At 44.0% G+C, this 71,548-nt stretch overlaps 4 protein-coding genes across 8 annotated transcripts in view; 1 reads left to right on the forward strand and 3 right to left on the reverse strand.

The window, feature by feature from the left end:
• Positions 1–12,601: 12,601 nt before the first annotated feature.
• LOC105909828 (potassium channel subfamily K member 15-like) lies at positions 12,602–15,532 on the reverse strand. The gene is made up of 2 exons (XM_012838491.3): positions 14,236–15,532; positions 12,602–14,009 (listed from the first exon to the last, which is right to left on the reverse strand). Exons 1-2 carry the CDS (start codon positions 14,513–14,515, stop codon positions 12,970–12,972), a joined length of 1,320 nt encoding a protein of 439 aa, XP_012693945.2. The 5' UTR covers positions 14,516–15,532; the 3' UTR covers positions 12,602–12,969.
• Positions 15,533–29,440: 13,908 nt separating this feature from the next.
• Positions 29,441–33,142, forward strand: LOC105909868 (opioid growth factor receptor-like protein 1). The gene is made up of 8 exons (XM_012838535.2): positions 29,441–29,798; positions 30,382–30,480; positions 30,598–30,636; positions 30,833–30,881; positions 30,966–31,044; positions 31,144–31,210; positions 31,347–31,495; positions 31,697–33,142. Exons 1-8 carry the CDS (start codon positions 29,484–29,486, stop codon positions 32,982–32,984), a joined length of 2,085 nt encoding a protein of 694 aa, XP_012693989.2. The 5' UTR covers positions 29,441–29,483; the 3' UTR covers positions 32,985–33,142.
• Positions 33,143–34,925: 1,783 nt separating this feature from the next.
• Positions 34,926–59,177, reverse strand: dido1 (death inducer-obliterator 1). Of its 5 annotated transcripts, none has more exons than XM_042707803.1 (18): positions 58,863–59,177; positions 55,436–55,521; positions 54,175–54,290; positions 52,505–53,489; positions 51,690–52,035; positions 51,137–51,220; positions 49,753–49,965; positions 48,510–48,729; positions 44,725–45,415; positions 44,411–44,570; positions 44,093–44,209; positions 43,480–43,632; positions 42,808–42,967; positions 42,026–42,473; positions 41,274–41,427; positions 41,001–41,090; positions 40,693–40,888; positions 34,926–39,192 (listed from the first exon to the last, which is right to left on the reverse strand). In XM_042707803.1, exons 3-18 carry the CDS (start codon positions 54,254–54,256, stop codon positions 35,465–35,467), a joined length of 7,827 nt encoding a protein of 2,608 aa, XP_042563737.1. In that variant the 5' UTR covers positions 54,257–54,290; positions 55,436–55,521; positions 58,863–59,177; the 3' UTR covers positions 34,926–35,464. The 5 variants fall into 5 exon arrangements, with proteins under 5 accessions (XP_042563737.1, XP_042563738.1, XP_042563736.1 ...); XM_042707804.1 differs by having other exon boundaries at positions 43,528–43,632; positions 48,510–48,732; XM_042707802.1 differs by having other exon boundaries at positions 48,510–48,732.
• Positions 59,178–61,924: 2,747 nt separating this feature from the next.
• efcc1 (EF-hand and coiled-coil domain containing 1) overlaps positions 61,925–71,548 on the reverse strand; it is a 19,004-nt gene continuing 9,380 nt past the window's right edge. Inside the window, exons 3-8 of the mRNA XM_031567609.2 lie at positions 68,155–68,318; positions 67,470–67,605; positions 66,980–67,145; positions 65,641–65,799; positions 64,028–64,097; positions 61,925–63,829 (exon numbers count right to left, since the gene is read on the reverse strand). Of these exons, the coding sequence (XP_031423469.1) occupies positions 63,693–63,829; positions 64,028–64,097; positions 65,641–65,799; positions 66,980–67,145; positions 67,470–67,605; positions 68,155–68,318 (832 nt within the window). The 3' untranslated portion in view covers positions 61,925–63,692. The remainder of the gene's footprint in view (positions 63,830–64,027; positions 64,098–65,640; positions 65,800–66,979; positions 67,146–67,469; positions 67,606–68,154; positions 68,319–71,548) is intronic.

The raw sequence follows: 71,548 nt of genomic DNA on the forward strand, positions 1-71,548 counted from the left end.
ATCCTTATTTCCGTTATTTGTTCTGTCTGTGCAGTTTCTGAACACATCCTGTTATTTGTTCTACTTAAGCTGAGAGGTTTGATGATTTAATGTTCAATCTTATACATATTTTCTTTCTTTTTTTTGACCTGCTGGGTACATGAAGCTTCACTGTATTTTAGGAACACTGTAAAGGTTAATTGTTGAGCAGTGTTTATAAAACTCAAGGCAATGTTCCCTCTCAAGTTTCCATTAAAAAATAAAAGCTTTAATAACATTCATCAAAAACTTGAAAAAGCCCTTTGTGGTTATATACTTGGGTGGTAAAAGATAATTGGAGCAGGGGGTGGGGGGTGATTACAGAGGGGGGGCAACTACCCCCGGGCATGGCACCACTGCTGCCCACTGTTCCCTGCTCCCAGTGTAGGATGGCACAAATGCAGAGGTTGAATTTCGCAGTTTGAGTGTCACAAATAAAGAAACTAAGGAGAGTGAGTCTCTGTTTTGTTCTTGTAGCTCATCTGTGTCTGGTAGGGAACAACTGAGTGTGAACTGAACTGAAAAAAGGAAGAAAATAGATCTTTAGAACTATTTAACACTTCATTTTTAAAGTAATTTATCTTTGTGTGTGTGTGTGTGTGTGTGTGTGTGTGTATGTGCTCGCCTATAGAAGTGTTCCTGCTAATCACTCGCTGCTTGTGTGGTGGAATCAATGCACAGCTTCAGAGAACACAGCCAACTACAAACAGCAGAAATTGGGCGCTTGGCAGTTGTCAAGTGAGAGTTAGATACAGTAAATGGAATGAAACATTCCACCGTGCTGAATTATTTAGAGTGCAGTCCTCTCCAAAGATCCGACTGCTCCCCTCGTTTAAGAAGATTAACCGCGCAGACAAATCATTGCAGTGTCACTCTTTTACAAGTTTTCTTCGGACTGAAACTATGAATAATTCTCTTTTCATATCTGCAGAGAGAGAGCGCAGCTTCTTTCTATGCTGCGCCTCTTTTTTGCCCTTTATGCCTTTTTTTTAGTTCATAAAAATAAAAAGGCAATGCTTTTGTTATCTCACAGACTGAATGCCAGTAGAATAATGAAATTTATCTTTTTTTCTTCAGGACATTATCTATCTTTCATTCAAGTTCCGCCAGAAAGGCACGTTTTTGAAATAAAATAGCACATCACTTACAAAAGATTACTCTCAATTTAGAGCTCCAACATGCATGTAATTATGAAATCATGAGGGTCATTCGGAAGTCATTTCAGGAGAAGGCGTGACTCATTCTCAGTGAGTGGGCAGGAAAACAACCCTGTGTAGACCACACGCATATTCTAATTCTACACTAATTCTACACTTAATATGTATACAGTCGTTGACTGATAGTAACTGATACAGAAAGTGTCCTTTTTTATTGTCATTTCTAACTGAACTTATGTTTATTCCTCTGCATAAGGCAAGTCTCATGTGTTTAGGGATGAGTCCACAGTATCCTGATTGTACTTGTTCAGATGACAAGTATGGCTTTCAGTGTCCTCAGAGTTTCAACCTAAAGTCAATGGACAAAGAACACCATCAAGAGGACCTGTTTGTATACTCATGGGGAATGTACAAATAGTTTTTGTAGACTCATGGGAATTCAGCATTGTACCACTAGAGGGCGTAGCACACTCAGTGTTGTGGCAGGGATGAGATGCTCACGTCGGGGCCAGAGGTCTCAGGTGATGGGGGGTAGCTACTGTAAGTATGGGTGACAGAAGTAACCACTGAGAATCCAAAGTAATCACATCTTTACCTAAAATACTAATAAAAAAATAACAAATTTTAAACCGGTCAACAACATCCCATGATATTGTTTAAAGGATCAGTCATTGTACTGTCCAAAGGGTGACTGAATGAAGTGTGGAGATTTTAGTTTTATACATTTTCAATGATGATGATAGTTGTTCCATATGGGTCAACCTTAGGCATACTTACATTTAATTATAGGTGTGATATCAAGTAGAGACAGATTGTGTAAAAAAGGATGTAACCTTAATCTCATGTAATCACTATCGGTTGTAATCTCATGTTAAATTCAGCATGTGTTGTTTGTTTCAAGGAAAGTTAGAGAGCATCTTGAGCCAAAGGCTCAGCAAATTAATCAAATTTGCCAGGGCATACAAATTGAGTTATAGGTTAGGTCGACATGATCCTCTGGGTTTCCTGGCACCAGGACCCTATTGATCAGCAGTGCTGGCATGTTCTTAGTCTGGCCACCCAATTTACAGTGCAGACACCTTGACGCTGGTTAGATGTTAGATAGACCAGTCCAGAGGATATTGATTTTTGAGCGTATCCTAAGAACCTGGTCTGATGGGATGTCAAGGTAGGTATAACAGACAATGTTTTCCTGATTTAGATCCCAGACAGACATCGTGGGACAGCGACTCATGTGACAGTGACTCCTGTGACAGTGACTCGTGTGTGTATTCTGTGACTCCTGTGACAGTAACTCGTGTGTGTATTCTGTGACTCCTGTGACAGTGACTCCTGTGACAGTGACTCGTGTGACAGTGACTCCTGTGACAGTGACTCCTGTGACGGTGACTCCTGTGTGTATTCTGTGACTCCTGTGACAGTGACTCGTGTGACAGTGACTCGTGTGACAGTGACTCCTGTGTGTATTCTGTGACTCGTGTGACAGTGACTCGTGTGACAGTGACTCGTGTGACAGTAACTCGTGTGACAGTGACTCCTGTGACAGTGACTCGTGTGACAGTGACTCGTGTGACAGTAACTCGTGTGACAGTGACTCGTGTGACAGTGACTCCTGTGACAGTGACTCGTGTGACTGTGACTCGTGTGACAGTGACTCGTGTGACAGTGACTCCTGTGACAGTGACTCGTGTGACAGCGACTCCTGTGACAGTGACTCGTGTGACAGTGACTCGTGTGACAGCGACTCCTGTGACAGTGACTCCTGTGACAGTGACTCGTGTGACAGTGACTCGTGTGACAGCGACTCGTGTGTGTATTCTGTGACAGTGACTCCTGTGACAGCGACTCCTGTGTGTATTCTGTGACTCCTGTGTGTATTCTGTGACTCCCTCTGACTGGTTGGACGATTCATCGACTGTTCAAGATCTGCATCACCTGGGTAAAAAATGTCTACATCAAAAATCAGCCTTCACCAACTAATATCCAGTGTCAACACTTGCTTACTTGCAATGATTTAATGTAATATGACTGTATAAGAGGACTGTTTGATCGTGTGCTGCAAATCTGCCTGAGAGCAACATTTTATTTAGCTTTCTTTGATGTTAGAAGGAGAGCAGCAGTGAGCTACAGGGTTGCATCTGTTTTCAGTACAAATCATGCAGTTAATTCAGTGCAAACCTTACTATTCACTGTGTGTGTGTGTGTGTGTGTGTGTGTGTGTGTGTGTGTGTGTGTGTGTGTGTGTGTGTGTGTGTGTGTGTGTTCGTGTATGTAACCTAACCTAACTATTCACTGTTACAGAGATCTGTCCAATGAAAACACCAACATCTCCTGTTTATCCCAGATAGGGACCTCGATGCCACCAAAGCAGCCCTCTGTGAAATGATACCCAATAACAGCACAATCATGCCCCACCTTTGACCGAAACACTGGCTCTCTGCGCCCTGCTGCTCACTGCCATGTGCTGTGATTACTCACACCACCCACCTGGCCTCTTGGGCCTTTGACTTGACAAAAGGCATTAATGCTAAATATGACTCCGTACTCTAAACACTAACGGTGTTCTTGGGAGCACATGACCCCTGCAGGCCTCCATAGCAACAGTCATGACTCCTCTTCACAAGAGAAGCGCCCGCACTCCCATCATTGTTAATTACAGTTGGCCTTGCTCCGCCTCACTCCCTCTCAAACGCTCGCACACGCACGCACACAGACACACAGACACACAGACACACACACTCACTCTCTCTCTCTCCCTCTCTCTCACCCCCCCCACACACACTCTCTCTCTTTCTCTCTCTCTCATACACCCCCCTCACGCACACAGTCTCTCTTCCTCTCTCCTCCCTCTCTCTATGTCTGCCTGCCTCTTTCTTTCTCATTATCTCAGTTTCCTTCCTTGCTCTCACTGCCTATATCCCTCTCTCCATCTTCCATTCTCTCCCTCCTTCTATATCCCTCTCTCCATCTTCCATTGTCTGCCTCCTTCTGTATCCCTCTCTCCCGTCAGGGAGGGCAGGAGTCTCCAAGCGCCGCTCCTCAATGCCTGCGGTCCTTAGCGGCCTCAAAAACACACTCTCAAGGCCGAGAGCATGGCTTGGTTCAGCGCAGCTCCTTTTCACTCGGCACTACCCTCGTCACTTCTCCCTCTCTCTCCCATACACACACACATACACACACACAAACACACAAAAACAAACACAAACACACACACACACACACACACACACACACACACACGTGTACACTTACATGCACATACACAGACTGTGTCTCTTTCTCTCTTTCAATAGAGCATTGATACACTGCTGTCGTTTGGATATGGTGTTTCCAGAGGTAGTGTTAAGAGCAATAGAGTGATATGTGAAGATCATTACAAATTCAGCAAAGTGAATATCCACAAAGGGGTTCCCACAGTCATGAAAATCCTGCAAAAATCACAGAATTTTAAAACAATACTTTCCAGGTCTGGAAAAGTCATGAAATGCAGTTAATTCATTGAAAGTTTTGGAAAGGTCATGAAATTAGGTGTAGTCGTATGTCCAGTAGGTCTAGAAAATTAAATTAAAGTTACACTCTTCCATGGATAATGTTTCATGGTACAAATGTCTTTCTGCTGCCTACCTAGCCTATTAGAAAAGGATTGGATATGGGTGGGAGCCCTGTAAACAGTAGTATGAATATCAAATGAATTGGTAACAATAACAGTGTGCGCGTGTGTGTGTGTGTGTGTGTGTGTGTGTGTGTGTGTGTGTGTGTGTGTGTGTGTGTGTGTGTGCGCCTATACACACAAGTTTACTTTAGACTAGTATCCATCAGATCGTCAAATTTTCAAACATGCAGAAGCAGCTAAAAGGCCTTTGCTTATTGTCGTCGAGATGTTCAAAACGTGGGATCACTGAGTCTGGTCTCTCTCGCTCTCTATGCCAATTCTGCTTCTTGCTTTACTTCCTCCACACACACGCACGCACACACGCACACACGCACACACGCACACACCACACACACACACCACACACACACATACACACGCACACACACACAAACACACACACACATACACACACACACACACACACACACACACACACACACACACCACACACACACACGATCACACCTCTGCCCTCTTAGGAGCCATCTTGAGAGCAGGCAGGGTTATTCCCTTCTCTCCGGTGCAGTGAGAGCAGTGCTGAATAAAGGCTAATTGCAGAACCCTGTATCTCCAGGCCAGCAGAGATCAAACAAGATGCTCTTGTCTTCTCTTCTCCCGCTCCTCCTGGACTCCCTCAGTCCCACGCAGGACTTACAGCCAGGCCTGCAAGCACCGAAAATTGCCTCATCATCCGTTCCAGGGTCAAAGGTCACACTGCAGTGTGTTCTGCTCCTGTGAAGCTAGTGGTGAGATAAAACACATTTCTGACAGTTGTTTTCTTGTGTTTGTTTGCCGTTTCAAACTCCCAGCCTTGTAAATGATGTAAAGCTGACAACAGATGAGGGGGGGGGGGGGGGGGGGGGGAATCGCCAAACCCACTGGGAAAATGCATGTTGTGTGAACATGCCCAGGCTGAAACTACTAATTAGTCACATACAGTGGAAAATAAGACAGACAGAGTGCTACAAATGGCAACAAACACAACACATGATATTCTACTAGAAGGTTTGAAGGATGTCTTTTGGAACACTGGAGTGCATGTGATGTATTACTGTACCAGGTTCTGAAAGTTAATAAATCTGACTGCATTACTATCTGCTTTCAATTCAGCGTATGGCCCAGGAGAGGTAGCATCTTGGGCTAATTCAATAAAATTGAGGAGAAATTCATCAAAGATCCAACTGAACCATTTATAAAGTCCAACGGCAATTTGAGCCAATCAATGAAGAGGAACAAGTTACAAACAGTGAGCTGTCTGTAATATATCATCAGACAGAAATTATTACTGTTGAATGCGATGACTGAATATGAGGCAAAGCAAGAAGAGAGAGAGAGACAGAAAAAGACGAAGAGGAAACTGAAAGGACAAGAAGAGAAGAGATAGCATAACCCTTAGCATTAACTGACAGACTCTTACTCTTGTCCAGGACTACTGGGGCATACAGTGGTTCTCCACTGTCATGGCAAACATTAAGGAGAAACATTTCAATTTCCTCTATCTAATCTGGTCCGGTAAATATCCTGCACACCGCCCTTCCTGGTCTTCTACATGCATTGCCACAAAACAGTGGCCTGAGCTTCCAATAACGTTACATGGTACAGTCTAATCATAGTCTTGGGCAGGTTAAGTTCTGGTCCATCTCCATTTAGTAAGTATTTAGAGTTGAAAAATGTCTATGAAGAATATGCATATACATTTGAATCAGTGAAAAACATCAGGAACAAATAACTGAAAGGTATTTGATGATCAAATATGTTAGAGCAAGGTTTTTAGAAATACTTGCAATTTGTGAGCTGTACAAAAAACTATCTGAACGCTGATGTCAAGAGGATGAATCCAAGAGAGGCCTGCATTTTAGAGGACCTTGGAGTTTCACATGCACTTGAGATCCTGAGAACACTGCAGGGACATGGCGGCAGTGGCCACTAGGCAATGTGATGATCACAGGAGGGCTCAGGGGAAACTCCCTCATGTGCCCCGGCAGCAGCAGCAGCAGAGTGGATGGGACATATGGGAATAACACCCCTGTGTTTTGGCTACGTCATAAATCTGGGCAGTTAATCTCCCGTGTTATTGTTTTTATTACATGTGCATGTTTACTGTATGCATTAATTATAGCAGTTATAAGTGTGAACACATTTGCATACGTGCATCCATGGTGTGGATTGGTACATATGTCATTTCACCACTGTACTCCACTCAATGAGTTTACTTTTAACACTCAAGATACATGTACTACCAGTGACCAGGGACTGAGCTACAGTAACCAACAACTTCATCTGTACTTGAGCTTCTATTACCTTTATGTGGTGCAGATCGTTGTGCCATATGTTTGTCTAAATCAGAGCTAAATTAGGAGATGACACTGGAAATAAACCTCATCAATCTTAACTCCAGATGAAATGTTGTTTGATTCAGGCAATTTTTCTCCCTTCATTAAGATATTATGTGTTTTCTATTTCTGGCTGATAGAGGTGGCACAAAGCAACACAGAGAGGAATACATTTCTTACGGAATGACACTAAGCAATTAAGACAGCCATTAAGCTGTGTGGTGCTTGCTTTTGTAAATATCTCGCCACCTCTGTAATTCCCATGTCAGACTCACTTACCTTCACTCACCAAACACCCGACAGCAGAAACAGCTTTAAGAGTTAGCATTTTCTTGTTTTTCAATAAACCCTTTTTGTGTTCACACAATGAACACTACAGCTGCGGCTATTTACTAATGTAACTAGATATGGTATTTACTAATGTAACTAGATATGGTATTTACCAATGTAACTAGATATAGTATTGCTGAATCAAGCAGGGGAATATATGGCACAGAACGCTTACTTTGTTGAATGTGTATCATCATGTGTGGTGTGTGTGCTTTGTCAATAGAGAGATTACTGTTAAAAACGAATGGTAGTGCTCACAGATCAGTAGTCCTCACAGTACATCCTCCCAAAATATGAGCGAGACCAAACCCGGTAACTTCTAGAAAAGAAAACCTCAGGTTATCCTCAACAATCCCTGTCTTGTGAAATTTATAACAAAACTTTTAAAAAATTCATTGTGTGAGAGAGCAAGTTATTTCCAGTTTATTGAATTCCGAACACTCTGGCTCGACGTCTTTGGAGTAGAAAGAGATGGAGAAGCACAGAGCCCCTTTTGCTGAGCAGGACATGGCACGCAAAAGAGAGAGAAGAAGAAGGAGAGAAACAAAGATCTTTCTGTGTTTATTTCACACGCTGACTGTAACGCAGAGCCAGGCCTTATTCATTATTAACACCTTCCAAAGTTTCACCCTCAGAAAAATGTCGCCTTGCAATTTACTTGAACCAACATTTCCTCTCCTTTCAGTGTCATTTATTCTGAGTGTAAGCCACGGGCACAATGAAAATACCCTTTTAAAAACAGGGCCGGCTTTGACGAGTTTACCATGAGCATATGTGTGTGTGTGTGTGTGTGCGTGTGTGTGTGTGTGTGTGTGTGTGTGTGTGTGTGTGTGAGAGTGTTGGGGGGCTGAAGCACTGGGGTTCTGTACTGCACAAATGGAGAAATCAGGCAATGTCATCAATTATTCACACCTCCCTGTCTCTGTTGGCATGGCACATACCCCACAGGGTAACATAAAACTGTAAACGCGGTGGACAAGGGCAGTGCGGCACAAGCAGAAATAGCTCAATGAAATGGAGTTTCAGAAGTAATGAGGAGCTGGAATAGAGTGCAAAGAGGGGTCTATGGCAGAGCCATTTGTTAGGAGATAAAACCCTCTGAATTGTCATCACTGCAAAGATGCGGAGAGGCAAAACAATTGTACTACTCGTTTTATGCGTGAGTGTGAGTGTGTGTTTTTTTTTTGGGGGGGGGGGTCTTTCTAAGGAGTGCCACTGCCCCCTGCAGCCATATCGCCGTGCAAGCAGGAGTCAACACTCAGGGTAATTCTCTAGGGTTAGGATTAGGCCAGGCGCAGTGTTGCAGTCGGCATGTGAAACAGACATGGAAAGATGAACTTCTCTCCTCTCTCTTTGTGTGTCATGGCCACCTCAGAAAAAAGGCCTTTTTTCCATCCCTCTCTACTCCTAAGTTGTCAAACTATGCCTGTCTCTCTCTCACACACGCTCTCTCTCACACACACATACACACATATATGCTTAATCTTACCCTCTCTCACACACACTCTCTCTCACAAACACACACATACACACAGATATGCTTTACTCTTCCCCTCTGTCACACACACTCTCTCTCACAAACACAAACATACACACAGATATGCTTTACTCTTCCCCTCTGTCACACACACTCTCTCTCACAAACACACCCATACACACAGATATGCTTTACTCTTCCCCTCTCTTCCCCTGTTCAGCTAGGCTGACTCTTAAAGCTCAAGAACCGATCTAGGCCAAGGTCGAAGAAAAAGCACACTCTTCCCAAACTCCAGCAGCCTACCAGGTGCCTTCTTAGACCCTCCGGGTCTTACTTTGTACTCACAACTTTAAAGCTGTAGACAAATAAAGGTGCACCCAAAACAGAAAACAATCATATTCCAGCAGAGCACCTCTGCCAATGAGTGATGAGGACCCTTCAGGTGAGAAGTCTCTGTGCCCGTTCAGGGCTGTCAGAGCACACAAGGGCTCCACATCACTAGTTAATTCACTTTGGATAACACTGCCCGTTAAGCGACTACACGGGCAAGAAAATGAAGTCTTTACTGAAGAGAGATGAGGTTTCGCAGCCCCCGACGTTTGCACTGGGCGGCCAACCGTGAAAGACAGACAGCCTGTGCGGAGGCCACACAGACACAGACGTAGAGATCGGCCGGCCGGCCAGGGCCAGCGCAAAGGCAAAGGCGAAGACTCACAGCTGCAATGCTAATACCCTGGATGTGTAGATGATTTAACAAGGTTCATTAGTTACAAAAGGGCCCAGTGTGCTACTGTACATGCCGCAAGTGAAGATTAATTGGTCCTGTTTATCCTCCAGCAGAGTGCATCCTGCGAGCTTGTATAAGTGTTTCATCATCATATTAGTCCTTGATGTGCGGAACAACAGTTTGTAATGGCCACGCTTTCAGGAGTCGCGTGCTCCACTTCTCGTCCCCTTGTGGCAGCGAGCTGTGTGTTTTCCTGTGGCGTGCTTCTTGCCAAGAAGTCATAAACATTTACAGCAGTTCCTTCCATGTGCTACATCCTTCACATTTCTGGTGGCCCCCATGCTTCATTCACAGTAGGCACTTTAAATGTGTGTCGACCATTTAAAACAAACAGTAAATGGGATGTTAGTGGGCAGTTCATAGTGGGTAATAACGGGTAAACAGTGGAAAGGTTTGCACTGGAAACGAAAAGCTGATATCAGTTCAATCCATTGCTTAATGAGTTCCTCTGATATACGCTATTTACGGAAGCTTTATGCTGCAACTGGATCAATAGTACAAACAAATTAATGAGGGACCTGTGTGCGTGTGTGTGTGTGTGAGTGTATTGTATTTCCCAGCTGTAACAATTGTGTGTGTGTGTGTGTGTGTGAGTGTGTGTGTGTGTTTGTGTGTGTGTGTGTGTGAGTGTGAGTGTGAGTGTGTGTGTGTGTGTGAGTGTGTGTGTGTGTGAGTGTGTGTGTCTGTGTGTGTGTGTGTGGGGGGGGGGGTGAGTGTGTGTGTGTGTGTGTGTGTGTGTGTGTGTGTGTGTGTGTGTGTGTAAGTGTGAGTGTGTGTGTGTGTGTGTGTGTGTGTGTGTGTGTGTGCGTGCCTGGGTGTATATGTGTATGTGTATATGTGTGTGTGTCTGTGTGTGTGTGTGTGGAGTGGAGAGAAATAGTTGGTAACTGAAATGTTAAACCTGAAAAACCAAGGCAAGTAGAACAGCCAAAACCCGAACGTCAGCATTAGTCTACATGACACAAATGTTCTGCCACTGGAGTAAAAAACGAGAGTGAGGCTTCCTTGCTTTTTGAAAGCATCATTATTTAAACAGATCCATTTCAGGGCTCAGGGCAATATGGGGTAATCAGCACTGCTATAAATCATTGCTGGTCCAATGGTGCCCCCAGATGGCAAAAGGTATAATGACATCTTTCATAATGGGAGATGTCACTACGTTAGTGATTGTGTGTTGTGCACAGATTCAAATGCCATCCATTCTCAGAATTACAGAGTACAGCATTGCCTTGAGGTAATGACTGAATCAATTGTTACAATTCAATTAACAATTTACTGCTCTGATTCTTCTGTGAAGATGGTAGTAAAAGGCAGTTTTAGTGATCTTAACTTCCTGTATCCTAGTGGTTCCTGGTACCGGGGTCTCTTATCTGTGAGACAGCATCCGTCTCCATCTTATCTGGAACTGGCTGTGCAGCTGGTATTTGTATTGCTTAGCATTGTGCCACTGTCACCATATGACATACTGCCTGATGACTAAATGATAATGTATAATACAGTGTAGCATTTCACTTACGCACACTATTACAACACTGTTATAATATTATCATGTAGAACTATCATCAGTTCATATTTAGAAAAATGACTGAAGTTAACTGCAAAAGTCTCGATCATATCACTAACTGCCTTCTGATTTGAGCAACTAGTACATTCAACCAAGAGGCAATGCTGTAAGTACATAGTCAAGAGTTTACCCCTTTAACCATTATGCTATCAAACCTCCAAGGAATACCAAAGTATGAAATAGCCGATTTTGTATCACTGTCAATCTAATTGTCAATCAGTTGTAAAACTGTCAATGTAGTTGTTTTTCCTGCATATGGTTAGATTGTTGTTTCATTATTATATATTTTTCCCAGGTGTGAACCAATCGTCACTCGTCCACAAGAACTGCTCCCATCACTTGTCCAGCCCTGACTTTAGTTGAGGCATATGCAGCACACCTAACTTTAACACCAGCTGGGAAATACAATGTTACCAAGGGAACAAGCCTAAGCCAATGAGCTTAAAGCGGCGAGAGGACTTCAGCTAATTCTGTCTAGCTGTGAGACAGCTTCAGGTGACAGGGAAACAGACAGACACTCAATATAATTACTCATACCAGTCTGGGAGGGCACAGCTGCAGCAGTACTGTTCAGGCCCTGGACTAGACTGACTCTCTGGCAGTTTAAACAGGGATTTAATGCAGAAGCTCCCCACAGATTTGTGGGTAACACTGGAAGTCTGCTTAAAGTCATACAGGCCAACCCTTGTCTGCTGTATCTCTAACCTATTCACTTTGGCTTGGAAGGAAATAACATTTGGATGAAAATCTTTTCAGATTAAACTTGTATGCATGAATTTAACATAACTACCAATACATTAGCTGAATAATAAAAGATTCATTTTAAGATATCAAATGAAACTCCACTGCACGGGACATCTCTACTGCTCTTTAGAGAAGCCCTTTCATCGTTAAGTCTAGGTGTGAGAACTCCAGAAAGGCGATGGTGACAGACAAGGGCTCAGAGGAAGACCTGAAAGACAAATGAAACAACAGATGAATATTTCCTTCTTAGCTGAGTGGGGTGGGGTTTCCTTGTGTCCTTCATCTCGTTTTAAAACAAACAACTCAATCAATCAATTTAATATCTTCTAAATGACTTCCTGTAAGGATAAGATAAGGATATGATTGTGTTCCTCGTTAACAGGCTATGTTTGGGTGCTGACTCGTGATAGTGACATCAGATCAAAAACGAATTACTGAACAGTAATAGATAACTTAGAAAACAATAACTTGATGACAAGTTCAGACCTAAACAGTGCATCATTTCAGTCAGCGGATATTTATTGTCATTGTAGGTGGTCTAGGAATACATTTTTGAAATGTACAAAAAATCAGTGCAAATCTGTACAATTTTGTGTGTAAAACACAGAAAAAAATAAATAAATTCTTCCCAAATTGAAAAGACAGAAGTACAGTAACACATTATCAACAGCAGTGTCTCGGTCATGTCAGGTTATGCAACTCAAACATGGTGAACCACATGTCAAATACAGGACCAGACGAAAGTGTCCCTGTAGCTCAGCTGTAAGGGCAAGTGGTAGGGCAAAGGGCTAAACACAAGGGTCATGGATACCCAGAGCGCAGTCATACTGATGGAACTTTGGTTGAAAGTGCCCTCTAAATTAATCAAATGGAGATGAAAATGAAATACAGGTGTTTGGTCCAGCTAGATAGATCTCCTGCGTGAGTATATGTGGATGGGGGTGTAATGTTGCCTCAGACACGGGGAGCCACTCGGGGACGAGTGGGTGGAAGTGGCCCAGGAGCTGTGGGAGGGGAACCCGTCCACCCTGTAGGAGATGGAGTTGTAGAAGACGGGATTGGCATGGCCTCCCCCGCGCAGCTCATGCTGGGAGGACAGTGGACTTCTCTCCCCAGTCTGAGGGCAGCAGAGGGAGAGAAGACGGAACGGTGATGATGGCCTCACTGGGGTCTTTCTCTTCCTCTTCCTCTTCCTCCACGAGGCTGACTCCCGAGGATTGTTAGGGGAAGGGATCAGGTTGGTGCGGCTGCTGCCCCCATCGACAGGCAGAGAGAGGAGACTGTTTCCGCGCGTCCCGTTCTCCGCCAAACCAGGCAACTCAAGCGCCTCCTCTACCGTCTCCTCTTTCTTCCCACGGCCCGCCGTCAGAACCACCACACCCTGACCCTCCTCCAGGTTATCTCCCTCCGTCCTCTTGTTCTCCTCTTCCCCTCTCTGCTGTCCTCCTCCAGCCCCCTCCACCGCCGCCTCCGGGGAGCTGACGGTGAGGAAGCGCAGCACCACCAGGTTCAGGAAGGCCCCGATCACCGTCAGCCCCACCAGGATATAGAGAAAGCTGAACGCCACGTAGAGCATGTTTTTCTGCAGGTCCTCGCGCTTGAGCAGCGCCACAAAGTCGCCGAAGCCGATGGTGGTGAGCGTGATGAAGCAGTAGTAGAAGGCGTGGAAGAAGCTCCAGCCCTCGAAGTAGGAGAAGGCGGCGGCACCCACGCACAGCGCGCCCAGGCAGGACAGGAAGCCCACCAGCACCATGTTGCCCATGGAGACCTCGGTGCGCCGCAGCCCCAGGCAAAGCTTGGTCCGCCTCAGCAGGTAGCATGTGCAGGCGTTCATGCGCTCCCCCAGGCTCTGGAACATTACCAGGGTCAAAGGGATGCCCAGGACAGCGTAAAACATGCAGAAGGCTTTACCCGCATCGGTGCCTGGGGCGGCGTGCCCATACCCTGCAGGCAATTCACACACCAGTCATATTTAGAGAAATGAAAGAATTGTTATGGAATTGTAACTGGAACAGGAAAATGAACTGGGAAAACACTGACTACATTTCAGGAAACAAGTAACAAGGCTTGTTGGACTGTAAATTGACTTAAATGTATGCATTATACACAATGTAGGCTACTACATAATTATACTTTGTAATAAGCAGTCGTCCAAAATATGGAGTCTTACCTATCGTGGTGATAACTGTGATTGCAAAATAAAAAGACCCAGCGAATTTCCACTGTCTTCCCCCTCGATGAGGTTCCAACTGCAAAACCACCTTTTCAATTTCGCGGTAGTCGTCATCAGAGAACCCGTATTTCTTCTTCAGCTCGTTAAGTTTAAGCTCCAACATCTTCTTTCGGGAATTCTCAGTCTCAGACTCCAAAGCATCGAACACAGCGGCTCCAACAAGTAGGTAAGAGAGCATGCAAACAATCAGGCAAACAGTCCGAATGTTCTGCTTCATCTTCGGAGTTGAAAGAAAATTCGAGTGTGGTACGTGAGAGTGGTTGTTCCTTAAAACTAGGTGGGGCACCGCTTACCTCTCGGAAGAACATAGTTTGAAAGCTGTAGGGATTTAGGATGCTGTCCTGTTTGGGAAGGGAGGTGATGTTCGTTTGGGCGCCTCTCCAAAAATACACGTGGTAGAGTTGGTAAGGAGGGGCGTAACCGAAGAAATTCAAATTAATACAAGTGAGTGGCTTAAAGTGTAAATTCAGTGAACTCCATTATAAATATCCTGGTTTGCATTAGTATTCTTAGCCCAAATTGGAACAGAACTATCAACATCTTTGACTTGATTATTGAGTTTCATGTCAATGTGTCTTTGGTAGCACCTTTATAAAGTAGTATAATGTGTAGCGCGCTTTCACAGGTAGTCCTTAGTTGACGCTGGCCAGGGTGCTGAAGCATCGATGAACAAACACTTATGCAAGGTCCCGTTCGATCATTATTAAAATGACAGCATTAGACTGCCAAGTGCCAAACATAGTTTATTAGCGTTTGTTCAACATCATTTCTAAAAAAAAAAAAAAAAAAAAAAGGTATGGAGGAGTTGCTAGGCTATCGCTATATCACGCTATAAGTGGAGAGACATCTTGCTGGAGACAGCTGGCCTTTACATACCCCGCTGTCTTGATGGCTATGTTTTATCTTGCTTGCATGGGCGAAGTATTCACTGCACACGCGGGTAATGCATTTCTGTGAGCAATGGTGAGGTGGACTGGCTGGTTTGACCTTTAAGAAAGCACATTTAGTCCCAGGGTGATAAATACACCCTTTATTGTTGTTAACGAACGAGTAAGACACTCCAGACATAACGTGAGTAAGTGCGATTGAGAAAGTGACCATAACGGGAAGATCGCTTTTTAAGACCTTTCATTTCATTTCAGATTTAAACTTCTGTCAGCTGAGGATAGGGTCTAATCCAGTCAGAGACAGCGAGTGCAAAATGCAACCTTTACACACTTGGGTTATAGGCCCACTAAAGAGAACGTTTCAACGTTAAAACTATTTGGCAAAAAAGTATCTTCCTTATAAATGTTTGGGTTCTACCTAAGGCAAGAGAACACGGGTGGTGAAACTGCAAGCCAAACGTCCTTTTAGGTTGTAGCCTAAGATTGTAACATCTTCAGAACAGCAGTTGAAATGACATTGGAGCCTTTTTTTTATTTGTATTACTATGGTTGTATGGTTGTTTATAGGCTTTTCTATTCTATTCTATGATTTCAAGCATTAAACATATATTTCACCGTAATATAATTTAATTCTCAGTGAAGGCCTACAGATATGCTATGTAATCACTTGTAGTAGACGATCAGAAATAGCTAACACAGCAGCTTCCGCACCTGAAAGACTCACTAGCCATGTGGTTTTTATGACCTTTCCATCACGAGTATTATTATCTCTATTAAAATCTGCATTTATGGCCTCACTCCTGTGAAACATATGGCTTTTCATGCCCCTCCTTATGTGCTGTCATTAGCACGGTGAGTGCCTCCTTCTATCGCAGGCAGTGTAAACTCCCCGTGGCCTATCATTCTGCTGATACCAGTAACACAAGAAAGAACATGTCTTTTTGTTCTGTTTACCTTCTGTCCGCACAGCATTGAGCAGAGCCCTGTGATTAATTAATGTGGTTGCAACTCTATGAATGGTCAGTCAGCTTTGGAAAAAAAAGAAAAAGCCAAACAGGTTTACTTTCAGAGACATTGGGTACTTTCAATAGAGACATGTGTACATACTATATTCCTGATTAGATATGTGTGACTGGGTCTTTTTGTAGCCAATGAAGCATACATTGAGTCACCCCATCCTGTTATGTAATTTAATGAGAACTTCTTTGAACTCTGCTATCTGTTTAATGCCTTGTTATGCCATGTTTTTTTTAATGCACGCACTGAACGGGCAGCTAGAAGGCCGTGAGGAGCAATTTGCTGAATATGACAAAAAGCGTATTGAACTACAATCACAGCTGTGTGCTGATCTTATGTATTCAAAGTTAAAACTCAGGGCAATGACGATTTCTACATTACGCACATAAACAGATGTTACATATTACAGATGTTTTTGCATCATATGACACTCTTTTGGCATCGACAGTGAAACAGATTTCCTGTTGTGATGAAGACTATTTGCATGAGTCCCACAGGCACACACATACACTTTATGTCAAAACAACCCAGACCCTGAACTTTACCACAGAGGTGAGCAATACAGTCAAGCTTGTTAGCCAAAGGGCAAAGCCACTGAACTTTAATTTCCCTGGACCCTCACCTTTTGCAGGGAGGATGGATTCCCACAGTGCACTGCCAACTGTGACATGCGCATGAATGTGTAATTCCAGACCAACGCACTGCTGCTGCTGAGCGGCAAGGCCCCTGTTTCTACTACAGACATGTAAAAATGCTCCAGATAAAACATTTAAAAAAAGAAATGTGACAGTGGAAGAGTTCTCAGAGGACAAAGCACCAAACTAAATGGGGAAATGAACAGCATCAAATGTAGCGCATTACATAACAGTGTAGAAGTCGTTTAAGATGCACCTTTAAGGCCTAAGTGTTCCGATCAATCAAGATAGATAGATTTTGCCCTCTGGAGGGGGTCCGGGAACATGCTCCTCAAGGGATGTTTTTTAAAAAAAAAAAAAAACATTTTTTACAGTTTTAACAATTAAATGCATCGGTCTGAAATTGGAAGGGCTTCTTTGATTTAAAATGCATTTTTTTTGGTTTTCTTGATTCAGAATCTGGACTTTTAGCCAGCAATGTCTTATAAATATGAGAAGTAATAAGGCAGTTCAAACATGCCGATGACTTGCACTAAAGCAACTTTAAGTGTGTGTATCACTATCATTAGAAAAACTTCATGGAGATAATTTTCAAACACTGTTAATGACTTAAGAATATATGAATCAAGTGCCTTGTATTTAATATATTCCTTGTATGAATCATGTGCTTATGAAAGCAGGAATATGGCTTTGCTGTGTGTGTTTGTGTGTGTGTGTGTGTGTGTGTGTGTAACTTAGATTAGGTGCCACTTAGTCTGCATATGTACAAGAGCATGTTTAGACCAGAGGTGATAAGAAGGGTCGAACTGTGCTTCTTCCGACCTTGTGCAAAAGGTCCATCCTTGCCTCGGACGTCAGAAATCCAAATTTTCATCAAAACTCATAGAAAAACTTAAAATTCATTGAAGGTAGAATGAAAGATGGTGTCAACTAGACATGACATAATAGATCAGTTTCAGTGAATACCGTATTACAGGGGTCGGCAAGTAACTTGAACTTGGCCCGTATTTTTCCTCTGGCGGGCCAGAGTCTGGGTTGCTGCCTATTTAGACGCTGCGTGTTGCAAAGGACTGATGGTTTGCCCCTTAGACTGTGCACGTGAACAGCCCTTTCGCTGCTGCTGGGTCATTCCGTTAGTGCATGCACCCCTTATGGCTCCACTTGTACAGCCAATCAGAGTGCAGTCTGGGGATGCTTGCACTGACGGTACCCAGTGGCGGGAATAGCAGATCAGTGGACTGGCGTTACAGATACAGTATGGTGTTGAGATTTAATTATAAAGATTAGAGTGAGAGAGTGTTGGAATTGTGTGCGTTCAGATACCTGTAAGTATCTATAATGTTCCTTGGTTATGTTTAGTTTATACTGTTATCAGTCTGTGTTTGTTAGACAGGTCATTGATGTTTTAAATGCGTTGTATGATCGCGGGTGCATATTTAATTAATGCCGGTGTCGCGGTTACATTATAAATGTGGACGTAATCTTTGTTAGCGAACTAATGACATGTTTAACAATTACCTGTGCTGTTTAGCAGCTAGAATGTGATAGACTACGTGAGTTATGTAGGAAGTAGTGTCACTTTTGTAATGTGAGAATATTGCTAGTATTAATGTGAGGTTGTGACTAGCCTTATATTGTGAGATGCCTACTAGTATGATTGCTAAGTATCTCTGTTGTATTCTGTTTCTTTGCAGAACCACACACAAGTATATAACCTTACCACACACACATACACAAATACATTTACTTTGAATTCCATTCCATTCATCTCAACTTTGTAATAAACCTCAAGTTTGGATTGTACATCATCTCAGGCATTTTAATCAGATGCACCACAGTGGCTTCTAAGCATTTCTTACCAGACAACATAGTCTCCACAACAAATTGGTGCCGAAACCCGGGAAGAGAAGTTGCTGTTGGGATAACCCAATGATGTACGCCGACCAGTCAAGCCACGCCGCCGATGCCCGGCCCAGCCGTGAGAGAAGGCCACCTGCCTGGTTCGCAGATTATACTGTCTCACACCCCAATTACAATCAGCACCCTCCACCTGCTCAATCAGTGCCTTACCTAGTGGGAACCCAGGAAAGGGATTACGGTGCGGAGAGGTCAGCCGGGATGGTCCCTCTAGCCCTACAATCGCCTATACAGCAGTGGGCTGAAGATGCCAGTGCCGCATTAAGGAATCCAAGTCAGCCTGTGCCATTCAGACCACAGTATCAAAGTTCTCCTGCCACCACTAGTGCACCAGCACCAGAGGCCACATCAGTCATATTGGAGGCTATCAAGCAGCTCCAGGAGGACAACCAGTGCATTATCACGTGCTAAAGGAGGAGGAGGATGATTGGCCACCGCCACCACCTACACCACCACTGCTGCAGCGTTCCAGTCCTCAGTATGGCCAGCCAAAGGAAGAGCAGGATTATTTCCCACCACCACCACCTCCACCAGAGTATGTGGTCCCGAGGCCAGCACCTGCTGCAGTGGCACACAGTAACATGGTGGAAGAGCTCACAGAGCACATGAAGAGGATGGGAAAAACACCACAGGGCCATGGAGTGCCCACAGCCGAGTACTGCGAGCCATATGAAGGTTCTGAAAGTAATTCTGTCTTCAGCATCCCTGCCACACGCAGAGAGTCAGTGGCCCTCCAACAGAACTTCAGAGGTGATCAGCAAGAGCGGGTGTATCGTGGACCTAAACCCAAGATTCCCCACTTCACGAAAGCTGACCCAAGAGAGTTCGCCCGGCTAAAGATAGCGCTGGAAAACCTATTGCCTGCTGATGTAACAGAGCGCTTTAAATATCAAATATTAGTAGACCATTTGAAGTTTGAAGAGGCTCTCTTGATTGCCGACTCCTACACTAACTCAAGGCAGCCATATTCGGATACAATGGCGACCCTCACTGAACACTATGGGCAACCACACCAGCTGGCTCTGAGACGCATCGCAGAACTGATGGAAGCCTCAAAAATCCGCACTAATGACGCTGGTGCCTTCAAGAAGTTTGCGCTGCGAGTGCGGGCGCTGGTAGGGATGCTCGACCAGCTTGGTGATAGTGGCAACATCGAGCTGCAGTGTGGGTCACATGTGACCAGATTGCTGCAGAAGCTCCCACAGGACATGAGAGCAGAATTTAAGAGGTACCTGTACCCTCAACGTATCCGCATCCCAACTCTGCTGCACTTTGCTGAGTGGCTAGAGTACGAGCTGAAGATGCAGGAGACTGTGTTTGTTGAGACTCTCAGTGGGAGTGACAAAGCAGATGGAGACACGAAGAAGGAGAAACGTAGGGATTTTAAGTCCAACCGTCCTACCAGCATTCTCCATGGAACAGATCAGCCTGAAAGTACGACTGTCAGCGAGACACCCCCGTCATCCAGCAGTAAGCCAGGTGAGAGACAAGCATATTGCCCATACTGCTCAAATGATCAGCACTACTTCAATCAGTGCTCCAAATTCAGTCAGCTGAGCACTGAGCAGAAGACTGCGTGGGTGAAAACAAACAGGAAGTGTTGGCGCTGTGGACGTACCCACCAGGCCGCACAGTGTCGACTAAAGACCACCTGCAAGAAATGTAAAGGGAAGCATCTGGAAGCCCTCCATGATGTTAATGCCAAGCCAGCCCCCGAGAACAGTTCAAGCCCTGTCAGTAAGTCAAATGATGTGTATTACCTGGACCGACGGTCGGGTTGCAGTCCAGCGAGGTTGAAGGTGAGCAAGGTGATCCTGCACAATGGTAAGCGTAGCCTTGAGACCTACGCCATATTGGATGATGGCTCTGAGCGCACAATCCTACTTGCTACTGCTGCACAGACCCTGAAACTTCAGGGAGAACCAGAAGATCTCGCTCTGAGGACCGTGCACCAGGATATGAGAGTTATTCATGAGTCATGTGTGTCATTCTCCATATCTCCTGCCTGCCAGCCACACAGGATCTTCAAGATCAGTGGAGCATTCACTGCAGATGAACTAGGTCTGGCAGAACACTCTTACCCACTGAAGATGCTGCAGAGGAAATACAACCACTTAAAGGGCCTGCCACTACAAGCATTAAGTCAGGTCCACCCTGTCCTTCTGATCGGTTCAGATTACCCACATCTGATTACCCCGATCGAGCCAGTGCGACTGGGGCCCCCTGGTGGACCCGCCACAGTGAGGACCCAGCTGGGCTGGTTTGTGCAACAGCAGCTCCAGCCACAACAGTGTCTGCATGTATCCACATTCTCACCATCCACAGAGTTGCTCCAGCATGTTGAGAAGCTATGGCAGCTGGATGTTCTGCCTTACAGAAGCGAGAAGTTGGTGTCCCGCTCCCGGCAGGACAAAGAGGCCATCGGCCTGCTAGAGGAGAGAACGGTGCGTATGGAGGTAGATGGGATTCAGCGCTATGCCACCCCGTTGCTGAGAGTCAAGAACATGCCGACGCTGCAAGCACCAAAGGAGGCTGTCCTTACACTGCTCAGCAACACTCCAGAGACCATCAGCCACCTACCAAAGGATGACATCACGAGCGGTAAAACCCTGCTGGAGATCGCTGTGGATGGCCCATGGAAAGATGGACCAGCATTCCTATTACAACCACCGGAGTTCTGGCCCACAAAGCCAGCTGTGGGTGAAGTGGAGGAAGAGGCTGAAGTGCGTAAGCCCACTTTCTGCAGCTATGCCACAACAGTGTCACACGCCTCACTTCCAGATCCAGGACAGTTCTCCTCATTAAGGGACATGCTGCATGCCATTGCACTTTCCAGCCATGGGGCGGCCGCCAGCCAAAGTGGTTCAACTGCTGAGGACTACAGGGAAATAGAATTGGATGTCATGCGACAAGCTCAGCAGGATAGCTTTGCAGAAGACTACGCCCACCTAGCTGCTGGCAAGCCAGTTACAACCACTAGTAGGCTGATTACTCTTGCCCCTGAGTACGATCAGGCCACCAGGTTAATCAGAGTTGGAGGACGCCTTCGCTGCAGCGAACACATGGAAGCAGAGTCTATCCATCCTGTTGTCTTAGATCCAGCTCACAAAGTCACAAAACTTCTCATCCATGATGTGGATAAAGACCTGAGGCACCCAGGCTCTGAGCGCCTCTTTGCAGAGATCCGGAGGAGGTTTTGGATCTTACATGGACGTGAGGCCGTTAAACGGCATCAACACTCCTGCCCGGACTGCAAGCGGTGGAGAGCCAAGCCATTGGTGCCCAAAATGGCAGACCTTCCCCAAGCGTGGCTCCGCTTGTTCAAGCCCCCCTTCTTCTCCACAGGAGTGGACTGTTTTGGGCTGTTCACAGTCAAGATTGGACATCGCAATGAAAAAAGATGGGGGATACTGTTCAAGTGTCTGACGACACGCGCAGTGCACATAGATATCCTGGCAAGCCTGGACACTGATTCCTTTTTGATGGCCCTGCGCAGATTCATTGCGAGAAGAGGGAAACCAGCAGAATTGTTGTCTGACCAGGGCACGAATTTCAAGGGTGGAGAGAGAGAACTCCGTGAAGCTTTCCAGGCGTTGCATCCTGGCCTAAAGGAAGAGCTATCTGTGCACCAGATTAGCTTCAAGTTCAACCCTCCTAATGCACCTCATTTTGGGGGCATTTGGGAGAGAGAAATCAGGTCTGTGAAGGCGGCCCTGTATGCCACTGTGCAACCCCATGCAATACAAGAAGAGGTGTTGCGAACGGTTTTGATTGAGGTGGAAGGCATACTAAATTCCAAGCCACTTGGATATGTGTCTAGTGATGTGGCTGATCCAGATCCAGTAACCCCAAATCTGTTGTTGATGGGGCGGCTGGACCCATCACTGCCACAAACAGTTTATGAAGAGTCAGAGCTTCTGAGCCAAAGACGGTGGAAGCACTCACAGATCCTTGCAGACCAGTTCTGGCTGCATTTTATCAGGCATTACCTCCCAGCTCTCCAAACCCGCTCTAAGTGGCATAAGGACACGCCAGCCCTGCAACCTGATGACATCGTCATGGTGATGGATCATCTCCTACCCAGAGCACTCTGGCCTGTGGGCCGAGTCACCAAGGTGAACCCTGGAGTCGACGGTCGTATCAGGTCAGCGGTGGTCAAGGTGAAGGACAGACACTACCTCAGACCAGTTGCCCGCCTCATCACCCTTCCTGCCATCCCGGACATGGACTTAGAACCATCCAGCCCTTCTGATGAGGGCAAACTTGGCGGACCAACTTTGGGGGCGGCTGTTGCAAAGGACTGATGGTTTGCCCCTTAGACTGTGCACGTGAACAGCCCTTTCGCTGCTGCTGGGTCATTCCGTTAGTGCATGCACCCCTTATGGCTCCACTTGTACAGCCAATCAGAGTGCAGTCTGGGGATGCTTGCACTGACGGTACCCAGTGGCCGGAATAGCAGATCAGTGGACTGGCGTTACAGATACAGTATGGTGTTGAGATTTAATTATAAAGATTAGAGTGAGAGAGTGTTGGAATTGTGTGCGTTCAGATACCTGTAAGTATCTATAATGTTCCTTGGTTATGTTTAGTTTACACTGTTATCAGTCTGTGTTTGTTAGACAGGTCATTGATGTTTTAAATGCGTTGTATGATCGCGGGTGCATATTTAATTAATGCCGGTGTCGCGGTTACATTATAAATGTGGACGTAATCTTTGTTAGCGAACTAATGACATGTTTAACAATTACCTGTGCTGTTTAGCAGCTAGAATGTGATAGACTACGTGAGTTATGTAGGAAGTAGTGTCACTTTTGTAATGTGAGAATATTGCTAGTATTAATGTGAGGTTGTGACTAGCCTTATATTGTGAGATGCCTACTAGTATGATTGCTAAGTATCTCTGTTGTATTCTGTTTCTTTGCAGAACCACACACAAGTATATAACCTTACCACACACACACATACACAAATACATTTACTTTGAATTCCATTCCATTCATCTCAACTTTGTAATAAACCTCAAGTTTGGATTGTACATCATCTCAGGCATTTTAATCAAATGCACCACAGTGGCTTCTAAGCATTTCTTACCAGACAACATAGTCTCCACAACACTGCGATAGGTGCCCCTTACGTGACCTCACAACAACTAGGCAGGGTTTTTCCTGGGTCAAAATGGGTCTTCGGTCCTCCAAAAAAAAATGTGCGCGCTGTGCGCGCAGTCTGTGTTACCATGTCACCTGGTAGCTTACATTTTACCATTTCATAAATAATGAGGATATGCTTCAGGAAATAATTTTGCTTCAACTTTAGATTCAAATAGATTGACAATAGTCCAAGCCCCATGGTGCTATCATGTATGGTTCAAAGATTATTAAGGTTTACCTCTTTACATATATATGCAAACTACTGAAATGTATATCAATAGAATCTAGAACTAACCAGTGGTCAGAAATGGAACACACAAATTATGAAAATCAAGTTTATCTATTATTACTATTCATTTTTATTATACAAACCTACATACCATTATTTTTGTTTTTATTATTAAAACTGTCCACAAATATGTTTAATAGTGTGTTTAACTTCTATTGGCCCACCGATGGAGGCTGCGTTGGAAATCAAACTTTTGTCAGCATTTTGAGTGGACATTTCATTTGCATTTGTACAGGTGTATTCGTGCACGTCGGGCTGGCCCTCGCAGCGGAACGACAGTTTACAACCGCACCGGTTTATCAATGATAATATTAATTCGAGATGCAACACAAATATATCCGCTCTCCTCCGAACGAGCTGAGCTTTCATTGATAAACCAATGCGGTTGTCTGCCTCTCCCGAGGACCCGCGGTCTACTGGTACTCGTTCAAACGGGTAAACAAATCAAATAATAGCCTACACCTGTGTAGGTCCTCAACATAGCAGATATTGTAATACATTAAAAGCCATGAATACTGAAAATGGAATGTTATGCTCAAAATCACCGCCGACTGATGAAGTCAGGATCCATACGAAAGTTGAGTGATTGGCAGTTGGCCGCTCTGTCCATTCGCGCACCTCACAGTTGCGTATTGTTCAGACAAGAAGACACGCTTATCAACTCGATTACTATTGATCAAAACAGAACGAGGTTTCGGCTGTAGCCTATACTTGAAACATACTATTGAGACCATATTCGAACATGCATTGCACGCGTGATGAAGGCGCATCCCACCACCTGAGCGAAATAATTCATATCTATAAATAACAGGTCACCTTTATTTTTTTAACCAGATTTGTAAACAGGTCGCGATCAATATTTTGCAGTACAATAGGCTACCTTGGTTAAAAATCAAATTACGGTAGATGCATGCTAGCATTGCGCTAAATAATTAGACAGCTAACATTAATTAGTGGTGTTAACATAAAGTCAGTTATTGTATATGGCATTAATATTATTCTAAAACACCTTCACTAGTGGTTTTAACCAGATTTGTAAGCAGGTTGTAAACAACATTTTTGAAGTGCCTTGGTTTAAAACAGCTAAAAGCTAGCTACATTAAGTTGCTTGCTCAAATCTCAAATTCAAACCAAGTATTCTCTAAACTGGCAAGCTTGGAGCAGCCTCTTTTCAATGATTGGCTCAGGGGGTGGGAGATGGGACAAGCTGCTGCCTTGAAGTCGACGGTGAGGGCTCAAAACACCATTAAGCTGAATTGCGCCATGAATGACAGCTTTTTTTTTATTTATTTTTTATCGCGGACTTTTTTTGGTGCCTTAGGCGCTCGGGATTTGTTGTAGGCGCTCGGGAAAACGGCTTAGGCACGCGCCCAAATTTTCTCTATGCAGGAAAAACCCTGCTAGGGCTACATGGAGAATGGATAGGTCTACTAAAATAACTAATGATAATAAACCATGTGAATGAGCCCATTGGTGGTCTGTTTGAATAATTTCATTATTTTAATTAACTCTGTCAGCCTCGCCTATATTGTGAATAATAGCAATGATGGACTTCTTTCAACATTGAGCCTCCTAATTAGACCTAGGCTACTACTTGGAGTCTATCTTAGGCTACTTTTATTTCGAAGCAAAGAATGAGCTGTTAGCAAAAGAATGAGCTGGGAACTATGTCTTTGTCTGAAGAGGAAAGTTGACAACCAAAACAGAGCCTATAAAGGGGAATAGAAAGACAATTTTGCGTTCATCTTACCCGGTTTCACTAATGGAAAGCCCATGTGTCATATGCAACACAATAATCTTGTTGCAACACTTCTGTCGGGCTGAAGTTCAGTTAAAGACGAGTGGTGAAATTAAGAATGCAAATCATGGTGCCCTGGTGTTCTCTCTCATTTCTGCTTAGCATCAGCTTTCCTAATTCGTGAGCCTGTCGACCGAAAAAAAAAAAAAAAACTTGGCTACGATCGGAATAATCTGACGGGCCAAAAGAAATAGCTGGCGGGCCAGAATTGGCCCGGGGGCCACCTGTTGCTGACCCATGCCGTATTAGATCATGTATTGTGGCTGGCATTCTAATTGCAATATGTGTGCTTTCAGTGGAAATGACAAGACAACCTTTAATTTGTCAGTGAATACTGATACTGATCTCACAAACACATTAGTCCTGGGCTGTGTTCGGATTCATAGATAGCTGTCTAATCCTTGATCTCTTGTTAGACAGGTGTCTGACGAGACAGGTCCTTTCGGGGGAAGGTATCTCAAAAACCTTTCATTTCGAACAGTCTATTAAGATAGGATGTACGGCAACATGACGCTGTGTCATCATCCTGTGTGTGCTTATTTGCTAGCTAGCAGCTACTGTTAGCGACCTGGCTAACGGATACATTGCTAACGAAACAGACTATTTTTGTTAATCAATCATGACATAAGTACATAGTACACTGTTTATTTCTCGGTAACTTTTTAAAAAATTACCAAAAAAAGCAAAGAAACGTACATCGGTGAATACTTTTGTGGAACTTCGACGATTTCATCCGCCATCTTTTTTTAAATTTGTCTCCGGTTAGGGAATGGCGCAGAGAGTTATGGGTAATACCTGCCCCCATAAGACAGCAATGAAAAAGGACCGTTATGTGACGTATTTCAAGGTATCTTACTAAAGAGGAAGAGAGGGTTTAAGACATTTCGAACAGTCCTTGCTCTCTTAATAGGAAGGAAGGAAGGAAGGAAGGAAGGGCGCATTTTAAGCCTATTCGAACAGGGCGATGGTTTCAAGTTCCTTGTTGCATCTAACAAAGGGGGCAGCGTTTGCAGTTGGCTGACTGCATAGAATTAGTTTCAAATTCATAATTGTATCTCTCCTAAATAAATGACTACCAATTGACTTCACAAACCTGAATCGGTTGGTCCAACCTTAAAGCAACATTATGTAACAACTTTATCTTAAAATAACAGGTTCAAAATAATTTTGGTGGTACACTGACTTGTAATTGGAGAATTACGTCTGTGCCACTACCACCATGCCAAATACGCCTATTACACTATGTAACTTTGGTAACTCACGAGAACTACGTAAGGCTTTTTGGCACCACCTCATGCAACAAGAACTAGACCCATCTGCTAGCTATATCTGTGTTCTCTAAGTGCCCTTCTGGTTTCTTTGTTTTGTTTTTTAATTGGTCACAAATTTTTGTTGGAAGGCAACAGCGAGAGACTGTTGTATTTTCAATAATGAGTGGACTCTCCTTGCTCCACCTGAGATAGGGCCAAGTGATGGCAACGTAACTAGAAACGTCATGTTACAACTGTTTCCACTCGACTAGCCAACAGTGTCAAACAGGGATTAAAGTATTCCGGCACCGTGCCGGATTTCCGGCGTGCGGTGTGTGGCTGCGAAAAAAATTCTTATATTAAAAAAAAAAAAAAAAACACGTCTCGATATCATCACCATCACTTTCGAGTTTATGAGTTTGTCTGCCAATGAAATGAAAGGAGCACAACTCTCCCGCTCTCAAAATAACATTATTAGCCAATCAGAAGTAGATTGGGGCGGGTCTTGGGGAAATGTGCTTCAAACACCGACTTTTCTCTATCGCTCTGCCTAGCGTAGATGCCCGAGTAGAGAGACACCACACCAAAGGAGAGTAGGATGGAAAGTAAGTTCATGAAAATAAATGGCGCTGGGCATGGATAGAAGAGATGGGAAGGGAAGGACAGTAAGCCTTTTGGTAGTTGGTGTAAGAAGTTAAGAGAAGCAGGTGCTTGCTTCTGCACTTTGTGCTCGAGAAAGCTAATATAGCCTATGCAACTAGCTAGCTCTCCAACACACAACGCCTTTACTGGGAGCAACATCCACAGCTGATGTACCGGCATCAATAACTGACCGTGTGTGTGATGTGTGTTTGACTAAACTGTCAATATCCAATCAGCATGCCGCTATTTTAACACACACGGCATAACACCAGAGTTTAAAAGACGTATTTCGGAAAAGCTAAAAAAAACCCGGCATGTTTTCCTTAAATGTCGACGAAGCCACCAACAAGTACATGGACAAAGTCCTGTTTTGTATTTATTTCCCAACATTAAAGTTACCAGTTCTTGTAACATTTTAATGTTTTGTTTGTTATTTATTTTATTGATATATTTTCTATTAATTTCCTAGTATTAAATTTACGATTATTTCTTTTGAACAAAGTAATTATGGAAATGTTGCAATATAAAACTACATTATTATCTACAGTTCACTGTTGCACTTTAACAGTTTAAAAAGTAAATCGCTGTCCTTTTTCATATATCCTCAATTAAATGGTTGCAAATCAAATCTTCTTCCACTGACATACCCTTATAACATGTCACCTTGTAATTGTAAGTCATCTTGTAACCTTTCAAGGACAAAGCTTAGCAGCAAAACTTGATATCAAAAGAAATCGTAAATGCCACATGTGTTAGTACCATATTGTAGTGAGGTGGAGGACTATTACTGACCTTTCTTGGGATTGCAGTTTCAAAAGTCTCACCATAATCTGCAATCATTCATTTCTAAATGTTTGTTTGTTTGTTTATTTTTTTTTTACCCTGCAAATGTGTCCATGCCACGGGAAGACACCCCCCCCCCCTCCCACACACAAAAAAAAGTTCAGGCTCAGGATTTTTTTTTTGCTTTAAACCCTGGTGTCAAAGGAATGTGTGTAGACTCTCCTTTGTTTGTTTACAGTCTTCTTATCCTAGTCATCGTATGAACCATCCAAAATGTTCCCACACATCAGATTTGAAAGACGCAGTGCCTCTCCAAACTTGCTTCTCTCTGTCTAGCTATTGCTTGCCATGGGCAAGTTGGAGCTGAGATCATTATCTTTTTAGTTTCCTTCCTCTTCTCCAGCTCCTATTTTCATACAGAGCACTGATAGGCTACAGGAACATTCTAAGGCTCCACTGAAGTGAGTGCAGTGCAGTAAGCAAGTGATGAAAATTCTAGGTAATTGACAGGCATACCGCAGTTCACATGTGCATATTGAACTGTAGGGATCGTTAGACTGCCAAACAGCTTTGCAAACGTGTACAACCTGTCTATTAAGGGGTCTTACTATCTCAAAGTGAGCAACACTCCGCAACTTTAGGGGGAGCTCAGTAGCAAAAAATATTAACTCTAGCATAATGAGGTTTAAAGGCCGACTTCAGAGGTGTAATATGCTCTTAATATGTAACCCTGTTTTACCGGACCTGCCTCTCCAGTGACGTCCATTTACGGAAACTAACACAACTTTCGGTTTCCTTTCTGGCTAACTAAACTGTTTACATGCCGGGGCGTTATCTCTTTCAGCGGTTGGTGAATAACATTGTATATGTTCTCTCCTACTTGCCCCGGAGTGTGTTTTTTGTGTTACAACGACTTATTTCAGCTATGGCTAACTTTGGTGCTCTCACGCCCGACACAGACAACTCTGAAATAAGTGATAACGCAAGTAGGCCTTCTGGGACAAATTATTGCAAAGACAACGATTCAAAAAGTTGTGACAATCAAGACAACGACAGTGACTCTGACGATTCATTCACTTCGGAGTATGACTCTACGTGGGAAGAAGATGACAAAATTAAGTCGGACACAAGAAAGGTAGGCGTAGGCTTTCTTAATTAATCAGTCAGGCTAACGTTACAGTAAAACTCATCAAGATGCACAGCTGAATGTTACCTGGCCTATGCTGCTTGTCCTATTTTTTAGTAACATTAGGATCTTGAAATCACTATATTTACTCAAATGTGACGATAATGTCAATGTTGAACAAAAGCGAAAGTAATTTTGCCTCAACATATGACCTTTGCTTCAGTGTCGTTGGGCTATTTCAAGTTTATGTTGCCTAACTTCATGCATGCTGATGTAGCACCGTGTTGCTGGTATTAATAGACACCAGCATCTTATGATGATCATTTAGCTACTGGTTACCTTACGAGGTCTGCCTCTCCACTTGTGGGAGTTTACCGGTAGTGTCAAGTCAAGTGTCAAGTGTGTCGATAGAGGGCACTAATTCATCACAGAATAAAGACTACAAGCATAGATACAAAAGGGTGTACTCGTTTAAGGTACAGTTCAAGGTATCCAATAATCATAAATACATAGCCTACATACAGTTGTTTTAAACTAGCCGTGGTCTATTACCATTAGGCTACTATTGTTATTATTATTATTATTATTACAGACTCAGCCCAGGACAGAACAGCGCTGGTGGGGAGGCTGGTCAATGGGCAGAAACACAAGTGCTGCCAGGGACATGCAGACTTACAGACACGACTATCCAGTGAGTCATATCACAACATTTGCTCAGGATTTATTATTTTTATTTTCTTTAATGTCTAGTTACATATTTTTCCATCCATGACCAAATTGTGCCCACATTTTGTATGCCTACCACCAGGGTCAGGAGGATCCTCCACCTTGTCAGGTCTTTACACACGTATGTATACATTGTATTGTTCCCATTCAGGCTTTTCTTTCCATGTTTTTTTATTATTCTTTTTACAATTTCATTGTGAGAGTAATACAAGTTGTAAGAGAGGCAATATATACTTTAAGAATCGTTCAGCATTTTCCCTGCCAATTTCAGTAGGGTTTTGTAACCTTGTGAACTGTGGTGTTTATCATTTTTACAGCATCCTAATTTGAAGTTCTACAAAAACGAGATGGCATCTCAACCTGACGGTAAGGCAAATATATAATCGGAATTCCATTTTTTATTAAAACCCTTCTCAAAAAGACATTCACTTATGTCCTTTTCATTTTCAGATGTCTCCATAGAAGAATTCCATAATAATTGGAGGGGTGATTATTCACGCCTGGAGAGGAGCCACACATTCATCCAGTGGTCAGTTAGTTTGTGTAAATATAGCTCAGAATTTTGCATAGCATTTACCATCTAAAAATTGTAATATAAAACAGTGACCTCATCATTTTATTATGCTAGGTTGTTCCCAATACGAGAGGATGGTATGAACTATCAAGCTTATAAACTCACAACGGATGAGAGAGAGGTTTGTTATATATAAAGACATGCACAGTGTACAGCACATCTCCATGCATTGAAAAAAACACCTTTACAATAGAAATAATATAAAAATGGTCACTGCATTAATCTCTGAATACGTACTATTTTCTTTCTTCTTCAAGGCATTTATTGCAGATGAGACAGCGAAAGAAAGACTGAGAGAATCGTATGAGCTGATGCTGGATTTTTATGGCATGAAGCTGGTAAACTATCAGACAGGGGAAGTGGAAAGGGCTGAAAACTGGAGAGAGCGTTTTTACAACCTCAACAAGTTAGTTGAATGACCATTGTTTTCTTATCCTGACCATGGAGGAAAGATGTTCTCCTCAGTTCAACTCTCGATTCAGTTTGTTGCTTACAGGCAATGATTGCACTAGTTACAATGAAAGCTCATTGAAGACACTTTGGTAAAAGTTTCCAGATACCAACAAGTAGTTAAACTCTTAAGCTAGTATTCTTCCTTTCTTGACAGGCATACCCACAACAGTCTTCGCATCACTCGTATCTTGAAGTGTTTGGGCACCTTGGGATTTGCACACTATCAAGCTCCACTGGTTCGCCTCTTCCTGACGGAGACGCTGAAGAACGGGGAGCTTCCAAATGTTAAGAGGAGCGTTCTGGACTACTTCTTGTTTTCTGTCCTTGACAAAGCACAGCGCAAAGAACTAATTCGAGAAGCCTTCACAATGTTGCACAAGCACAAGGGAAACAGAAAGAACACAGGGTCAGAGAAATTTGTGTGGTGCCCTAAGCGTGTCCAGAAAAGGTTCCTGGAGGAGCTCAAGAGTGAGGAAACCAATACAAACAGAGCCGGTGATCAGAGTCTTGATCATGTAGATGAAACTCAGTCCACCGCTGAGGGAAACACTGGTGAGGTTGAGAAAAATGATTCACAGTTGGAAGGTGTGAGTAAGGAAAGTTCAGATGTGGAAATGCAGGTCCCCACCGACGACAGGCCAGATAGCCAGATAGCAAATGAAGAAGCTCTTGCTGGTGCCGATTTGGCCGAGGAGTCTTTGGCCAGGAAGGATTCAGATAAGAATGATGAAACGTCACGCACTATAGGAGATGGTGAGACAGAACATACAAATACTGAGATGGCAGGGGCAGAGGCGCAGAAGAACATAAGTGACAAACAAGAGAGACAAAGTGCAAACAAGTCAACTTCTAGAGATGACAGCTCAGTCAGTGGTTCTTCAACAGATGAACTATCAAGTACAATGCAATTAAATGGCGAGGATCCCACACAATATCCCACAAAGCAAAGTAATGCTCACATTGTAACAGAAAATGAAGCAAACAGTGAAGATCTTAAAACTTTTCAAGATGACAAACCTGAAGGGTGTCCAGAACAGGGAAAGGAGGAAGTCAGGCCAGCAGAAGGCCCTACTGGTCCTCCTAATATCACAGATGAGTTAAATAATGAAAACGTGTCTACAGTGTGTCATAACAGTAGGGTGAAGAACCTGTCCAGTTCCTCAATAGATGGTTCTGATAGTTCTGATCCGGATAATCCAACACCACTGCAAATGGATCTGAAGCTGACTACAGACAAAGACACTGATAAGGAGAAGCCTGTTGAATTGTCAGTTGAGAAATCCAATGAAAAGTACAACGAAGATGAGATGCAAAATACTGCTGTGAATTCAGGTACTCAGCTGGCAAAAGAGGATCACATTGGTAGTCAGCAAGCTCCTCTTGGGAATCAGGGAGTTGAGACAGCTGTTGTTCCTGCCAAAGATTCACCAGAAGTAGAGTAGAGTTCAAATGTAATCACTGATGTCTTTGGCAATGAGGATCAAGTACACACTGGAAAGAATTCTTCAGAGAATGATTTATCTCTTTTCTATGCACTGTTTTTGAGTTTGAGTAGGTTCTAAATTGTGACTTGATGAATGTAATAAATGCATACACACAAGTGCTGTGGTATTATACTCCCCTTATTTTCAGTTTATTGATGAATCAGTGTTAAATAAATAATATAATCCACTCAAAAATAACACTGCATTACAGACTACTCTTAAAACACAAAATATTTTAAGTTTTAAAGTTTATACTTGGCTGGTCATAGAAAATCCGTAGGTCAGGATCTGAATCGCTTTTTAAGTGTATTAAAGTTATACACTTGGCTGGTCACGGAATCAGTAAGAGCTGTGTTGACTCCCTATCAACTTCAGATATCCTTTCCACAGAATGCAATTAACCATCAGACACATTGCGCAATACTGGTGAAGCCTGTCCACAGCATATAGCATCATTACTATGAGTGTAATATTTTAAGAGGGTAAAAATGAATCGGCAGCTCAGGAAAAATGCTGATAGAACCATTTAGCATTTAGAAAGTGGTAACCAGCTCATTGGTAGACTTATTCACCGATTTCACGCGGTTTTTAGTCGGTCCACAAGCACGTCAGACAAAGCAGTGCTCAGTCAAGTAGATACATTTCCTGTCGGCGTCAGATATCCTTAACCATCAGACACATTGCGCACTTACCTGGTAATACTGGTAAAGTCTGTCCACGGCGTATATCATTACTATGAGTGTAGTATCTTATACGTGTAAAGATGAATGTAGCTTAGGAAACATGCTGATAGAACCAGTTAGCATTTAGCAAGCGGTAACCACCTTCTTGGAAGACCAATTAACTGATTTCACATGGTTTGTTGTTGGTCCGTAAGCACGTCAGGCAAAGCAGTGCTAAGTCAAGTAAGTATAAAAAGAGTTGCACAATTCTTAAGAGATACAATTTACCACTGAATTAGGCCGACGTCTTTTTGTTTTCAGATTTTGTAGAGGTACGTTTGGTGGCTTATCATTAAGCATCATGTTTCATTAAATGATGGTTCTTTGACATTCCTCTCCCTACTTACATCAACTAAATGTTTGGGTACGTTTATATAAGCAACTAGTTTTGATATAATCTTCAATTTCATTCTCATGGCTATGGTCGTCAAAAGACAAATAAACACATCTGTCGTCTCAGCAGTCCAGCCTATGCACCATGTAGTTCTGTGTTTAGGGAACAACCAGCCAAAGTTTTCACAGCATGACTTCACCAATCGCCAAAAGATATCAGTTAGCATGCTACCAAGCTTATATCACTGCCAACTGCCACAGCAATGTTTTTGCATAGGTAGTTTTAGACCAACCCCCCTTACTGTTGTTTAACAGAAGTATGACCTCGCTATATCTTCAATTTCACGGCAGAGATTTCAGTTTTACTGCTGCTATTATGGATAAACAATAATATCTATATTTATTTCTATAAATAATATACTTTTTCTATACTATATTTTTTTTCACCTGTTTTTTTGTTTTTAGTCAAGGTTCAACGTGCCTTTGTAGCTTTTTTTTAACTAAACTAAATGATATGACTAAACTCTGATGAAACACATAAATGCTGGTGTTAATATTGACAAAATTCGAATTTTTATAAAAAGCAGCATTTCATGGGTTGAAAATGGCTCAACACGCCATCTATTTAAAATCACCCTGAACCTTTTAGACTGATGCTGAAGTGGGGGTCAACCTTTTCGTACATCTCTAGGTCATGATATTCATATGGCACATTCCCACTATGGGGTAAAACCACGGTATCTAGGGAAAAGTCAAAAAATGAACAAGTGAAACAGCCAAATTGATTGCGTCACAATCCCAAGAGTTGTACTGCTTTACCATAGTCAAACACCTTAAGACAAAATGCAATACTTGAAGTATGTTTTAATTGACCAGCTGTGAACAAAATGTGGCATTACTTGACAGTATCGCAATGATGCATCCATTCAGTGTTTAAATGTAGAAAAGACAAGCATACAATGACCTTTGATGAGGGCAACTACATCAGTCTTGTGTGTATACCAATGAACGCTATATGGCTTATTTCTCTATGTAGAAAAAAAATAGAATTAAAAACAGCTGTATATACAAATACATACATATTTACACCAGCTTTACCATGTTGAGTGTTTTCAGGTCAACTTTAAAAGGGTTACCGAACAGCAGTAAAGTACTACATGGTTTCAACTTCCTCCTTACAGAGCACCTGGACAAGATCACTTAGAAAGAGATAAAAACCTTAAAAGGTTGGTGAGCAGGCAAAAGTAAATACAAAACAGCAACAAGAGTGCTTTCTCATGTCAAAAAAGAAAATACACAGTCCTCTTACGTGTTCTGAAATTAGAAATGTGTCAGTGGGGCAGAACAAACAAGGATGCAGTATAAAAAAGAAAAACAAGGCCATCAGGACGAGCCTTTATCAGCAACAGTCTCGGGCTCAGCAGATTTTTCTGTGTCCTTTGAAGCCTCGGATCTGACTTCTTTCTTGTCATCTCTACGCTCTTTGCTTTTGCTTCTCTCCCGTCTGTGTCTGTCCTTTTCCCTGTCTCTCTCCCTGTCCCGATCACGGTCTCGGTCGCGCTCTCTTCCTCTATCGCGGTCCTTCCCCCGGTCTCTCTCTCTGCTCCGTGACCGCTCTCGTCGCCTGTCCGGTTCCCGGTCTCGTTCCCGCTCCCGGTCTCTGTTTTTGGCCCGATCTCTGTCGTGATCCCTGCGTTCCGGCTCTCTCTCTCTGCCTCGATCTCGATCCCTTTCCCGCTCCTTGTCCTTGTCACGCTCTCTTTCTCGCTCCTTGTCCCGCTCCTTGTCCTTGTCACGCTCTCTTTCTCGCTCCTTGTCCCGCTCTCTCCTCTTGTCAGCATCTCTGTCCGGTTCTCTGTGCCTCTCTGCATCTCTGTCCGGTTCTCTGTGCCTCTCTGCATCTCTGTCCGGTTCTCTGTGCCTCTCTGCATCTCTGTCCGGTTCTCTGTGCCTCTCTGCATCTCTGTCCGGTTCTCTGTGCCTCTCAGCATCTCTGTCCGGTTCTCTGTGCCTCTCTCCTTCCCTTCCTTCCCTTCCTCTCTCCCTGCTCCGGTCCCTCTCCCTCTCTCGCTCCCTCCCACGATCCCACTCGCGTTCTCGGCTCCAGCGCTTGCCTTGGACCCTGTCTCCCCTGTCCCACTGTCTGCCTCCGTGGGGACCCTCCCTCTCCCGCTCTCTCCTGCGGTCCTCAGAGAGATCCCGCTGCCTCTCTTCAGACAGCCTGTCACGGTGGCCAACTTCAAACCTGCTGGGCCTCTCTCGTGGCTCGGAGTCGTCCCGGGTGGTGCTGCTCCTCCTCCTGAGCTCTGGGGAGTGCCTCCGCCAGTGGTCGTCCCGGTGGGGCTCTGGGCTGTGCCCTCCCATGCGGCCTGGTAATGGAATAGGGCCCTCGGGAGGAGTAGGCAGCAGAGGTCCCGTGTGTCTGACCGGTCTTATGTCACCGGGGCTGTTGTCAAAGTGATACCTTGGTGGACCTCCTGAATTGCTCTCTGAAAAATGTCCAGTCGGGCTTGGACCTCTAGGCCCACCAAACTGTGGTGCTGGCCCCCTGTGGCCTGGGAAGTCTTGAGGAGGAGGAGGATGGCCCCTTTGGTCTTCAAAAGAACCCCTTCGGGGTGGTGACGGGGCTCTGGAGCCCCGAAACTGGCCTGGAGGAGGGAATCGTTGGCCTGGCATCTCCCCAGCAGGAGGAGGACCTCTGCGCCCATCATATACGTTGGGTGGGGGTCCTCTGTAAGGAGGACCTTGCAAGGGGGCTTGTTTGTCTCTGTATGATGGCGCTTGTCCTTGGTGCTGGTCCATACCTGGCTGGTAGGGCCCTCCACCGTCATTGTCATACTGGTCGCCTGAGCCTCTCTGCATGTCCATCATGGAGTTAGAGGAGTTGTGGTCACTGCCCATGTGGTGAGGGGGTGGTGGGCCTCGCGGTCCCTGGAAATGGGCTGGTGGGGGCGCTCGGTTGTCAAAGCGCACGGGTGGAGGGCCAGAGAATGGCGGCAGAGGCCCTCTGGGTCCAGAAAAGTTGAATGGAGGTGGCGGGGGACCACCAAACCTGGGTGGCATCATGCTGTTCTGCCCATCGTAGGTAGGAGGGGGGGCATGCCCTTCCATATACTGACCAGGGGGTGCCCCTCTTGGCCCCATGTGCTGTGGAGGCATATTGCTGTCAAACATTTGAGGAGGGGGACCTCTTGGGCCCCCAGGAGGTGGGAATGGAGGTGGGAGACCCCGCGGGGCCATCATAGTTTGTGGAGGTGGACCTCTTGGGCCGTCAAATGGTTGCTGAGAACCTCCCCACTGGTTGGAGAAAGGTGGGTACCCATCGCTCTGCACATGGGGAGGACCTTGCATGGGTGGGGGCCCCTGCATTGGTGGTGGACCACCCATTGCTGGATGTGGGCCTTGCATTGAAGGAGGGCCGTGCATGGGTAGGGGCACTTGAATGGGTGGCGGTCCCTGCATTGGTAGCATGCTATGAATTGGAGGAAGACCAACTGGACCAACTGGCTGGTAGGACATGGGTGGTGGAACATCCTGTGGACCTCTGTTGTAATCAGATTGGGTGCTGGGTATTGGCATGTGGGGCATATGTGGTGTATGAGAGTCCATACCGGATGAGCTGCCTTGATTCAGATCCTGAGAGAAATTAGCCAAGCTGGTAATCGACTGCACAGGGTTGCTCTCAGACGATGCTGTGGCATGTGATTGAGCATGAGAAGTAACTTCTGCCATTTTCTCTCGACTGGCGTTAACCTCCTTTAAAATGCTAGCAGAATTGGGCCAAATGCTAAAGCTGTTGTTCTCCGGTTCAGTCTCAGAAGTAATGACCTCAGTGGATTTCACAGCAGGCTCTGCAGGCATGTATTCTTCCACCATGCTGGGCTCTATCTTCTCACCCAGTAAGGGAATCAACACGTCTGTACTGTCAGCTTCAAGGAAAGGTAGTGATTCAATCTTGACTTCCTCTTGTGGTGTCTGTGCCGTGTCTGTCTGCTGCGGAGTACTTTGTGGGGGTGTCGCCTCAACAACAGGAAGTGATACCTGAGGGGGTGACTCCTCTTTCTCAACAGATTCTGTGGTTGACCTTCGACCTGCTGCTGCTTGCCTGGGGTCCCTGCTCTGCCTAGGATCTCGCCTCTGGTTGATAACTGGGACAGTTGAAGGCTTTCCTACCAACGCCTCCACCTGTTTACCAAGCTGCAGCAACTGGCTGCTGGACAGTAACGATTGTGTGGGTTGGGAAATCAGCGGGTCTGGAACAGAGGCGAGTAATGATCCCTCCTGCTCCTCCAGCTGACGTTTTTGATCTTCAATTTGTTTGTTAAGGTTGTCCAGCATTCTCTGCTGCTCTTTCATTACTGCAGAGTTGCCTCCGCCTTCAACGCTCACGTCATCAAACATGGAGTCGTCCTCAGGGTCGTAGGCCACGTCATCTACCTCTGTATCACCAGTAGCTTCGGCAGGCTTTGCGACCTCCGGTTGTTTAACAGCCGGGAGGACTTTCTCAGCTCCGTAACCCATACTGGGGTCGTACTCTTCCTCTGGGTCATAGGGTCGGTCATCTTCATACTCGTCAGCAGCATTTTCTTTCTTCTGACCAAACTGTTGGACAATTGGGTCCAGCAGGGGGATGGCTGACATGGTGACTTCAGATGAATGCGGGTCCGATGGAGACATGGAAGCCTCTGAATCTTGCTTTTTCTTGCCGAACAGTGTCTTCAGGATGGTCTGGAGAGGCGTGGCAGAGGAACCGGATGCAGATGGGGAATCTCTGCCTGTAGGGATAGAGGCGGCTCCTGCCTTGATCGAGGACAGGAGAGAGAAGACGCTTGAGGCAGCTAACGAACTTGACGCGGCCTCAGAGCTGCTTAGCGCGGGCGGGGTGCCTGGGGGCGTCGTGCTGATCACGGTGTCCAGGCTGTGCCGGGTAGCTTTGTCCTGTTTCGCATCAGACTTGGTCACAGACACATGTTTAAGGAGGCCGGTGACGTCGGGGTCCCTGGTTGTTTTGGACCGCTTCTCCTCGCCATCCAGAGGTGCGCCAGCTCTCTTCTTGTCCTTCTGGCAAATCACAAGGCCCAGCAGAAGGTTGGGTCGAGCTGGCTCCAGTCCTAACATGAAGAAAGAGGTCAAAATTAGATAATTAGAGTAGTCAGGTTAAATATATATATATTTCATTAATGTATGAATAAAAAAAATATAATTATAACAATTCACCAATGCAGTGCCATTTCTGATGGCATCTTAACATGGTAGTATAGTTTTCAAACTATAGTGAGATGAGAGCTTGTTGCAACACAGACAAAAATAACACACGTGGCAAATGTAACATCTCCTTTAACAAATGTAACATTGTGCATTATTAGGACACTTTGCTAAATTGTGCATTGATTACTTTCACAAAAGAAACATGCCACTTCCCATTCACAAAATTTCATCTTGGTCACAAATATCCACATGAGCAAATGCACGCTTATCGAACACGCTTATTCCAAATAAAAACAATGATCATACCAATAGTCATGATCATAATAAATGATAATAATAATAATAATAAATGGTAGGTAGAACAATTCAGATATGATGTAATGTAGGCTACCATAAATTGACCATACTGAGTAGTGGTTAAAGTCTTTACATGTGAGGTGCACACCCTTCTTTTTTCATGTGTAGTTTTTCAACTGGGATAACATCCATGTCTCTAGTGATACTGTGGATTTGAGCCCTTCACTTATGTATTGGGATGATTTGACCCCAAAACATACTTTCAATGTACATTTAGCATTTGTAGTAGTGTCTTCTCTCTCCTTTATATTTCAAGTGTGTGATGGGATCCTCTTCTGTTGGTTTTCAGACAGCCAACTCTTAACAGGACCTCTCCCGGCACGGCAACTGCATCCATTTTCCCACGGCATTTCAAGATGGAGGCTGCATGTGACTTACCGTGGCTGCTGCTCAAAACTTTCAGCTAGACCTCGGGTCCAGTAGGGGCAGTGGAGGCTGACCATAGGACCACACAATTTGGATATATTTCTTCCGCAGTAATTTATGTATGTTTCCACAACACTCTCCTACTAACACTGACAAGCCTTCCGGAACATGCATGAAGTATTCCGCCTCATCATATTCAAATGAAATGACACTTCCTTATTGACTCCCTTCTCTGTGCACTTAAAATGTAAACCTCATACTAGGAAAAACATGACACTAGGGTCAAGGGTCAATTCTGCCTAATAAATGCTCACAAATACGTAAGATCTTGCAATGGAAGGAAGATCATAGAAACAAAAGGCTGAGACTGATCATATCTAGGACAGCATCCACTTGAGATGCAACATGTTTTATTAAAATATACTTATGATACAGGGGTTTTACAGGCAAGGTGTACAAGCTCAGAATAGACAAGAGGGAATAAGAGACAGGAAAACACAGATACAAGTGCCTTATTACATAAAGACTCTGTTGTGGATGAACAAGCTCTGATCTCACACAAACCTTCACCTGCTTTAATATACTTACCATCCACGTTCATCTACAAAGGGAAACACATTTGGAAAGTAATTCTGTAGTCGTCATGACACCTATGACAGAGTCTTCTTGTTCATGCTTACCTGGCCCATTGAAGGGTAACAGTTTGGAAGGCAGGGGGTCCTTTGAACTCAGCGGGATGAGGTAGAGGTCTTTGATGCGGCGGTTGTTGTTTGCGACCACGCCAAAACGCTTACGGCTGCTGAAATAAGAAAAGAGAGACACGTACGCCACCGCTTCCTCTTCTGTTGCGGGATGGAAGCGGATAAGACACAGCTCCTGGAATCAAGACAGAAGAGAATACACAGTTATTGTACAGTGATTCCTGTACAGTTAATAATTAACCAATATCCATATTGTTTGAGCTTATAGTATGCTTGGCTTTTCATACTTTAGATAGGGACGTCTTCAGTTTGCCCACATAGTCCCAAACTGTATGGGGGGAGATTCTCCCGCCTATATGGATGGTGTCTGGCAAATCCTGAGGAATAAAAGAGTCACTGAATAAGAATCTATTCACCATCTTTTGACGATGATCAAAAATATAAATTCAAACAACATATGAAAATGTATTTAATGTATTGTAATATTTGTTTGTTTGTCTTCACTATTTAAATGACTTAAAAAAAAAGGAAGAAAGAAAAACAAGCAACAAAATACCAACCTCCTTAAGATGCTCAAACGAGCCCGAGACCAGGTATGCTTTGGTGACAAACTTAGCCACTGTGTGCATGTTGATGAACCCTTTCCACATCATTTCCTGTCCAGACAGGAAGATGGCCGTTTCGCCCTCCGGCGGGGGGTGGGTGTCTACGGCACTATAAGAGAAATACTAATTAATAATGTCTGCATTCACAGATACCTCAGCCACCCTAACATGAATTACTTCAACTGTGATATTAACACAACTGTACATTTAATTACTGTACAATACTAAACAACATTACTATAATTGACCCTTTACGTCAACAGGGACTGAGAATTGACATGTCCCTCAAAACAGTCAATACACAACTGTTTATAACCTAGCACAGTCATTTATTAATACAAACACCATTAAAAATTAGGGTTGCCAAAATTACTGGTTATTGTTGTAAATATACAACACAGATTAATCGCACCCAATGATACCCCTTGACTCAATAGCACACTTTAGGTAAGACACTGAAAGCGCTCAGGGCTGGCCACATTAGAAGGGTTTGAATTGCGACCTCTAGAAAAATAGTGGGCAATAGCCTGCTTTGCGGTAATGGTTTGTAACGCTGGTTTTAAACGCCTCTCATGGCAAATTGATACAAGCGATTCATTTAGATGAATTATTTATAAAGCATGTAATTAGTTTGATTAATTACTTGACAGCCCTATTAAAACCACTTTATGCTTCTTTCAGTGTAACTGAAGGGGTTTTCTGGGCACCTTGAAGCTGCCGATTTTGACGTCACAGATCTGGGGATGGATGGAGGGGGTGCCGGTGGCATCGGGAGAGGTCCTTTGACCTCTGGCACGGCTGGCTCGGCCACAGGAGTAGGCGCGACCACCACCTCTGGCATGACCTGTGTCACCATAACGCCAGAGCGACCCGCCGTGCGCGGGTCTCTGCGGGTAATCAACACAGACGAGATGGCCGGCATAACCACGGGCGCTGGGTCAACCGGTGGCACATGCATACTGGCGCTGACATCCACCATGGGCATCGGAGAATCGTAGACGGGTGCCTCGCTGCCAGGCTGCAGGGTGGGTGGGCCCTCTGAGTAGGGCGGTTTGGAGGAGCGTGGGTCAAGTTTGGCCTTGACCGGCTCCGGCTTCTTGGGGATGGACAGCTTGGGCTTTTTGGAAGCTGGCTCGTCATCGGCTGACTTCTGACCTGCAGGGAGAAAAATGACCCCAAGACCAAGGAGGTTTCAGAGATAAAGTTGACACACTCTTGTGTGGGAAAACTGACACTGCAGCTGTAAGGAAGCAGTTCATGTCGCAAAATCAAAGTGGATTCTTCTTTACACTACAGAGGTCTCATTAAAGGCTTCAATATTTTCTTGACTTAGCATGACTTAAATATGAGCAAGGGGCAAAAACAAATGGTAGATCATGCAAACTAAAAATGTACATACAAATTAATCAGATTGCCTTCTCAATAAAAAAAAAAAAATCATAAACATTATTTCCTTTACATCATTCCCCCTCATATTATCCGTCTTTACCAGTGCAAATCTTGCAGTTGAGGTCGAAGAGATGAGCCCTGTGTTCGGCTGTGGTGTCTTTGAGCATGCTGCTAAAGATGTCAGGCATCGCGCTGCCGGCCTTCCCTGCTGAGCTGGAGCCTGGGGCCAAGGCGGGAGGGGGACGGCTCTCCTCCTGGTCCTGAAGATGGGAGGAAACACACACAGAATAAAGACATGGCCATTAAAACACTGCGTTCTCATAATTATCAAATGCCAATAAGCTCTTTCATATCTAAGCGCAACGCAGCAGAGGTAGGGACAGGAGCAGTAAAAACAGATTAGCGACACACAACTGCTTTGCATACACGTGCGAGGAGCACAGAGACGAGAATTGTATTTAAAGCAGAGGAGCTCAGAGCCTAGCGGTGAACCACACGGCAAAAAAGGAGTGGATGGGGGTGAGACAGAGAGGGAAATAATAATACTTTATTTTTATAAAGCGCTTTTCTTGACACTCAAAGACGCTTGATGGGGGAAAGAGTGGATGGGGGTGAGACAGAGAGGGAAAGAGTGGATGGGGTGTGACAGAGAGGAAAAGAGTGGATGCGGGTGAGACAGATAAGGAAAGAGTGGATGGGGGTGAGACAGAGAAGGAAAGAGTGGATGGGGGTGAGACAGAGAAGGAAAGGGAGGAAGGAAGCTACCACTTACTGGCCCTGAAGCCATGCGAGGTGTCGCAGAGCTGGCAGGGATACATACATCTAGGTCTGACGTGGGTGGCGCCTCCTCCATGTCAACATCAGGTGGCGCTGTATCCTGCCTGAGGCCTGATTTGGTAGGTCCCATCTGACCCCTCCCCATCTCCTGAGGAGGTAAAAGCCATTAGAATAAAAGGCAGCTCTGATGCTACAATCAATACCATCAGTTAAGAGTAAACGGATCAATTCATCGAGGGAGTGACTGAGTGAAGGCATTCACCACTTTACAAGGACAATATTCCTAAAGAGCTCTGCCAGTACAAACAAGGACGCTAATGGATTCAGATCCTATGTGCTGGAGTCAGCATTATAAACGTCAGGAGACGACTGGGGACATAGATTCTGAACAAATATGTCCTCACTGAGTGAATGAGTGAGTATCAGGAGAGATGCTAGCTGGTTGAGATATGTGGATGTCGTCTTATTTCAACAGTTCTGAAGCGGTTTCATAAATGATTCCACAACATTTCTAATCAGACAACAACAACCCTAAATCTTATTATGCCATAAAACCACTGAGGGTGACGTCATGTCTCTCTGCATGTGTGGTAGTAAACAGTCGTTACCTCCGTGTATTCTGGTTTTCTCCAGCCAGAGGTTTCTCTGGAGAGCAGCTCCTCTTGTGTCAGTCTCACCAGCCTGAAGGGACTGACCTCATTACCAACCACCCGATAGAACAGTCCCTGCAACATACACACACAATACATTTACATTTCTGATGGGAAACACATACCGTACCTAAGGTCATGACAGATTGTATATAAAGGATGCGGAGTCTAGGGTGAAGGGAAGAATTAATTCAAATTGTGAGGTTGCTTGTTGTGTGGGTGCTCATCAATACACCCCGATTACATGAGTATTTCCAACATATGAAGTTGACTAACCTTGTTCTTTGGGTCCTTCAGGTTGAACATGAGAGATCTGTACTTGTTCTTGTATCTGCTGTCAGTGTTCATGTAGAGGTTGAACATCTCCTTCTCTATGGAGACTGCCAATTTCCCCACCTCACTCTCCGACATGGACAAGTCGTCGCTGTCACTTACCCTAAGGTTAAGCAAACATTTAGACCAAGGTCATTTAATCAAAGTCTAATGAGAGTTCTGCTTTTACTCGATTTAATTGACTTTTGATTGAACTTTAAGAGAATACCTTGAAATGATCATGTGAATTACTTGTGAGAGGTGGAGTAAACACTTGCCTTTTGTAGAGGATGTCTGTCAGGGAGCGCCTGATATTCTGCCTCATCTGGTTGTTAGGGGGCGGTGGCGCCGGGCCGGGTGGATGGGACGTCTTGGATGCATGAGGCTGGCTGGGGGGTGCGGAGGCGGACGAGGTTGGGGGGGTCTTGGTGGTGGACGAGGACATGGATCCAGAACCTTCCCTCGGCTGGGTCTGCTGCTGAGGCTGTTGAGGCTGCTGCTGCTGCTGCTGCTGCTGATGATGCTGCTGCTGCTGATGATGCTGCTGCTGCTGATGATGCTGAGGCTGCTGATGATGATGATGCTGCTGCTGCTGCTGCTGCTGAGGCTGAGGCTGCTTTTTGGGGATGGTGAAGGTGCTCTTGGCTACACGTAGCGCCCCTGTGACGTGATGGCGGGAACCAGGAGGTCCAGATGGGGAAAGAGTGGGGACAGGCGGGGGTGGAGGCCCTGACCTTTTGGACTTGGAGGATTTAATGGGGGTCAGGGGTTGCTTTTTGGCCTCTTTTCCTCCGCTGGGTGCAGGAGCTGATGCTTTGCCTTTGGAGCCAGCCTTGGCCTTGGGGCCAGGGGACTTCTTCTGTCCTTTGGGGGAGACGGAGGGCGTGACGGGCTTCTTCTCTGCAGGGGCGGACTCCTTGTCACTCTGCTCCTCTTCGCTTGCCTTCTCCTCCATTACTGAATCACAGGCTGAAAACATAAAGACAGACATATATGCAATCATATAACTGTGGGAGATTCAGACAATAGTGCACTATGCAATACAAACACAGTACTGTCGTGTCTTGAGAATGTAGGTCTCACATAAAACATCAATGAGTAAACAACTTGCCATTTTTAAATTCATATATAATCTTTACAGATTGTATACCATGAGGAAAAACAATCTTAAACAATATGGTGTGAAATACATGGGGTTATGTTTAGCAGGCTCACAGGGCTCTTCACATTCACACAAACTACAACTGTGCCTTGCCTTCAGTGTCTTGGTCCAGGTATTAGATGCTTTTATAAAACATGAAACGTCAAGAGCTTGTGAAAATCTAGTGTATATTAAAAAAAAAAAAAAAAAAAAAACTACAAAAAAAAACCCAACCCAATAATAATAATAACAATTAAAAATCTAAAAATGTATCGTCCTTTAAAGAAAAATAACAAGATACACAAAATGTAGTTTGCAGAAGCCTTTATTTAATACACTGTCTAACTACATTTCGTAAGTAAGCTGCCACAAGTTATCATGAGGCTTAAAAATATAAATATATGAATGAATTAATAGGAACTTGTGGTTATGAACTCATCTGAATTTGATCCTTAAGTGTAACCCTCTTGTGAAATACAACATGCGAACAGAGGATAGATAAGGTGCAGAAGGAACAAACAAAAAAAAGGGAACTTGCAGCACTGCTTTCACAGATTTCTACATGAAGGCTATTATCTATGGAAGCAAAGACTTCACAGAACACACATAAAAATGCTGCTGGCTTATGCTTAATATGCTGTAGTCATGACAGTCTGCTTCAAAACAATATTTGCATACATATTGTTGTTCAATCAACTACACTGAATCCATAATCATACCTGGACATTGAGAATCAATATTTTCTTCACAGCTCAATTATGTTAAAAAGGGAAGATATCTGGCAGACAGTACAGCACCTCAACAGCTTCACAAATACCAAAACAATTATTCATGCTAACTAGGCCATTATGAGAAAAAACAACTGTGAATGTGAATCAGAGAAATTCCACAGAATATCCAGACTGGCTAGAAGTCAACAAGGTTGGTATGACTAGCACCTCAAGCCCCATGGAAATAATGCTGAAATTCTTAATGAATAACTGCCTGCATCAAGAAATAGAGCAAAGCACAATTCCCCAATGTGGAAATGACCTAAACCAAAAGGCTCCAATTCATACATTGTGACACCTACTGTAGATAGAGGAACAATCAGTTCTTTCAATATGTGTGCAAATGAATGATTGCAGTCAAAACACTGCTCATTTCATTTCATGTCAAGATTATGGCCTCTTGCACAACACCCAAAAAGACACATGAGCAACAGTCTTGCCCTGTACATAAATAACACTTTAAGCAACTAACTGATGTTGATTAGAAATAAATGTCAAACGGCTGCTGTTTTTGAAGGGTTCTCTGAGGCGCTCAACTGCTTTGTGTCCTTATCCTGGTAACTATGGCACGTGTATCACACCTCCATGGGTCTTTACAGTTGAGGCAGTACTACAACCCTTTCTATTCACTTAACCTCATCAATAATTCATGACATTGTAAACAATTATTTGAAAAAAATAATGCTCTCCTATTCGATCATAACCTCAGTAGCATTTGCTAGGACTCTCCGATGCCTATTGAGAATGATTGTCTATGCAGTAGTGGGAGCCACTGAAGGACTCCTCATATAGCCATTAAGAGTATTAGGCATAAATATCCTGCAAATGCATGAAATATCACCTGCCTGTAGTTTGTGTACAATCCCAGAGAAAATGTATATTCTTCTTATCTTTAAAATATTCACTGTGTGCAGAAACAGAAGCAGGATTATGCAATCTGCTCCCATAAAACTGTATGCATCTGTGTGGGTTTGTGGTTGCAGGAGGAAGTAGCCTCGGAATCTTCAGCCTCTTGCGCTGCAGTCTTCTTCCATGCATCAGGACGGGGGCCCCTCTGCTGATTCTCACGGTGGAACGGGCAGCTGGCGGCTCTTCTCCCTCCCTTTCTGCTGTGGCCGGTCTGCTGGCTCTGCATGGCTTTAATTCCCCCACGTGTGTCGTGGCTCCGGTGTCAGGCGGCAGGTGCACAGTAGAGGGCAGAGCAACGCAACAGGCCAGAGATTTTTTTTTGTTTTCCCCCTCAAGTGGTCAGTCCCCAACAAGACTTCTCTCAAAACTTAGGCACAGCCAGCAAAATGTGGTATCTGTAATATCACTTTATTTTTTTTTTTTCTTTCAAAAAGAGCCACTTATCCTTCAGAGGGAAGAAAGATGATTTATGGTGCATTGCATGCAGTTAAATTAAATAATACTTTCAGCTGCAGTCTGTTCTAGCTCTGGAAATGTGCATTCCTGGGGGCTTCTCCCAGGACCAGAAACTAGTGCAAAGTGTGAGCGTAAACACTGTGCTATCCCTATTGAGAATAAGCCACTGACACCTACCTTTCAGTGAGCAACATGGCACAAGTCCTCTGTTCAACTCCAGTACTGCCGAGAACAGTGTGTGGAGAACAGACTTGCTCCGGAGGGAGAAAGGGTTTCAACCCAAAACCACCCCCAAAACAAACAGATACATACAGTCTACAAACAAGTACCCTCAGATAAGACACACACACTTCAAGGCAAGGCACTTTGATTTTTTTCTGTTTCATTTCAAGGATCTATAAAAATGACAAATATCTACTGTCAGTGTAAAAACACTTACAGACTGTTATAATACAGTCTTCATTCATATGAAGTCAACATGACTTACATACTTATACCTGGTATATGTACTTACCAACTTCAGACATCACAAGACCTCTGCAAGCACCTCTCAGAGGTTTTGTAAAGAGCATGTTATATCCAGATAGTTCAGAGCACTGACCGTGCTATACGCTATAGGTATATATATATACATATCTCTATATTTATCAAGTGTTACCTCTCACTTGTTCATTAGAAATTCATGGATTTCACGGGTTCGAGGCTTCACCTTTTAGACTTAGACACCAATAATGAAGGAGAAATGGAGGATAAATTAAGTGTGGAAGACCTTCAAAGAGATACATACACGCTTTGTTTAACACAGACGGTGCAACGGGTGCAGTCTTTTCTGGCGTTACGGCATTGTAATTATGATCGCTGGACCAGGAGGACATGGCGGGCGGCGGCGGCTGCTCCTCAACGTGCGGGTCTTCTTCGTCAGCGCTGGCTGGGTCACCGCCGCTGCTGCTGGGGTCTTCGCCCTCGCGGTCTTTGTCGTCCTCGGGCGCGTCTGCCTTCTTCTCAGTCTTCTGTGCAAACATACAGACAGGGCAAGATGTCAGCGTAAAGACAGGGATCAGGGGCAGCTCTGAACATACGAGGTATAAGACCTTCTTACCAAAATTGGTTGGTTTTATTTATTTATTATAACCTTGTACACAAACGGATGGGCACTATATTTGTGAGGCATGCACTGAGAATTTTAACCAAACAAACAGTTTTCCCAAAGTAACACTATGCAACAATTTGACACTTTTTGAAATATAGTTTTATAGGCAACTAGTTTTGGTACCATCCTCAAATCCATTTTGATAGCATATGTCATGTGAAGGACAGATAAACACATATGACTTCCCCACTAGCCATCCAGGATATGCCCCATGTAGTTCTGTGTAACGGGCTGGTACACCCTCCAAAAATGGAAGAAAAGCTTTCACACGCATGACATTGCCAGCTAAACAAAAGACACCAATTAGTGTGTTGGCAAGCTTCTATCAGTGTCAGCTGGGCTGTTGGTAGTGTTTGCAAGGTCTTAGCATGCCTTTTAGGTAGTTAGCTTACTAGTTTTGGAACAGAACTCCGTATTGCTGCTTTAACATACATTTCAAATTGTAAGCAGCAAGCTATGCTTACAAACAGAACTATAGTATTCTATTAGAGAACTACTAGAAAGTAGGTTCACCGGGGGAAACCTAGAAACAAGTTCCAACTGTGACACACCATACCTCACACACCTCTGGAAGTGAAACAGCCTAAACAGTTACACGAATGAACACAAACTATACAATTTGCAACATGCAATCACTGTACCCATCATGAACAATTACATTAAAACATATATATATTTGAATAGAGCATTTGATGAACACCATTCATAAATGATTTGTTATTTTCAGTGTTCAGTAATCACACCATTTTAAGCCCCTTTAGTGATCAACCTTAAGTCACACAATACACAACTCTGTCTGTACTGAGAGGGAACTCTAGTGTGGTCCAGATTTGATTACGGCTGAAGGCATCTTAAAGATCCTCCCCCAGCCCTGCGTTACCTTTGGAGTGGGCTTTGTGCCTGCCTTCTTCTTCTTCCCCTTGGTCTTGTCCTTCTTCTTGGGCTCCTTCACGTCGGTGATGGACTTCATGGCGGCCGCTGCGTGTCTCAGGATGCAGTCGTTCCCGCAGTAGACGGAGTCCGGCAGCGCGTTCCGCCCACAGCCCGGCCCAATGCATTTTGGGAGATTCGAGGACGCCGTCCCCACGGCCTGCTACATATGGAAATGCAGAATTCCAGGAATTCTCAGTATATGCCACGTAACAGGAATGACCAACAGTTTGAAGTGGTTTGTGCTGCTAGCTTTTAAAAGGTTGGCTTCTGAAATTAACAGACACGGTTCCATACTTTTACTTCACAACCAACACAGGGTAAGGACCAACTTTTAATCTCTACAATTTCTAATAGTCAGCCACATGTCTTTTGTATACTGATGGATTTTCCCCCAAAGACTCGTGTTCCTCTAGATTAACTATTTCTTCCTTTAATATGGGGTCTCCAGAACCATAAGTCAACAGAATTAGGAGTATACACATATCTTAAAGTTAGGGCTCTAGATTCAGATTATGTTAAAAACACATCACCTGCCCCATTTCCTATTTTAAAACAAAGACTATACACAGAGAGGGGGGGGGGTGTCTTCTACCAAGTTGGAATATCTCTCATGTAAACATTTCAATTAAGGCAGTTTGTCTAGGCCTGCAAACAGTGCATCAATACATAAGGACTATTCAGTGTGTGAAAAATATTCAGCATCAGTGATTAAACACCCCAACGTACTGATAATTACAGTTACGGTTATTCAAGTCCCATCCATGGTGACGATCAATCGACTATGCATGTGTTCTGTACTAAATTTGACAGACTAATTTACCTTAAGACAACTTTAACACAATTTCAACCAAATGAAATGTTAAGACCACCAACTGCAATACATTTAACACAAAATCATCATTCTACTTTTAAAACTTTCTCAGTGTTAAACATAGTTATGAGTTCCAAAAAAGCGTACGATCATTCTAAAGCCATCTAACCCTCATGAAGTAAACAATGTATTGCAAAAATCTTTACCAGGTTTTTCACTTTTCAATTGTTTGCCTCGTTCCAAGTCATCACTTGCTACACTCCACTTCCTAACTTCAGCCTTTAATCTGGTGTAGTCTGGTTTTATACTCTTCAATGTCACATTTACTTCTTAACAATGGAATAATAGGTGAATTATTTAACTGAGAAGGACGTGTGCATTTTGATAAGTTTGTCTGTCAGGTTTACACGGTCAATCCTGAAGTTGACAGTGTGAGTGCCGCTTACAACCATCACCTGGCAACAAGACTGCACCCAATAAGGCCGTGTCATGAGCTTGTCAGCTGAAAACTCTCACTCACAGGAGAAATTGGAGGATATGTCGGCCCACCATCACGCACATCTTTTTTTTTTTTGTAGTGTTTTGTGGCATCACAACCAAAACCCTAAAAAACATCCAAGTGTGAAGACCATTAATGTTTGATTCTGTGCCTTGAACTACTCAGTTGTCCTGCCATTAATTATGGCACTGACCACTTCATTATATATACACAATGCCCCGGACATAAATTAAGTTCCTGAAGGCTTTGGATCATCATCATAATCAGTAACAAGACAGTCATCAACACAGCATCCATGGGATGAAGATTCATGTAAAAGAACGCATCATTCTCACAGATCTCTCTTTGTGCACTGCAAACATGCAAACTAGTGTGGTTTCCTTTCCAGAAAAACCTTTCAACACTATTTTAAAAAGTGGGACACCACTCCCAGTGTGAAAAATAAATGCCTGACGCAAGTATAACAAAATGTTACGAAGGAAACTTCTACCAATTGAAATAGATTTAAGTCAAAAGTAACTAACGGCTTATGACTAAACTTCTTTTTTTTTTATATATATACATATAAACATACCGGCTGAAAAATCTTGATTTTCTTCTTCCCACTCGGGTTGGTGGCTTTCTCGATCCTGCCTTTGATTCCCAGGTCTTCGCCGGTCTTCTCTTCAGCTGTCGGGCTGCTGAGGGCGGACGGGCTATGCTCGGCACGCCTCGACGCAGACGGGGCGATACGGCGACCGTTCTCTGTGCCAAGGGACGACGGGGCTGCTGAGGAGCGAGGGGTCTGGCATTTGCTGGCATTGCAGTTGGGGCAGATGTAGTCCTCCCCGTTGCGTTCCATCAGTCGGCCGCGGGCCTCCGTGATGCCAACACAGTCGCCATGGAACCACTCCTCACAACGGTCACAACAGATCATGAACCTGAGCAGACACACCCATAAACAAACATGAAGATAAGCACACCAGGACGCGCTCACACACAGAGACCGGTGGGAATATTCAGGGAGACACACTCAAACACAGAGAAGCACATGAAAACAGATCAGTTCACTGATCAGTTCAGGCACATATAAGCAGAGCAGCACACACAACAGACAGAGGCAACACACACTCACAAATAAGACCGGCAATCTCAACACTTAATCAGTATTATCATTTAGAAAAGGCATTTAACCAACAAGCCATAAGGAAATGCATCTTAATCAAGTTAGGTAAAATGAAGGCCTGCTATGGTATTTTGCTCCACATCTGGCAAAGAAACATTGCTAAAGATGGCAGTAAAAGGCAGTGTGACACAGGAAAACACATCAGTCTATTTGATTCCTTGGGCACGCGCATCAGGCTGAAGATAATGAGTTTGTGAGTGATCATAGCACTCTAGAGGGCTTACCTCTTATTGTGCTTCTGCCTGCAGATGCAGTAAAGAGCATTAGGGTCGTAGCCTTCATCGTTTGAGCTGCCTTCATCAGACGATGACGAAGACGACGATGACTCATCTTCATCCTCGTCATCTTCGTCTCTTTTGGAGGGAGTGGAGTCCTTGCATGCTCTGGCTGGGTTCCTGCTGGGCCTGCTGTTCCTGTTTGTCTCCTCCAGCTTCTTCTTGCACTCCTCCACCTCTTCGGCCTCATCTTCCTCTTTCACCACCTCTGTCTTTTCTGCATCTGCCTGCTCGTCTTGTGATGGGGTGGCAGCACCTTCGGCTGCGTCGATTGTGATCTCCGGCTTTTTCTCCTCCTGCTCTACTCCTATCTGCGCATCCTGCGCTCCGCCTGCTGCCTCGTCCTCCGAGCTTCCCTCATCTTCGCTGGCTCCTTCCTCTTCTTCCTCCTCATCCTCCTCTTCTTCCTCCTGTTTGGCTTTGGTGCTTCTCGTTTGGCGCCCCCGCCCCTTCCTCACTGTCTTCCTCTTCTTCTGCGAGGCCGTCTTGCTCCCAGACATCTTGACCTCAGCGCTGCCGTCGAAGCTCGCCTCCGAGGCGGTCTCTATGTCCGTGGGGGTCTGCGACGGGGGGTCCCCACCACTACTGCCCCCACCGCCCTCCATGTTGGCTGGGGCACTTCGGCGTCCGCCTCCCCCGCGGCCTCTCTTGGCGGTGAGCAGGAACTCCTCCAGCTTGTCGGTGCGTTTGGCTTGGCGCCCGCTGCGCCTCACTGGCCCCTCGGCCGCCGCCACCGCCTCGCCCGGCATCTCGCGCTTGGCGATGGTGGTCCGTCGGAAGCCCCAGGTCTTCTTGAACTCGCTGCTGGCGGGACTAGCTGCTTGTTTGGCTGGTTTCCCGGGCAACTCCTCTAGTTTCTCCTCGTCACCACCATTATCTCCTGACTGAGTGCCTTTGCCTTCCTGCTCGTCTTTGTTGTCGTCGGTTACGGTTACTATGGGAGGAGAAAAGGAGAAACAGGTTAGGGATTCAACAGTGAAACTACTGAACTGCACTTTTCCTTGGGCGAAGGTGATCAAGGGGGGGGTAGGACACTAAACAAGACACATAAAAGCAGGGGGTGGCGACAGACAAACATGAAAAACAGAACGGTGCGCAGCCAGTTTTAAATCAAATCAGGGTGATTTAAAAGTAGATGAACCAGGCATTCCTCCAGCGGTATGCCAAGCAGGTGGTTATGGTAGGCAAAAACACAATTCAGCAGCTGACGCGGTCATTTATAGGATTCATCCACCATGCTGCTCAAGCACACATACCACATTCAGCAGCTCCTTTCTTATAATAAAACATCCCGTCCCAGTGCAGACTGGGCCCAGCATTGCAGCCAAAAGTACACGATCAGCTTCAACAGAATTACCAGGCCCTCACCAGCACTCAGCTTGTAGGAGGGCACAGAACTGTAGTACCCATTAAGCTCTCACCACACGTTTTAGCCCCAAATCCCACATTGTGCCACTCATGAAATTACTATTATTTTTCAAGATTTTTCCCCCCCATTTTTATGCTAAAAATGTAATATCTGCACTTCGCGTCTTGAATCCAAAGCCCTTTCAGATGAAGCAAAACAAAGCCGGGTTAAGCTTAATAGGTACTTGCTGATTTCCTGGGACTGTGAGTACCTTGCGAGCTGCTCTCGGCAGGCTCTTGGGCGGCCCCATGCCCAGAGGGTAGAGGCAGCCCTGGGCTTGTGCTGTCTTCCATAGCTGGAGTCTCTCCCTGCCCTCAGACACAAAGTCTACAGGCAAGAGAGACAAGCACAGCACACAGACGGGAGTTACCCTACTAGCGCACACTTGAAGGGCTTCACATCAAATCTGAGGGTCAGTCGATTCAATGAGATTCGGTCGAACGAGGACGGGAATTTCGCTATATAAGGGTGCTCCAAGCCTACTTGAGACTACCCGTGATTCAACATCAGTCTGGAAATGAAAAGCAAAACTTGTGTTTTTTTTTTGTTGCCATTTTTTCACGTTTGTATTCTTTGCAACAATCATTAGAAAATGTGCAGGTTATGTTTGTAGTGTGGCACTTAAATTAAGTTCTCTGATGAATCACACTTTTATCTCCTGAAATAACTAAACCACCGGACAGGAAATTAGGCCTCGTTCAAGGTCGACTAAAAAAAATACTGTTTCCAATTTCACTCATAAATAAGCATAAACACAATAGCAAGACAGGTGGCAAATGCGTTTCATTAAAGGCCAAACTTCTTATTTTCTGTTGCCCGCTTCACAGAATCTATATATCCACTTACATTTGTATAGGCCTGTACTAACTCATTTAAAATAGCCAAGTCTATCTATATACAACCCACTCGGTCACAAATCATTTCACTGAAATGCAGAGAACCGATGAGGAAAAGGCAATATCTGCCTCGTGGACTGCATTTTCAGTATCAAACACATTAACCAAACACAGGCCAATTAGCAAAGAAACAGGCACTCACATACATACATACATACAAATACTCATTACGAACATTGCATGTTTATAAAGACTAGGAGTTGAAACACATTGTTTGCTAATCTGGCTTGTTTACTAAGCCCTTTTGATTGACATAAAAAGCTTGGATTTGCATGCAATGAATGTACCACGAATGAGGCATGTTTTGCAACAAAAGCCAGACTTCTTTCTGACGAAAGGCACTTTGACTAACTGTGAAATAATATACAGATTAACAGTTGAGCAAATTCACACTCATAAACAAGTCGCAATTCATTCTTAAATTAAGCCATTAGTGGTAGGGTCAAATTTCAAATGTTCTTTTAGGCCGTAATACCGACTATGGACAGTTAATCTCCATTGGTAATAATCTAATGCCTGCCCACAGTCTAAGTGAATAGGTCAAGGCTATCGTGGGCGAATGACACTCAACATTACCTGCTTCTGTGAGGCTGTTGACACTGTAGTTTCGAGAATTCCTCTCTGTTTACAACAGCAGCATATCAACGCATCACTGCACAAACCTGTGGAGAGAACACAACACAACATCAGATAAGGCAACAAGCAGACCAGTGACAGAACCAACAACATTGACCTTCACATGTAATGCCAACTCTCTATAGACTCAAAGATGAACTGGCCACATAAGCTTACAGGTTAAGTTAATCTCGACATCAAAACATCAGATAAAAGGGTTTGATATTTTAGTGGTTGCTTAGAAATGCTCAGAAACATAACTTAAGTCAACAAGGGCAAACTATGAATAGCACCACATTAGTGAACACAAGGCCTTATTTCAGTCTAGTTACTGTTAAGTCTGATTCCATTAACTGAAACCATTCCTCCAGAAGCAACGTGATAGAAAACAATACATTACATTTGTCTTGTTCCATTTAAATGTTGACAAAACAAAAACAATTGATCTGATAAGCCACCCTAATTCTCATCAGTCACAAAACACATGACATCCACTTAAGAATTGTGAATGTTGATTTAGAATCTGACAAAGGTCATCATGAAACAGGAAAACCTGGACTACACCTTCACAATGTATCGTGTATAGGCCTAATGTACATCATAACCATTAGGCTATACTGCACTGATGTCCATAGAGGCATAAGTAGTACAGACATTTGGTACAGGGCTAGCCAAACTGATGGCTTTAAAAGGTGCAGTCTGTGATTTTTCTTTTCTTCTAATTATCATGTAAAGTAGTATTTATTGTTACACCATGTTTTTTATTGCTCTTAGCTTGACTGTTCTCTCCCTTGTACGTCACTTTGGACAAAAGCGTCTGCTAAATGACTAAATGTAATCCCATACAGTTTTTGTCAAATTCAGCAAATTGTTCGTGTTCAGTGTTTGCGCCAAAAAAACGAAAAAAAAAAAAAAACTCCGGTGTTTGTACAAAGCCCTGGCTCTGTAAATGGGAAACGAACATATTGGCTCAGACTACGCCATAAGCAATCCGTGCTAATAAACACTGCTTCAGGAGTATGGAAGAAAGAGGTGTAATTTGATTGGCTGTTGAGCTTGATAGACATACATGGCCTATATTTATCCGTGGGCCATGCAACTGTTGCACCTGCTCACAGCAGTGGGGCAGTGCGCAAGAACCTCAGGAAAAGAAAACCAAAGCATTATCCAACCAATACGCTTATCAGCTAGTCACTAAAAGGTGCCTGGTTATATATAACTAGTATATGACCACCATATTGTGGAGTTGGGAATATTGGCTGCCTTGTTAAATAATACACTGAATCACGTAAATCACACTGATAACATACAATTGAAAAACCTACACCAACATTCATGTGTTGTGTTAAAAGAATCCACGACATCTTTATCAACCGTAAATATTAATGTTCAATGTAGGCAAAATGCCAAAATCACCGTTCCAAAAGACAAGAATAAATTGCCTACACATGCATCAGCTTTTAGCTGAACATAGAGAATTAACTTCTTATAGGTCCACTCTGTTTGCACAAATTATTCTTAAGTACACATGTACAGGTACAAGTACATATCATAACGCTCATTCGCTGTACACATCTTTTCAATGATCCATGCATTTCAGAAAGCATTAGAAATGCACAATTGGGCTGTCAGATCCAGAATTTGTTTACTGCGCCTACCATAGAATGAAACACTGTTAGATGATATCACTAGATGGAGCCCTGGCGTTACTTGAGCTCCCTCCATTTTGGAACAAGACATTACGCACTAATGTTTTGTTACATACTGCATTTCTGCGGTTACCCCGAAAAGTAACGTAAGGCATGGAACGACAAGGACTTGGGTTGATATGCTAAACAAATTTTGTCGAAATACCAAAACAGTGTGCGCATTGTCCACACTGCTGGCGACAGTACAGCGCCATAGAGAATAGGACATGCAGCTACAGCTCAACGAGGCCGAGTGAGATTTGCTTCAGCTAGCTATCTATATAGCGTATCATGGTCTATACCAATCAGTGATGGGACACGGTCTACTTGATTGCAATAGCGTTCGTGATTTTCACAAAATCTGTCCGTAAGGATTAACACACGGCGAGCTAGAATCAAACGATTTACTTCAGCCATTTAGCTAATGTTAGGTAGCAGTCGCAGCTAGCTAGGTTGCTTCATATTCGCGAGGCACCGCGAAAACACACTGTTATCGTTAGGTAACATTATCGGAGAACGTTAAAAATATCGGCATGTTCATTATGTGGCGGATATAAAAATGTCCCGTTGCATACATAGCACTGTATAAATGTCCACTGACATAAATTATAGAGGAATGCACCCATGATTGCACAGCGACCAGACAAGGACAGAAGGTATATATTCGCGGGCTCGATACGCGCAACGTCACCTGGCGTGTGGTCCTATCTCAGAATGAACCTAAGGCAAGTAACGTTAAACCAAGCTAGTAACGCTGTGGTGTAATATTGCTTACCCAAGACGCAATAACAACCTCGGGGTGTTTAGACAGCGCTCGTAATGTTAGTTGGCTTCGATATTGAACTATTTGGCCTCAAGGTCAGGTTACACAATGTGACTTCATAACGTTACGGTTAACGGCAAACATGACTAACGTTAAACTGCCTAACTAAAACTACACAAGTAATACTTACGTTCAACGTTAGCCTGGTTTAATGTCATATTGATGACTTCAAAGAAAGTACAAGGTGGATAATATTTTCAATCGCGACGATGATAGTAACGTTCATGCGTCACCACCACAGTGCAATCAAACAGAAAATAGCATGCTACGTTAATCTTAACCAAACATAGCAGAAATTAGCGTTGGGCTAACGTTTCTCCCCGAGATAACGCACGTTAATTCAGTGAGTTTAAAGGACGTTTTAAGTTCACTCCAACCAACAATCCGATAAAGGAACTAGCTGTTAGCAAAGTGAGTTCAGTTGTGTGGTGCAAAGTGAACGCAAAGTAACGTTATAACGCTAGCTAGTTGACGCCACCATCTCATAGCAATAGGGTATCTGGTAATAACAAGGTCTTGAAGTCCACAAATGATGGCATATGCACACTAACGTTAGTTTCGCCTCATGTTTGAAATAAATAGATACATCCCAAATACTAAGATCACTCACAAATTATTTGAAGACGCGATCAATTGTTTAGAAAGCAACAGCGCTGTAGCTAACGTTAGCTAACTTGTCATCTCAATTTACCTAGCCTGCTAAGGCTTCAAATCGACATCATGGCGTGCCTGGGTAGCTTAACGTAGCCAGAGAGGTTACACCACAGTAAGCTACGCACATATACAGGTTATACTGCGAACAACGGCGGTATAAAACACTGCAAACGTTCAATAGTATCTGTTCGTGCACGTTTACAGCAACATATTTGTTACTCACTTGTTGACCACGTTTTCGTTCTGTACGACTGAATATTCGGTCAGTTCTCCATTTTCTCTTCGTGTAGTGACCAGCAGAATTGATTGGCGCAGCGCGAGAATTGATGTCCAACACCACATATAAATTGTAGCGCCACATCAGGCTGGGAGTGAGAATGGCTCCATCCACAGTTCAGGTAAGCAGTTGTGTAAGGAAATTCAATAAAATCCACAGGCCAATTATATCCCCTGTTAAATGTAAATATTTTATTTAATTCATGTTCACAAATCGTGTTCAAAAGCGGGGAAATAGAAACCTAATGAAAAACAACAGTCATAGAAGGCATGGTAAACTGTAGTTTTAACCAAACCAAATCATCGTAGGCCTATGTCTAGGGGGATTTTGGGCAAAATGTTAGATTGGCTAAATTAAAACATCAATATAAGGAGCCAATCACTCGCCTACATTCACTTAATTTCAGGGTCAGTAATTGGTTTATGAATAATTTATAGTCCAACTAAAGAGTCAATTTGTTTGAAGCAGTGGTTTGAAGGGGGTAGGCTAGCTGCAGAGCGTACACCAAACGAGATTCAATATGGCTCCTACAATTACATTATTGGATTTGAACGGGATTGGGGAAGTGCATTGCAGATTTTCAAATTGAGGTTGCAAAATTAAGTTTGCACAATTCTTGCTAATAAAACATTCAGCTCTACTTTAGTAAGCGCCTTAAGACAATTGTATTGTTTTGGCGCTATATAAATTCAATTGAATTGAATAAGTGCCATGCTAGCATCAATAAACATCACACATTGGTTACACATTACAAAGAAAGTCAACAATATTTGTTGATATATCTGTGACTCATGCTCAGTTTAGTTCATGACTTTCATGCCATCTTGCATCTTGCTTGACAGAAGTCACATTGTCATAGTTGGATTAAACGAACGAACTTATGACATCAACTGAATAGTTTGCTGATAGACGTCATTGATTCATAACTGCATCCGATGTACTTCCTCAGCTAAGATAGTTATTGGGCTCTGTTGCGGCGAGACAGCGTCTCACTACACCTTTTTTCAATCAGAAGACTGGAGACTGGATGTAGAAATCTGAAGTTTCATTGTAATCAATAAGCTACAATAAGGGGATGCCCATGGATCATTTCATTGTGTGACAGTCCTGCAAGCCTTTTTAAAGACACATATCTTCATGTGGTTCATTCTGTTTGGCTGCTTGCCAAGGCCAATCAGCATTAACTATTTCCTCTTCACTGGGTACCCCTGTGTGGACCCCCAGGGACCCCCTCCTCAGCGGGGGTTCCTGGAATGTGCTGACTTTATGTCAACTGCTAAGCTGAAGCTTTCCCGCCTGGTCTGCCTACTAAAAGTGAGACTTTCATACTGACGAGTTAATCCATGTTCATCTAAACATAAAAAATATCCTACAGCTCCATTGTTTAAATTTATATGAGAATGGCAAACATGAACCAGCAGTTGGTCTGGAAGCAATACAATCATGACACACACCACACCACCAAAGAGGTAGCATGTATGTAACACATATATTATAATGGCCGCCAAAGGACACCTCACCACTCTCTGTCTGGACTATGTCCAAACTGGTCCCTCGTCACTTGCAGCTGGAGCACACTCCTATTCAACGGAAGAGCATGTAAATAAATGGGTAATTTGAACACGCTTGCCACTCTCCACTAGCCACATATTGTACTGGTGACTACTGGTGAATGTCCTGTGTTGTATTGTCTGCCACTAGGTGTCAGGCTATTATGATTCAGTATTAATTAGGGCTGTCAATAGATAAAAAAAAAATTAACTAATTAATCGCACATTTTGATGTTTAAATGATGCACATTAAAAGTTTTTTTTCTTCTTAAGACTAAATCTTATAAATTAACGAGTAATCACTTCATACAAGCGTGTATTTTAGACACTGTTGTTTGATTGTATTTTTTTTTAAACACAATGGTGCCCCTCGACGGTAAATCGTAAGAATTTCCCCTGAAGCAATTCGAATCACCTCAATCAGCCCACTGTCCTCAACTATGTTGCAACCCAAATGGCAACCTTTTCACGGACTGGTCTAGTTATTTTCCTAGAGAAGTCATGGAGTGTGGGTTGGGGACCATCTAACCTGGGACTGCTTTGCATTAAGGTGATAACTTCAAGACGAGCTGCTTCTGTGATGGCTAAATTCAGCTTGACAAATGCTACATACAACTTTAGTTTTGTTGATTGTTCCATCATTTTGGTTCTTAAACAGAGACTTTCCGCCCAACAATCCCTCAGCTCTTTCCATCTTCAACTACCGCAGTGGTTCTCAAACTTTTTCTGTCATTCCCCACTTTGAACAAGGGGGGCTATTCAAGCCCCACCTGTCCCTCATCGCTCCCATAAAATGGTAGGCCAAGCCCCCTTACGGGCTACATTGCCCGAGGGGACACAGGTTCAAGTCTGGCCTGATGTAATTTCCCAATCCTCTCCCCACCTCTTCTCCGCCTCGCTTCCTGTCATAACTTCATGTCATGTCCAAATAAAGGCATTAAAAAAAAAAAAAAAAAACATTTTTTTTTTTTTTTAATTGCGTTAAAATATTTTATCGCGTTAATCGCGGCCGCATTAATCGCATAGATTAACGCGTTAACGCTGACAGCCCTAGTATTAATGTATGCAGATTAAGTGAAGAAGTGAAGTTGGATATACTGTACATGTGCTGCTGTACGGGTTATGTACGAGTTCAAGTTAAAGTACTATTGGAATAGTATTACAAGCCTCTTCATTACTACAATACATAACATCCTGCTAACACCGTGGCTTGTTGAGTTGTTTTGTCACAGTTATTTTCCAGTTGCCAGTAGTTCACAGAATCCACCAAACGAGGATATGCTGACCCACAAAATAAAGTGCATTAAGAAAATAGCAAGCTAGTGCACCACTCTTGGTTAACCATTTAAATCATGTTCATGAGATTGTAGTTATTATAATCAGGATTCAAACACATTACACAAATAATGCTCTACTCTCATTCTTTTTCAAAGAATGACTGCATGTGGAAATACAAAGTTGCTACACTTGGCCCTTTATTCAAAGTGAAAATAAACATGTACAACTTTTTCACAACAACCAAAATGACTTCTCAGTCATGTTTGGAAATGACTTCTCAGTCTCAGAGTATGTTTTTGTGTTGTCTCCCCAACATTGCATTACATGATATTTCATTGTGTATGAACATTTTAAATATAGTTTTCAACAGGTATTTGTAGCAATTCAAAAGATAGATCCAAGAATTGTGAAATCACAGCAGGTAGCTTTTGTGTTGTGTATACAATATAACAAATAAAGAAGTGCTTTCTTCTAAGAGGGTCTGTGTCAACATGGAGCTGTTACCAAAGCTGTTAACTTTGTGTAAAAGCGTTACAGAATTCAAACACAGCAACATTAAAGCTGTTGGTTTTAGCTGTCCATTTTCCTGACAATAATACTTAGCATGTATTTTACACCAAATATGAGAGGACCTAGTCAAAGAAAGAGCCTTGTAGCATTGACAAATATTCTTAAAAGCTTGCCTAATAAAATAGCTACCTCAAGTGCTTAAAAGTAATGTGATCACCTGGCAATAAAGTCAGATCTAACCAAAGAATTACATAGCTGTAAACATGACAATATGGATGCAGTCTCAGTACAAGAAGCCAAAAGCAATGGCAACATTTCACAATGAAAATAAACAAACCAACAGACAGACAGGCAAACAAACAAATAAAAAGAGACAAACAAACAAATAACAAAACATCAAAAACACCTCAAGTTAGGTCTCATAATGCCATTATATCAGTCTTAATCATGTTTGCCCATTTAAAATGAGTCTGTGATAGTTTGGAGGTGACTAAGCAGAAATGATTCAGATTTTTAAAGATTTTTTACATCCCAGTCCATATTCAATCTGAAAATGTCTTCATGTTATATAGATGCTAATGAACCAAAATCACACAAGTCTTCTGACTGAAGGCTCAGACCTTGTGTTTTGAGTAACAAACACATATTCAACCTTCAACTAGACTTAAGTCAAGAGCATATGTACATTAAATGGCATCACTAGTATATTCTTTTACAGCCATTCTTACAAAAAATAATGAATTTCAAATTTAATGTTAATGTCAAAAAGAAGACTAGTAAAATATGCAACATATATTTTTTGTAATGCAAAAGGTGCATGCATGTATGAAAAAAAATATTCACAACACCAAAGTCTTTGAATGTTATGCTTATTGTTTTTCCCTGTACCTTCAAATTTTAAAATGCAATCTGATTTTATTTTCCACACTAATCACATGACCAATACCAAATACAAAGTGGTATATAAAACAAATACAAACACGTGTACCATGTCATGTAATGATAGCCATCTTGTCCTATAATTACAACGTTCCTTTGTTCTGGCGTCATTGTCCACAGTTTTTTTTTTTATTATTTGTTATTCAGGAGTGCAGTTGCAAAATGAAACTATAACAAATATGGGAGCTGACCAGATTTGAGCTGTGTGATATCTTATTGTCACCAATGAAACCTCTTGACAAACACATTTCCTGTAACACACAGTCTGAAAGAATCGGAGGGAAACCGTACCATATCATATCTGACATGCCTTAAAATGAACGAATTACAAATAAGTGATACTGCCACTTGTGTGAATGATAATAAAAGCATCCTCTGTTTGACAGACAGATATGTCTAAGTTTTCATCACTTTTGGCCATGTGTGTCAAGGCAAAGCAGAAGGCATTTCAGAGGCATCCTGTAGTCCATACCACCCTCCACTAGGTAGCAGTGTTCGATCAGCAGGAGATGAGGAGTGCGTTTGTGAGAGACTGATGACTCTGAGTCCGCTCCAGAGCCACGCTGCTGGATAAAATCTCACATGCCGCCAGTTCATGATACAGGGCATTAAGTACCTCCAGGATGTGAGCCTTCCCTGTGAACAAAGCCACAGATGTGAGTACTCCAAAAAAGCCAGGACACTAAAAGCAAGTCAGCTGTGCTCCAACAAATTACATTTGTGCTTCTATAGCTTTATGGAGCTCGGGGTCTTTGTAGAGGGTGGTAACTGTTTCACGAGAGCCGTATTCATTTAACTGGCTGTCTACTGATGCCTACTGTTGTGGCTACTTACCGTGTTGAGGGTCGCTGCATGACTCCAAAGTGCTCAAAAGAATCTTTCCCAGAGACCTCCTGGACACATTCTGAAATGGGAGAGAACTTGTCAGATTGCAAGAAAGGATTATCACTAAACGGCAGTGTAAACATAAGAGATCTTTGAAGCAAAGTGTAGGAAAAGAAGGCACAGAAATGTTTTTCACATCACACAAGCACTGGTCAAGGTCTAACATGAACTTGACATTCAAGGTTCAAGTTGGCTTTCGTGTTAACATAAGGTGGAGTTATACGTGGGACAGCAGGAATGTTACCAAGAGGTGAACAACACACACATACCCACACACACTAAAGAATCCACGCACTTTAAAACAAAGGAAGAGACTGCATGAATACATCCCCTGTTTCTGTGGACTATAAGGAAGCAACTAAGCCCTTTTGTTGGTTTTTTGAATACAGTTTGATCTATTGTCTGTGCCTCTGCCCCTTCAGGCTCTGTGCCGTTCACGTGTTTCTCCCAGTGCAAACACACAGGCTTGTGGCGCAGGTTGAGTTTAACTGCGGGTGACTCGCTTAGCACAGCGCATGAATTAGAGGAGCGGCCGGCCGACTACACTTCCTGCGCATTTGCAAGTCCAAAGGTGTGTGTACTGGCACTCGATCAGACCGCTCCCGTTGAGTCTCATTTCCTGGATGGCTGTGGCCCACGTCACGCTCCCATACATTTCCCCATGTCATCCATGGAGTCAGTGGACTTCAGAGACAGAGAGAAGGCCCTCAATTCCAATTCCTTTTTTTAATTCATTTCAGCTAAGTTTAATTGAAGCTGCTTGAACTAAGATCCGGGGGGCCTGCGACTGTGAAGAATGAGTGTAAAGGGACGAGGGATTGAGGGGCAAAAGTTTTAACAGAACCTGAAGGGGTGCCACTGACTGGTCTTATAAATGTAACAAACACTTCACAGAAGAGAGGTATAGAGAGAGCAATACGATAGCCTCATCATGAATAGACAAACGACTGCACATCAGTAGCATTTAACCATATCCTTTGCCTGTTCCTCACGCTTCTTTGGATGAAAATATTTGCTATGCGGCTGAATCTAAGTCATGCCAGGCACCAACACAATGTCAGACTCAAATATAAGTCGTCATGTATGATGGGCCAAAAAAGCATGCACACCAGTGAATGCTGGGTAATCATAGGTATAGACACTTTCTACCCAGGTGACACACCTCTTCAGCATAAGGCCTGTGCCACACTGCTTACCTCACCAGTGCGTGACGGTCGTGGAACCTCTTTATTTTCATTTCGGCGACCATGTTAGCAAGTTAGGGCAGCCACACAGACACGCGTCTGAGGCGCTGCTCAAGCCCTGCTGCAGCGGAGCCGCATCTAGTGTTTCGGCACGGAGCCTTTTTTTTCACGCATGAGGTGAGCAAAAATAGACCATGAAATACACAATTATAGACAGCCTGGCCGAGTCCTAAGCGAGTCTTTTTGACCACCTCTGGTAATCCCACATCCACCCTGCGCCGACCTTCATGATGTGTTTACTGTGCATCATGCACGCAGCTCTACACCTATCACACGTAAGCTACATCTTCAGTGCTGCAGCGCGGCTATCTGACTGACCAGGTCACGCAGTTGCTGTAGGAGCTGCAGCACGTCCACCAGCTTCTCCTCTACCAGGGACAGACGCACCCTCTCCGTCTCCAGCATCTGCAGCTCCATGTGCAGCAGCTCCGTCTCCTCCGCCTTCTGCTGCAGCTCCTGCACCAGTGCATCCTTCACCTGAGAAAGAGGAGGAGGAGGAGGAGGAGGAGGAAGAAGACAGAGACACATACATTAGCAGGACACCCCAATTGCACAGTGGAGTGAACATATCTAGATGTATTACATGGCATGGATATCCTAAATAATGTCTTAAATCTATAGTATGTTGTTATATTGTATTGTAATATGTTATATTGTATGATATGGAGATGCTTTAGAGAAACCATAGGCATTAGTACTGTAAAAGTGATTCTATGGCAACAGAATAAATTAGCACACAACTTGACATTTTCACCTGTTTCTACAGGAGTTTGTTTTTCTAATCCAACAAAGTGGTTTGGATGTGAACCAGGGCAAAGTCCCAAATTAAAACAAACACATGACTTAATAGCACACCATCCCGCTTTCTTCTTCCTCCTTCCTGCTCTGTTGTTTCACCCGGCTGCATGTGTTCATGCTTGAGGTTCTGGGTGTGTGTGTGTTTCTGTGGCCAGTGCAGTGAGAACCAGCTGTGTGCATGCGCACACACACACACACACACACACATGTAGACCCACACACCCACATACATACTTCCTAGACACACACACACATACGCCCACACACACACACACACACACACAGGCAGGGTGGCTCCTTCTCCATAGCAGTGCTAGTGGTCGGGTGGTTGGGTGGGTGCAGAAAGCATGAGGGCTGCGCCACTCGCTGCGGTTCCTCCCTTTGAAGCCCTCCATTTCCATAACAACCCTTTAGCTGCGCTGTCCCCCCTCTAATCTAATTTTACACCCCATAGCCCTAGACTGACATAATGTAAGGGACGCCGCTCGGAATGAATTGGCTGTTGTTGGAGCGCCCGGGGGAGGGGGCAGGGTGCTGATGCTACAGGGGCGCCTGGCTGGGGGGTGAGACGTTGACGGGATGCCCTGGTTGGTCGATGCTTACATGGTCCCCCTGCATGGTCTCCTCCCTCAACTGTGTTCTTTCTGTGAACCAACCAGGGAGTGGGTGCCTATACTGAAAACGCTCCCGTGATATCGTCTTACCTCTGGAAGACATCCGGCTCTAATCCGGCCCTAATCTGGCAAGGCTCCACCGGTTCTGTGCCAGATCAGCAGCCCAAAAAATTTCCCAGACTCAGATATTATGAGGGTTTGTGCTGCGTGTGGTCTAAAGGGTTGGATGGAGGCCGTGTGGGTACCTGGTCCATGTCCATGTCACCTTTCCTGGCCTGGCCCTCCCTGAGCTCCAGCTGCCTGTTGAGGCGGGTGACCTTCTCCAGCAGTTCCAGCACGGCGCTCTGGCTCTCCTCGCTGCACGACTCCCCAAAGTGAGACAGCAGCCTCTTCACAGCTTTCTCATCACACCTGCGGAGGACAGGACTGTGACTCTCTCCCGCTCTCTTTTTCTTTTCTACTTATGTATGTCTGTTTGTGTGTGTGCGTGCCTGCATATTTGCTTCAGACCATTGTTTTATTATAACTGTGCCATTGTGAAAATGTCTTATGTGTGTGTTTGTATAATTTAGATCATATATTTGATGCAGTCTGCTACACCTTAGAGAAATCAAAAAAAGCAAAAGAGACAGGGAAATGAGGAGAGAAGTGGAAGAGAAAGAACAGAGAGAAAGACACAGAGACACCACACCAGGGACAGATGAGGAGGGACAGATGAGCGCGGGGTCCCCTTACCTGTCCCCGCAGCAGGACAGCCTGGTGAGGATCCTCTTCACCTCGTCCACCTGCTTCTGCTGCTCCCCTGTCCACCGGTCCTCCTCCTCGTCTGACGCTGCCTGGCCCTCCACCGAGCGGAACAGCTGCTCCTCCACTGCAGGGAGAACAGCCACAGTGAGAACAGCCACAGCGAGAACCGCCACAGGGAGAACAGCCACAGTGTTCACACAGCTCTTCACATGCTCCTCCAATGTAGGGAGAACAGCCACAGCTCTTCACATTCACCTCTGCTCCTCCACTGCAGGGAGAACAGCCACAGTGAGAACAGCCACAGCTCCTCACATTCACCTCTGCTGCGGCTCGGTACACACCGGCCGCCATCGTGTATCTTCACCCATCTAAAATACGTGGTGCTCCTGGAATTCATGTGGAAAGTCAGTCTATTCTGTTTTTTTATTTATTTACTGGAGTGTTTCCTTGAGTGTTCAGTGGTTTTGATTGATTGATTGATTGATTGACATATTTGTTGACATACCTCACTTACATTTAAGTTACATTAAAGAGATTTTGAAATATGTTGTAGGTAGATTAAATGGTAACTAATTAATGTAGAATATAGCTAGAGACTAAAATAGGGGCTGTAACTCCAGTGCCTGTGGCGACGTTGTGATGTGAGTGGAGGTTTACAGGTAGGGGGTCTTACTGTTGTCAGGAGAGTTTTCTGCGTGGCCCGTGGGCGAGTGACGGGCCTGCCGGGAGTCCAGACAGCACCTCCTGTCCTCCCTGTCCAGACAGCACCTCCTGTCCTCCCGGTACTGCTGATCTGTAGCGCTGCTGAAAGGCACCGTCACTTTGGACACCTCCGACCTGCCGAGGAGAAAAGACTTCGTCATCACGTGGGCTATCAAACAGTCTCTCCCCACTGAGGATCACGTGGGCTATCAAACAGTCTCTCCCCACTGAGGAAAACAGGGGGAAACTATAAAAAGCGAACTACTGGACTAATGCATTGTGGCAAGAAAAATACAAAAGTTGTGGGTTTCATCCAGTGCACTGAATAAAGAAATGCCTATAGGCTTATATAATGTAAATACCTATCATTTTCAGTGTTTTACCGCCATTTATATGGCAATAGCAGAGCCATCATTTTGCTCGGAAATATGTCTATAAAGTAAGAAATAGACTAAATGGAGGAATTACATAACTTCAAAGGGAAGAGAAAGTAACATGAGACGTCTCTAATAATACACGCCCATAGCCACCATAATAATTTTATTGGCACATGGGATTCGGCTGTCTGAAGGCACTTTGGCAGACCGTAATTAAAACAAGACTCTGCAGCAGCTTCGAGCCGTTGTGAGCTGGATGGGTGTTCAGAGCGAAACTAATGTTTTCCTATGTTATCCTCATGTTTCAAAGATAAATGAAAACAATGGTGAGCTTTGAAAGCCAGGAGATTGTGATCGCATACTTTTTGACATGTTTGAAATTGAAATGCAACAGAAATTAAATTGTGCTTAAATACAACATACTATCATATTCAAGTGTTTTCGTATTATACTAAAAAATAAATAGAATTTCAGTCCAGAAACACACAGACGAATCACCTTGCTATCATTTGAATTGTACAGTTTCCCTAGCCTTTTATAAAGGAGGGAAATACGATAGGGGGGCCATAGTGAAGCAGACAGTAAGTGCTTCCAGATGACAGTGTCTTGCTAGGGGAAAAAAGAAATTTGGGGGTGGGGGGGTGGAAATACCACCAAAGAAATTCATTTTCAGCAGCACGTATCCCGCGAGAGCACAATCTAAATGAGCCCGGGAGTGCCCTCCACACACATCCTCCCTCCACCGGGGAAACCCAGCAGTAAAACGACGATAAATCTGTTAAGCACAAGTGCTACAAATATCACCTCGCCGTGCGCCTAATATGTGTGTGTGAGTGTGTGTGGCGTGTGTGTGTGTGTGTGTGTGTGAGAGCAATGCAGTAGGGTGGGGGTCTGCTTCATCAGTTGCTTCATGAATGAAACCTATTTGCGCAGAGGCCCGGATGAAAGCTCTGGGCAGTGGCCAAGGACTTAAATTTACTGCGCGACATTCGAAGCTATCAAAACAACACACACAAGTTGAAGTAGACGGAGCGTTTCAGACACCTGAAACCACTCCAGACATTTTGGTTTTCTCCAAAATGCCAAGCCAGCGTGCACTTGGCCTGGGAGAAACCAGCGGGTGAACCGTCTAGCCAGCACTGAATGGAAAAGTTACATCAGGCGTTTTGGGAATATACAAAGATATGGTTATTTCGTAAGCCTCTTCTCAGGCTTCTCAATTGATTAAACTAACAACAAGCAATAGTATAGTTCATAACAACTCTCTCAAATGTAAAGTAAATGTAGTCTAAAATGAGAATTTAATGACTAAATGGAATAGATGTTAAAGGCTTCCCCAGTGTTTTCCGTCAGGTCAAACATGGTTTCCCATACTGCTCTGCTCTCTGTATTGTCTACAGCTGTCACTGAAGGAGCAAAACCCAGCCCAGGTCTGGTGGACGACAACCATAAAAGACACTGCTCAGCAGTCATCTGGCATAGGTTAGCCGTCCAGTCATTGTTAATTCCCGTTTTTTTGATTCCATGCTTTATGTTGCTGAAAGGCGTACCTAGCATCGTGTGAGCTTAACCCCAATGGGGAAACAACCAGAGAAGTTGGCAGAGAGTGCATGCTAACGTTGTTTAAGCTTCTTTTTTTTTTCGTATCATGTGTTATGTGCAATGCGAATGAGCAAATGTTGCAGTGTTTCTCTGCACTCCTCTGCATGGCATTTTTACAAGGAACCAAAGACGCGCTTCAAAGATTTGGCCGGGGGACCTGAGAGAGTATAGTGTGTATCACCGTGGGCTTCCTTAACAAGAGAAGTGAGGCTCAATAATCATTTGGACATTTCCGGAACTGTCTGCACAGGCTGTGCTTGCATCCATCCAGGCACCACTCGACCCCCGAAACAAAAACAAAAAGAGGATGTGTAAAACTCATCAGCGAAATTCAGGACATACAAACAGGAACAAGGAAGTTTAAATTGACTAAAGCCAAGTTCACATCATTACAAAAAAAGCCTGTATACTGGCTAAGCCAATATTTTCAACAATAACGTACATTTTGAAAGTAATGAACACTTTTACCTAGAGGCAAAAACACAAATATGCATAACACAAAGCCCTATATGTCCACACACACATGGACTTAATAGAAGGAAATTAAAACAAAAGACCAACCTCTATGTTCGACTGAAAAACACTAATGAATGCAAATACATGATTTCTAGATGTTAATCTGTGTCTTCTTTACTCTGCCCCTGGGAGTAGACTGTTCCACTTGATTTAGTTTCTCTCTTTCAGCAGGAAAACAAAGGGCACTCTGGGGCCAAAGCAGAAACAGATGCAGGACGAAAGGAGTCAAAGAGACCGCCTGTACGTCTCCGTGGGCAACATTAATATTTGATCAATGCAAGGTGCTCGGCAGACCTGTCCGTTCGTCTCGCGTCTGAGCCGTGAGCTCGAGTCAAAACGCAATCGCGTCTCTGACCTCTGAATCCCCTCATATGTCACCCCAGCGCCACGAGCATTTTAACTCAGCGATATATTTGTGGGGTCGAGGGAATTCATAACATGGTCTTATATCACAGTCGTGTTTAGGCAGGACGTGAGCGATGGTTTGGTGGGCCAGTGCGAGTCCAGCTGCTCGTGGTTAGAGAGCAAGGACGCCAGGGCCACTTCCTGTGTTTATTAGAGCAACAGGCTGAACTTCCATTTACCCACGAGCCTCTGCATCCTCCCTCCACCTCGAGTCCACACTCGGGGTCAAAGCTGTTTAAGAATGAGTGAGTCCAACACACAGCACTGTTATCTACCGCGTCAGTTAGAGAACACTCAACAACGTGACGCCAATTCAACTAAGGAGAAAATAAAAAAAAAACACTGAGCAGAGCCCCAGTGCTCTTAGGAGTGTCATCAATCAATCGTGACACCTTAGGTGCGGCATTAGAGGCGAGGCCGTGTGAGCCTTGGGATGGATGGGCTCCTGCAGAGACAGCAGAAGAA

This window comes from Clupea harengus, chromosome 5 (genome assembly GCF_900700415.2).
Source record: "Clupea harengus chromosome 5, Ch_v2.0.2, whole genome shotgun sequence".
Taxonomy (NCBI): Eukaryota; Metazoa; Chordata; class Actinopteri; order Clupeiformes; family Clupeidae; genus Clupea; species Clupea harengus.

Bases quoted from the DNA above. Each gene is read 5' to 3' on its own strand.
- LOC105909828 (XM_012838491.3), bottom strand. From the start codon at position 14,515: ATGAAGCAGAACATTCGGACTGTTTGCCTGATTGTTTGCATGCTCTCT. The intron at 14,010-14,235 runs GTAAGACTCCAT...AATTGCCTGCAG, and splicing joins CACAGTTATCACCACGATAG to GGTATGGGCACGCCGCCCCA.
- LOC105909868 (XM_012838535.2), top strand. From the start codon at position 29,484: ATGCCGGGGCGTTATCTCTTTCAGCGGTTGGTGAATAACATTGTATAT. The intron at 30,882-30,965 runs GTAAGGCAAATA...TTTCATTTTCAG, and splicing joins GATGGCATCTCAACCTGACG to ATGTCTCCATAGAAGAATTC. The intron at 31,211-31,346 runs GTTTGTTATATA...TTCTTCTTCAAG, and splicing joins TCACAACGGATGAGAGAGAG to GCATTTATTGCAGATGAGAC.
- dido1 (XM_042707802.1), bottom strand. From the start codon at position 54,256: ATGGAAGACAGCACAAGCCCAGGGCTGCCTCTACCCTCTGGGCATGGG. The intron at 44,210-44,410 runs GTTAGTCAACTT...TGTATGTTGCAG, and splicing joins TGAAGGACCCAAAGAACAAG to GGACTGTTCTATCGGGTGGT. The intron at 41,428-42,025 runs GTGCCCAGAAAA...TTTCTCTTATAG, and splicing joins TCAAAATCGGCAGCTTCAAG to TGCCGTAGACACCCACCCCC.